The sequence below is a fragment of the Arachis hypogaea genome, chromosome 10, assembly GCF_003086295.3.
Source record: "Arachis hypogaea cultivar Tifrunner chromosome 10, arahy.Tifrunner.gnm2.J5K5, whole genome shotgun sequence".
NCBI lineage: Eukaryota > Viridiplantae > Streptophyta > Magnoliopsida > Fabales > Fabaceae > Arachis > Arachis hypogaea.
This window is the reverse complement of record NC_092045.1, coordinates 37,495,480-37,567,568: the sequence shown is the minus strand read 5'-3', so window position 1 is coordinate 37,567,568 and position 72,089 is coordinate 37,495,480. Positions and strand designations below refer to the sequence as shown.

The following is a 72,089-nucleotide window of genomic DNA, read 5'->3' as shown; positions in this document are numbered from 1 at the left end:
AAAAACAGTAAAGAAAAGGTCAGTCAAAACTGGCCAAAATGCCTTGGCATCACAACACCAAACTTAAAGCTTGCTTGTCCCTAAGCAAGTACTGGAACAAGAGAATGATGAATGGAATCTCCAGAGAAATGAGTCATTCTTGTGGAAGTCATATTACTGATTTTATGGTGGTTTCATGCATAGCAACTTAGGTTCATTCCACTACTGGCTTTCAGACCTTTATCATCTCCTAAAATACTCACTTTGTTATATCCCATGAGATCTTTATTTATTGATCCTTTTATTGTTATTTCAAGGGCTTATTTGTGTTTTAGGCTAAGTGTTTTGTAAGGGGGCAACTCTTTAGGATAAGCTTTCAGCCAACACTCCCGAACCAGTTGGTTCAAGGTGCTAGGTGTTGAAGCACCCCTAAGGACTTACTTGCTCAAGTCTCTCCCCCATACATACACACCATAGGCATATAGTTTATTTATTTTCTTTCCTTCAGACCTTGGTGTCCAGCACCTCTTTGGGTTACTAAATGCTCTGTGGTGAGGGTTACTCTTGATAGTGGATTTTCAGCTGATAATCCCGGGTTAGTTAACCCAAGTTACCAGGTGATGAAGCACCCCAAAGAGCTTATTCATCCAAGTAGATCCCTCACACAGGAGCACCACAGACACATGTTCTAGGGTAAACCATTGGTGCCTAGCCTTATTGCTTACTCTTTTTCTTTTGTTTTTCACTTCCCTTGTTCTTTCCCTTTTCTCTTATTAGGATCTTGTTGTTATCTTAGTCTCATGGGTATATCAAAAGTGCAGTATTTAGGATAGATAGTTGTCATCCTAACTTTGTGGTTGAACCAACTTAGCTAACTTATGACTACCCCCAAAGATTCATGAATGCACTTCCACATTATGAACTCCTTTCTGGTCTTTTGTAAACATAGACATTCTCTTCTTCATTTGATTTAAAAGACAAGCATACATATAAGTAAACAGAAGGTGCAGTGGCACTTGAAACCAAAATCACAGACCATGCTCAACAACAAGGTAGAGTTAAAAAAAATGTTTAGGCCTCACTGGTAATCATTAATCAAGATTGCATTTGGGCTTCCAATGTTCAAACTGTAAATATATGGAATTAAATGACAATACAACCTTCAGGTGACAACTTCTAATCGCCTTCTTTTCGTTCTCCTCCTGCTCTTTGCTTCCTTGAGTGAAGGGGCACCATAAGGTTCCTGTAAAGTTATTGGAAGTTGCTTGTTCCCAAAGCACTTGAGGAATAATTAGCTTGCATGTGCTTGTGTCTTATGAACTTGCTTTGGTGTGTGAACACCAAACTTAGTTCCTTGTTTAGTACACAATCTTGCATATATGTTGATAAACTCATATCTTGTTGTTAACAGAACAATTATTAACTAAAGTCTAACTACATCTAAGTGGTTTCCCTCAATTGGTCAGAGCTAGCAATGTGTTTTGGGAGCAGGTGTAATTCTAACCGAATGTCCTTTTGGTGGGACACCAAACTTAGAATTACACTGTCTCCTTTGACTGTCCTGGTGTGAAACATCAAACTTAGCTCATTACAATACAGGGGAAATAACTTGTGATCTTTATTGAAATGAAGATCAAAATGACTACCTGAGGTTGGGTTGCCTCCCAACAAAGCGCTTTTTTTATCGTCGCTAGCTCGACGAGTCCTCACTCACTTGAGATGGTATTTCATCCTGGGATTTTCCCCCATGTTGCCCAGATAATGCTTGAGTCTTTGTCCATTCACTGTAAAGGTCCTTTCTGAACCTTCGTCCATGACTTCTACGTGCCCATACGGCGAGACCTTTGTGACAAGAAAGGGCCCGGACCACCTTGATTTGAGTTTTCCTGGGAACAGTCTTAGTTTGGAATTGTATAGGAGCACTCGCTGCCCCCTTTCGAAACTTCTGGGTGCAAGATGTGAGTCATGTCTTCTCTTTGCCTTCTCCTTGTACATCTTGGTATTTTCATAGGCTTGTGACCTGAATTCCTCCATCTCTTGCAGCTGCAAGATTCTCTTTGCACCAGCAGCAATGCTATCAAAATTTAGTATCTTGATAGCCCATAAAGCTTTGTGTTCTAGCTCCAGTGGCAAGTGACAAGCTTTACCATACACCAGCTGATACGGGGACATTCCAAGTGGTGTTTTGAATGCTGTTCTGTATGCCCAAAGAGCATCATCCAGCTTTTTTGACCAATCCTTTCTTGATGCACCCACAGTCTTTTCCAGAATTCTCTTTAGTTCTCTGTTTGGTATCTCAGTCTGTCCACTTGTTTGGGGGTGGTAAGGTGTGGCTACCTTGTGTTTTACCCCGTATCGTAGGAGAAGAGCCTCTAATGGTCTGTTACAAAAATGGCTCCCTCCATCACTGATGAGGGCTCTTGGGACTCCAAACTGGCTAAAGATATTCTTCCTGAGGAAGTTCATAACCACCTTGTTATCATTTGTTGGAGTTGCAATGGCCTCCACCCACTTGGAGACATAATCCACAGCTACTAAGATGTACTTGTTTGCATATGAAGTTGGAAATGGCCCCATGAAATCTATTCCCCACACATCAAACAGTTCCAACTCTAGGATGAAATTTTGTGGCATGGCATTTCTTTTGGGCAAGTTTCCCGCTCTTTGGCATTCATTGCAGCTTTTTACCAGTTCTTTGGCGTCCTTGAAAAGGGTCGGCCAAAAGAACCCACTTTGTAGAACCTTTGCTGCAGTTCTGTCCCCTCCAAAGTGGCCTCTATAACTTGAACTGTGGTAATTCCATAGGACCTCTCGTCCTTCTTCTTCGGATACACATCTTCTGAGTACTCCATCTGAGCACTTCTTGAAGAGGTATGGCTCATCCCAGACAAAGTACTTTGCATCATTCATCAGCTTTCTTTTCTGATGTTTGTGTATCTCTGGTGGTAAGGCCCCAGTTGCTTTGAAGTTGGCTTTGTCTGCAAACCATGGAGCCTTGTGAACTATCATCAATTGCTCATCAGGGAAGAGCTCGTTCACCTGAGTATCCTGAGCCCCCTCTTCATTCTGAGGGATTCTGGAGAGATGATCTGCAACCTTATTCTCCACTCCTTTCTTGTCTCTGATTTCAATATCAAATTCCTGCAATAGTAAGATCCATCTTATTAGTCTCGATTTTGATTCTTGCTTTGCAAACAAATATTTAAGTGCTGTGTGATCTGTGAAAACAATTACTTTTGCACCAATGAGGTACGATCTAAACTTGTCAAATGCGAAAACTATTGCCAGCAATTCCTTTTCGGTCGTGGTATAATTTCTTTGAGCATCATTAAGGACCTTGCTGGCATAGTATATCACATGGACTAAGTTATCTTTCCTCTGTCCTAACACTGCCCCTATCGCAAAATCAGATGCATCACACATCAGTTCAAATGGTAAGTTCCAATCAGGTGGGGAGATGATAGGTGTAGAGGATAGCCTCATTTTCAAGTTTTCAAAAGCTAACATGCATGTTTCATCAAAGACAAATGGTGTGTCAGCTACAAGGAGATTGCTTAAGGGCTTGGCTATCTTTGAAAAATCCTTAATAAACCTTTTGTAAAAACCCGCATGCCCTAAAAAGCTCCTAATTGCCTTGACATCACTGGGTGGAGGAAGTTTTTCAATAAGTTCAACTTTAGCTCTGTCCACCTCAATGCCCTGGTTAGAGACCTTATGGCCGAGGACTATTCCTCCTGTCACCATGAAGTAACATTTTTCCCAATTCAAAACCAGATTGGTCTCTTAGCATCTTTTCAATACCAAGGCTAGGTGATGTAGGCAGCTAGGAAAAGAATCTCCAAATACTGAAAAATCATCCATAAACACTTCAATGAATTTCTCTATCATGTCTGGGAAGATAGAAAGCATGCAGCGTTGGAACGTTGCAGGTGCATTACATAGCCCAAATGGCATGCGCCTATAAGCAAACACTCCATGTGGGCATGTGAATGAGGTTTTCTCTTGGTCTCTAGGATCAACCACTATTTGGTTATATCCCGAATAACCGTCAAGAAAATAATAAAATGCATGGCCTGCAAGTCGTTCTAACATCTGGTCCATGAATGGAAGGGGAAATGATCTTTCGTGTAGCCTCATTAAGTTTTCTGTAGTCTATGCACATCCGTCATCCAGTGACGGTCCTTGTAGGAATTAATTCATTCCTCTCATTCGGAACTACAGTGATTCCTCCCTTCTTTGGGACAACATGTACAGGGCTGACCCATGGGCTGTCTGAGATAAGGTATATCACCCCTCCCTGCAATAACTTCATAACTTCTTTCTGCACCACCTCTTTCATGATTGGGTTTAGCCTCCTTTGAGACTGAATGGATGGTTTGGCATCTTCTTCCAGCAGTATCTTATGCATGCATATGGCTGAACTTATTCCTTTCAGGTCAGCAAGAGTCCATCCAATGGCATCCTTGTGCCTCCACAGTACTTGGAGTAGTTCATCCTCTTGATTCTGGCTGAGGGATGAGCTTATGATCACTGGGTAACTTCCGTTCTCCCCCAGATATGCATATTTGAGAGTAGGTGGCAGTGCTTTGAGCTCAAGCTTTGGTGCCTCTGACTTTTGATTCTCCACCTTGGGTGCTTCTTGTATATGAGTTTCTGTTGCTGCAACCTTTTCACTTGATTCATATTCCTCCCCTACTACCTTCTCTGGCTCTTCAGGTTCTCCTTCCTCAAAGTCCTCGTGTACTTCTTCCTCAAGCACATCTAACCTCATGCATTCCCCGAATTGCTCTGGTGGGTAACTCATGGCCTTGAATACGTTGAAGGTCATCTCTTCATTGTGTAGTCTCAAGGTGAGGTCACCTTTTTGGACGTCAATGACGGCTCCTGCAGTGGCCAAGAAGGGCCTTCCCAGGATAATGGAGGCTTTGGGTTCCTCTTGCATATCTAGGACCACAATATCTGTTAGGAATATGAACTCTCCCACCTTCACCAACAAATCTTCTACTATGCCATGAGGGAACTTGAATGATCGGTCTGCCAGTTGTAGGGCCATCTTTGTTGGCTTAGCCTCTTCGATCTTCATTTTCCTCATCATAGCTACTGACATCAAATTGATGCTGGCTCCTACGTCACAAAGAGCCTTCTCTACCGTGATCTCACCTATGACATAGGGGATCTGAAAACTCCCTGGATCCTTCAATTTCTGGGGTAATTTGTGCTGAATGATAGCACTGCATTCTTCGGTCAGTATCACAGTTTCGTTGTTCTTCCAGCTTCTCTTCTTAGTCATGAGTTCCTTTAAGAACTTGGCATAGAGAGGCATTTGTTCTATTGCTTCAGCAAAGGGTGTGTTGATTTGTAGCTTTTTGAAGATTTCTAAAAATCTCAAAAACTGGTTGTCGTCTCCCTTTTTCTTCAATTGCTGAGGGTATGGAACTCTCGGGACATCCGGTTTCAGCTTCCCTTCTTCTTTTTGACTTTTAGAAGTTGGGCTTTGGTCTCCATCTTGCTTTTCTCCTTCCTCAATTGACTCTTCTTCTAGTTTCTTCTGGTCAAATCCCTTCAGCTCCTTCCCACTCCTAAGAGTGATAGCTTGACACTCCTCCTTTTTACTTCTGTTGTTGTTAGAAGTCTGATTGAATAGGTAACTAACTTGTGTTTCAAGCTTCTCAATGGTAGCATCTTGGTTTTGCATATTTGACTGCACTTCCTCTCGGAATGCTTTACTGTCTTGGATGTCTCTGCATATGCTCTCAAGCAGGGTTTCAATCTTAGAGATTTTGTCATTAACTAAAGAATGGGCTGTATTGTTGTTGGGGTTGTGACGTCTCTGATCTTGGCCTTGATCTTGTTGATTACCCCACCCAAAGTTTGGGTGATTCCTCCATCCAGGGTTGTAGGTCTTGGAGTATGGATCATGGTTGTGTCTAGGTGAATTCCCAATGTAGTTGGCTTGCTCCTGAGTTCCTTCTTCCTCTTCACTTGCTTCCTCTTGAGTTGAAGTGGTGATCGCTGCTACTTAACTTCTCTCCATCTTCTTGGTGAGGTCAGCTAGCTGCTTGGTGATGAGCTTGTTTTGAGCAAGCAGAGCATCTACATTGTTCAGCTCCATTACTCCTCTAGTGTTCCCTCTTTCGGAAGCATAGAAGTAGTCATTCTCAGCTACAGTTTCAATGACATCTATGGCTTCCTCAATGGTCTTCTTTTTGTTCAAAGAACCTCCGGATGAATGGTCTACGGCCTTCTTAGATTCATATGACAGTCCTTCATAGAAGATGTGCAGCTGCACCCATTCATTGAACATATCAGATGGACATCTCCTTGTTAGGTCTTTAAACCTCTCCCATGCTTCATATAGAGTCTCACGATCTTGTTGCCTGAAAGTTTGGACCTCAGCTCTCAGCCGATTGACTCGTTGAGGGGGGTAAAATCTTGCCAAGAATTTGTTCATAACATCATCCCAAGTTGTTAAGCTCTCCTTTGGAAAAGACTCCAACCACTTGGCCGCCTTGTCTCTGAGAGAGAATGGGAACAACAACAGTCTACAGGCGTCTGGTTGAACGCCATTGGACTTTACTGTGTCACATATTCTCAGGAATGTGTTTAAGTGTTGGTTGGGGTCTTCTTGAACACCTCCTCCGAACGAGCAATTGTTCTGAACGAGGGTGATGAGCTGTGGCTTTAGTTCAAAGTTGTTGGCATGGATGGTTGGTTTTTGGATGCTACTTCCGTAATTCCCTGGGTTTGGGTTGATGTAAGAGCCCAAGACTCTTCTATCTTCCCAACCAGGATTTGCTCTACCTCCTCCACCATGGTCGTGAACCTCTTCCTCACGATGGTCCTCCATGGTTGTTTCAAAGTATTCTTCAAAGTGTTCCTCTTCTTCTTCAGCACCAACCACCCGTTTTTCTTTTGCCTCCCTTCTTAATCTTAAGAAGGTTCTCTCAGGTTCAGAATCAAAGGAAGTTGAAACTCTGCTTCTTCTCCCTGTCATACAAACCCACAGAGTACAAGCAAAGAAAAGTAATGCAGAAAGTATCTTGTTAGAATTATTTGTTAGTGTCAGTGATGCAATATATCAAACAGTTAGTGGGGTTAGTGTTTTGGCAGAAAGTATCTTGTTAGAATTATTTGTTAGGGTTTAGGGTTTTGGCATTGTTTTTAGTATGTTTTTAGTATGATTCAGTTAGTTTTTAGTATATTTTTATTAGTTTTTAGCTAAAATTCACTTTTCTGGACTTTACTATGAGTTTGTGTGTTTTTCTGTGATTTCAGGTATTTTCTGGCTGAAATTGAGGGTTCTGAGCAAAAATCTGATTCAGAGACTGAAAAGGACTGCAGATGCTGTTGGATTCTGACCTCCCTGCACTCGAAGTGGATTTTCTGGAGCTACAGAAGCCCAATTGGCGCGCTCTCAACGGCATTGGAAAGTAGACATCCTGGGCTTTCCAGCAATATATGATAGTCTATACTTTGCCCAAGATTTGATGGCCCAAACCGGCGTGGCAAATCAGCCTCAGAAATTCCAGCGTTTAACGCTGGAACTGGCATAAAACTTGGAGTTAAACGCCCAAACTGGCATGAAAGCTGGCGTTTAACTCCAGAAAAGGTCTCTACACGAAAATGCTTCATTGCTCAACCCAAGCACACACCAAGTGGGCCCGGAAGTGGATTTTTAAGTCATTTACTCATCTCTGTACACCCTAGGCTACTAGTTTACTATTAATAGGATCTTTTGACATTGTATCTGTACCTCATGACACTTTACACGTTTTCTTTGTGTACTTTCCACGGCATGAGTCTCTAAACCCCATGGTTGGGGGTGAGGAGCTTTGCTGTGTCTTGATGGATTAATGCAATTACTACTGTTTCTTATTCAATCATGCTTGCTTCCATTCTAAGATAATACTTGTTCTTAACCCGGATGAATATGATGATCTGTGACAATCATCATCATTCTCAACTATGAACGTGTGCCTGACAACCACCTCCGTTCTACCTTAGATTAAGTAGTTATCTCTTGGATTCTTTAACCGGAATCTTCGTGGTATAAGCTAGAACTGATGGCCGCATTCAAGAGAATCCGGAAGGTCTAAACCTTGTCTGTGGTATTCTGAGTAGGATTCAATGATTGGATGACTGTGACGTGCTTCAAACTCCTAGCAGGCGGGGCGTTAGTGACAGACGCAAAAGAATCACTGGATTCTATTCCGGCCTGACCGAGAACCGACAGATGATTAGCCATGCTGTGACAGAGCATAGGAACATTTTCACTGAGAGGATGGGAGGTAGCCATTGACAACGGTGAAACCCTACATACAGCTTGCCATGGAAGGAACCTTGCGTGTTTGATGAAGAAGACAGTGGGAAAGTAGAGATTCAGAGGACAGAGCATCTCCAAAACCTCAACCTATTCTCCATTACTGCAAAACAAGTAACCATTTCATGTTCTTTTGCTTTTCTCAATCAATCCTGGTAATTTCTGATATCCTGACTAAGATTTACAAGACAACCATAGCTTGCTTCAAGCCGACAATCTCCGTGGGATCGACCCTTGCTCACGCAAGGTATTACTTGGACGACCCAGTGCACTTGCTGGTTAGTTGTGCGGGGTTGCAAAGGTGTGATTGCAATTTCGTGCACCAAGTTTTTGGCGCCGTTGCCGGGGATTGTTCGAGTTTGGACAACTGACGACTTATCTTGTTGCTTAGATTAGGACTTTTTGTTGGTTTAGAGTCTTTTAGTTGAGTCTAGTTCATATTTTAAGTTTGGTGTCAATTGCATGCTTTTGTTTTTCTTTTAATTTTCGAATTTGCATGTTCTTAGTCCCTTTTTGATTCATAAAAATTCTGAGTTTGGTGTCCTCTTTGTGTTTTTCCCTTAAAAGTTTTCGAAAATTAGTGTTTGATTTTCTAAAAATTATAAGTTTGGTGTCTTTTTGTTGTTTTTCTCTTTCCTCTTTTCAAAAATCAAATCTTTTTCATAAAAATTTTTCAATCATATCTTTTTAATTTCTGTTTTCAAAATCTTTTTGATTAACTAATTGATTCAGTTCTCAATTTGCTTTGATCTTATTTTCTTTTTGATTTTCAAATTTTCACTTTAATTTTCTTTTGTTTTATTTTATTTTTTCGTTTAATTCAAAAAAAAAAACAAAATATATTTATTTGCAATCCATTATGGATCTAAGTGGGATTGATCAGTCCAAAAGGACTCTGGGGTCATATGCTAACCCCATTACAGCTGCATATGGGAGTAGCATATGTACACCTCCCATCAAAGCAAGCAGCTTTGAACTAAATCCTCAACTCATTATCATAGTGCATCAAAATTGCCAGTATTCCGGTCTTCCACAAGAAGAACCTACTGAGTTTCTGGCACAGTTTTTACAAATTGCTGACACAGTACATGATAAAGAGGTAGATCAGGATGTCTACAGATTACTACTGTTTCCATTTGCTGTAAAAGATCAAGCTAAAAGGTGGTTGAATAACCAACCTACAGCAAGCATAAAGACATGGAAACAGTTATCAGACAAATTCCTGAATCACTTTTACCCTCCAAAAAGGATGACACAGCTAAGGCTAGACATCCAAGGCTTTAAACAAGAGGATAATGAATCCCTTTATAATGCCTGGGAGAGGTATAGAGGTATGCTAAGAAAATGCCCCTCTGAAATGTTTTCAGAGTGGGTACAGTTAGACATCTTCTACTATGGGCTTACAGAAAAAGCTCAGATGTCTTTAGACCACTCAGCTGGTGGATCTATACACATGAGGAAGACAATTGAAGAAGCTCAAGAGCTTATAGACACTGTTGCTAGAAACCAATATTTGTACTCTAGCAATGAGTTCTCTCCAAAAGAGGAAGTCATGGCAGTAGTCACTGACCCTAATCCTCAAGAACAGATAATTGAGCTTAATCAACAATTGCTCCTGATGACAGAACAGTTAGCAGACTTTAAAGAAATGCTCCATGAAACTAAAGTTGCTAACAAGAGCATAGAACTGCAGTTGAAGCAAGCAAAATAGCAAATATCCAAACAGATAACAGATGAATGTCAAGCAGTTCAACTGAGGAGTGGGAAGACACTGAATAACACTGCTCAGAAGAGCAAAAAGCCAAACAAGGAACAATTGACAGAGGACAACCAAACCACTGTGCAAAATTCCTCTGAGGACAGTAAGAGCCCAGAGAGGAATGTTATTGGCGTTCAAATGCCAGAAAGGGAAGGAAAGCTGGCGTTAAACGCCCATTCCTTGCCCAGTTCTGGCATTCATACGCCAAGGGATGATCAGACACCTGAAAGTGCTGACAGTAATCCCTCTAACAAGGCTTCTTCAACCACTTCTGTAAGGAATAAACCTGCAGCATCTAAGGTTGAAGAATATAAAGCCAAGATGCCTTATCCTCAAAAACTCCGCCAAGCGGAACAGGATAAGCAATTTGCCCGCTTTGCAGACTATCTAAGGACTCTTGAAATAAAGATTCTGTTTGCAGAGGCACTTGAGCAAATACCTTCTTATGCTAAATTCATGAAAGAAATCTTAAGTCATAAGAAGGATCGGAGAGAAACTGAAAAAGTGTTTCTCACTGAAGAATGCAGTGCAGTCATTCTAAAAAGCTTACCAGAAAAGCTTCAAGATCCAGGAAGCTTTATGATACCATGCACATTAGAAGGTGCCTGCACCAAGACAGCCCTATGTGATCTTGGAGCAAGCATCAATCTAATACCTACATCCACTATCAGAAAGGTTGGGTTGACTGGAGAAGTCAAACCAACCCGGATATGCCTCCAACTTGCTGATGGCTCCATTAAATATCCATCAGGCATAATAGAGGATATGATTGTCAAGGTTGGGCCATTCGCCTTTCCAACTGACTTTGTGGTGCTGGAAATGGAGGAACACAAGAGTGCAACTCTCATTCTAGGAAGACCTTTCCTAGCAACTGGACGAACTCTCATTGATGTACAAAAAGGGGAAGTAACCTTGAGAGTCAATGAGAATGAGTTCAAGTTAAATGCTGTAAAAGCCATGCAGCATCCAGACACACCAAATGACTGCATGGGCGCTGACATTATTGACTCTCTGGTAGAAGAGATCAATATGACTGAAAGCCTAGAATCAGAGCTTGAGGACATCTTCAAGGATGCTCAACCTGATCAAGAAGAATCAGTGGAAACAAAGGAATTTTCAAAAATTCCTCAGGAAGAGGATAAACCTCCCAAGCCTGAACTCAAACCACTACCACCATCCCTGAAGTATGTATTTCTGGGAGAGGGTGACACTTTTCCAGTGATTATAAGCTCTGCTTTAAATCCACAGGAAGAGGAAGCACTGATTCAAGTGCTAAGGACACACAAGACAGCTCTTGGGTGGTCCATAAGTGACCTTAAAGGCATTAGCCCAGCTAGATGCATGCACAAAATCCTGTTGGAGGATAATGCCAAACCAGTGGTCCAACCACAGAGGAGGTTAAATCCAGCCATGAAGGAGGTGGTGCAGAAAGAGGTCACTAAATTACTAGAGGCTGGGATTATTTATCCTATTTCTGATAGCCCCTGGGTGAGCCCTGTCCAAGTTGTTCCCAAAAAGGGAGGCATGACAGTGGTTCATAATGAAAAAATGAACTGGTTCCTACAAGGACAGTGACAGGGTGGCGCATGTGTATTGACTACAGAAGGCTCAATACAGCCACCAGAAAGGATCATTTTCCTTTACCATTCATAGACCAAATGCTAGAAAGACTAGCTGGTCATGATTACTACTGCTTTTTGGATGGCTATTCAGGTTACAACCAAATTGCAGTAGATCCTCAGGACCAAGAGAAAACAGCATTTACTTGCCCTTCTGGCGTGTTTGCCTACAGGAGGATGCCTTTTGGTCTGTGCAATGCACCTACAACCTTCCAGAGGTGCATGCTCTCTATCTTCTCAGATATGGTAGAGAAATTTCTGGAAGTCTTCATGGATGACTTTTCAGTATATGGAGATTCATTTAGCTCCTGTCTTAACCACCTATCACTTGTCCTGAAAAGGTGCCAAGAGACTAACCTGGTTTTAAACTGGGAGAAATGTCACTTTATGGTGACTGAGGGAATTGTCCTTGGGCACAAAATTTCAAGCAAGGGAATAGAGGTGGATAAGGCAAAGGTAGAGGTAATTGAAAAATTACCACCACCTGCCAATGTTAAGGCAATCAGAAGCTTTCTGGGGCATGCAGGATTCTACAGAAGGTTTATAAAGGATTTTTCAAAAATTGCCAAACCTCTGAGTAATCTGCTAGCTGCTGACACACCATTTGTGTTTGACACACAGTGTCTGCAGGCATTTGAGACCCTGAAAGCTAAGCTGGTCACAGCACCAGTTATCTCTGCACCAGATTGGGTATTGCCATTTGAATTAATGTGTGATGCCAGTGACCATGCCATTGGTGCAGTGTTGGGACAGAGGCATAACAAGCTTCTGCACGTCATTTATTATGCCAGCCGTGTTCTAAATGACGCACAGAAGAATTACACAACCACAGAAAAAGAGTTACTTGCAGTGGTCTATGCCATTGACAAGTTTAGATCCTATCTAGTGGGATCCAAAGTAGTTGTGTACACTGACCATGCTGCTCTTAAATACTTACTCACAAAGCAGGATTCAAAACCCAGGCTTATCAGATGGGTGTTGCTTCTGCAAGAGTTTGATATAGAAATTAGAGACAGAAAAGGGACAGAGAACCAAGTAGCTGATCATCTGTCCCGGATAGAACCAGTAGCTGGGACGTCCCTCCCTTCTACTGAGATCTCTGAGACTTTCCCAGATGAGCAACTCTTTGCCATTCAGGAAGCTCCATGGTTTGCAGATATTGCAAATTATAAAGCTGTGAGGTTCATACCCAAGGAGTACAGCAGCGTGCAAAGAAAGAAATTAATTTCAGATGCCAAGTACTACCTCTGGGATGAACCATATCTCTTTAAGAGATGTGCTGACGGAGTGATTCGCAGATGTGTACCCAGAGAAGAAGCACAAAGGATCTTATGGCATTGCCATGGATCACAATATGGAGGACATTTTGGAAGTGAGCGAACAGCCACTAAAGTCCTCCAATGTGGCTTCTACTGGCCTACTCTCTATAAAGATTCCCGAGAGTTTGTGCGTAACTGTCACAGTTGCCAAAGAGCTGGTAACTTGCCTCACGGATATGCCATGCCTCAACAAGGGATATTAGAGATAGAATTGTTTGATGTATGGGGCATTGACTTCATGGGGCCATTCCCACCATCATACTCAAACACTTATATTCTGGTGGCAGTAGACTATGTATCTAAGTGGGTAGAAGCAATTGCTACACCCATTAATGATACCAAGACCATGCTAAAATTCCTCCAGAAACACATCTTCAGCAGATTTGGTGTTCCCAGAGTACTAATCAGTGACGGGGGCACTCATTTCTGCAACAGACAGCTATACTCTGCTATGGTTAGATATGGAATTAGCCACAAAGTGGCAACTCCGTATCATCCACAGACAAATGGGCAAGCTGAAGTCTCTAACAGAGAGCTAAAGAGAATCCTGGAACGGACTGTGATAGCCCAAAGAAAGGATTGGGCAAAGAGCTTGGATGATGCTCTGTGGGCATACAGAACAACATTCAAGACTCCTATAGGAACCTCTCCATACCAACTGGTGTATGGGAAGGCCTGTCATCTGCCCGTGGAACTGGAACATAAAGCCTACTGGGCAACCAGATTCCTAAACATGGATGCTCAGTTAGCTGGTGAAAAAAGATTGCTCCAGCTAAATGAGCTAGAGGAGTTCAGACTCAATGCCTTTGAAAATGCAAAAATTTATAAGGAAAAGGCAAAGAAATGGCATGACAAGAAGTTGTCAACCAGAGTCTTTGAGCCAGGACAAAAAGTTCTGCTCTTCAACTCTAGGCTCAGACTGTTCCCAGGAAAACTCAAATCCCGGTGGAGGGGTCTGTATGTGATTACAGGAGTGTCACCATATGGATATGTTGAGCTTCAGGATATTGATTCTGACAAAAGGTTCATTGTTAATGGACAGAGAATCAAGCATTATCTTGAAGGCAATTTTGAGCAGAAATGCTCAAAACTGAGACTTGAGTGATTCTCAGTAAAGGTCCAGCTAAAGACAATAAAGAAGCGCTTGCTGGGAGGCAACCCAGTCATTAGGAAGTTGTATGAATTGTTCTTACAGAGGCAAGTATCAAAAATGAAGGAATTCACAGAGTTACAGAAGGATTCAGCTCAAAAAGCAGAGAAAAAGAGCTTACTGGCGAAAAAACGCCAGTAAGGGGCATTTTGGGCGTTAAACGCCAGAATGGGCACCATTCTGGGCGTTTAACGCCAGGTGTGCAGCATCCTGGGCGTTCAGAAAAACACCCAGTGATAAAAGATTTCTGGCGTTTAACGCCAGCCAGGGCACCTGGCTGGGCGTTAAACGCCCAAAAGGGGCACCAAATGGGCGTTAAACGCCAGAATGGGTGCCATTCTGGGCGTTTAACGCCAGAAAGGTGGGGGGGACCACAATTTTGTTTTCAAATCAAATTTTTTCAAACTTTCCTTTTCTCACCCATATTTTTCTACAAAAATACATTTCAATCTCTCATCATTCACTTTCAAATTTTCAAAATCATTCTTCAAATCATTCAAATCATTCCCAAATTTTGTTCAAAAAACTCACCTTTCTCTCAATTTCTTTCCATATCTTCTCAAATCTCTTTTCAAATTTCTTTTTTTTTTCGAAAACTCCCCTCCCCACCTTATAAATACACGTTTGGCTCCCTCTTCCCACCACACCATTCGAATTTCCTCTTCCTCTCTCTCTCTTCTCTTCTTTCTTTTCTTTTGCTTGAGGACAAGCAAACCTCTAAGTTTGGTGTGCTTTTCCGTGATCACTAAGCCAAGATTCATCAAGATCATGGCTCCTAAGGGAAAACAAACCAATTTAAGAGGAAAGAAAGAGAATAATCCAAAGAATCTTTGGAATCAAGAGAAGTTCTTAACCAAAGAACATGAAGACCATTATCACAAGATAATGGATCTGAGGTCAGTGATCCCGGAAGTTAAATTTGATCTGAAAGAAGATGAATATCCGGGGATCCAAGAGCAAATTCGAAACAGAGGATGGGAAGTTCTGACCAATCCTGAAATAAAGGTTGGAAGGAACATGGTTCAGGAATTCTACTCTAATCTGTGGTTAACAGATAAGCAGAGAATGAATGGAACTGCTTACCATACCTACAGAACCATGGTCAGAGGGAAAGTTATGTACTTCCATCTGGACAAAATAAGAGAAATCTTCAAACTACCTCAACTGCAAGATGATCCTGAATCCTTTAATAGGAGGATGGTGAGAGCAGATAAAGGGTTGGATCAAGTTCTAGAGGACATATGCCTCCCTGGAACCAAGTGGATAACCAATTCAAAGGGTGTCCCAAACCAACTCAAGAGGGGAGACCTCAAACCAATTGCAAGAGGTTGGCTAGACTTTATTGGGCATTCCATATTGCCCACTAGCAACCGTTCTGAGGTCACCATGAAGAGAGCAGTGATGATTCATTGCATTATGCTTGGAAAGGAAGTGGAGGTTCATCATGTGATTGCTTGTGAGATCTACACAATTGCAAATAAGAATTCCACTGAAGCCAAATTGGCTTACCCAAGCTTGATCTCCTTGCTCTGTAAAGAGGCTGGGTTGAAGATGGGAGTAGATGAGTTCATACCCATTGAACACCCAATCACCAAGAAGTCAATGGAAGGACAAATGCAAGACAACTCTATCAAGAGGAGGGCGCAGGAATTCCTCCCTGAATTCCCAAGAATTGACTACTGGACCAGCCTAGAAGCATCTATCACCAAGTTGCAAGAGACTATGGAGCAACTGAAGGAAGAACAGCAGAATCAGAACTGCATGCTCTGCAAATTGCTGAAGGAACAAGAGAAGCAGGGGCGTGAACTCCAAGAGTTGAAACGCCAAAGGCTCTCCTCTCAAGTTGAGGGAGCATCAACTTCTCAAAATCAAGGTTGTTGAGTCCTAACTCTGTGAAAACCTCTATCATTAGGAGCCTATTTTTTGCGTTTTTTTTCTTTTGTTTTGTTTTCTATTTTTATTTTTTAGTCTCATCTTATATCTATCTTTGAGTCTTGTTCTTAATTCATAATTAATAAAATTGAAATTTTATGCCTTAAAGCTATGAATGTCCTATGAATCCATCACCTCTCTTAAATGAAAAATGCTTTAATCACAAAAGAACAAGAAGTACAGGATTTCGAAATTTATCCTTGAAACTAGTTGAATTAGTTTGATATGGTGACAATACTTTTTGTTTTCTGAATGAATGCTTGAACAGTGCATATGTCTTTTGAATTTTTTGTTTTGAGAATGTTAAAATTGTTGGCTCTTGAAAGAATGAGAAAAAGAGAACTGTTATTGAGGATCTGAAAAATCATCAGATTGATTCTTGAAGCAAGAAAAAGCAGTGATTCAAAAAAAAATTTCGAAAAAAAAAAGAGAGAGAGAGAAAGGAAAAGAAAAAAGAAGGAAAAAGAAGGAAATAAAGTTGTAATCCAAGGCAAAAAGAGTGTGCTTAAGAACCCTGGACATCTCTAATTGGGGACTCTAGCAAAGCTGAGTCACAATCTGAAAAGGTTCACCCAATTATGTGTCTGTGGCATGTATGTATCCGGTGGTAATACTGGAAGACAGAGTGCTTTGGGCCACAGCCAAGACTCATACACTAGCTATGTTCAAGAATCATTATGCTTAACTAGGAGAATCAATAACACTATCTAAGTTCTGAGTTCTTATAGATGCCAATCATTCTGAACTTCAAAGGATAGAGTGAGATGCCAAAACTGTTCGGAGGCAAAAAGCTACTAGTCCCGCTCATCTAATTGGAGCTATGTTTCCTTGATATTTTGGAGTCTATAGTATATTCTCTTCTTTTTATCCTATTTTGATTTTCAGTTGCTTGGGGACAAGCAACAATTTAAGTTTGGTGTTGTGATGAGCGGATAATTTATACGCTTTTTGGCATTGTTTTTAGTATGTTTTTAGTATGATTTAGTTAGTTTTTAGTATATTTTTATTAGTTTTTAGCTAAAATTCACTTTTCTGGACTTTACTATGAGTTTGTGTGTTTTTCTGTGATTTCAGGTATTTTCTGGCTGAAATTGAGGGTTCTGAGCAAAAATCTGATTCAGAGACTGAAAAGGACTGCAGATGCTATTGGATTCTGACCTCCCTGCACTCGAAGTGGATTTTCTGGAGCTACAGAAACCCAATTGGCGCGCTCTCAACGGCATTGGAAAGTAGACATCCTGGGCTTTCCAGAAATATATGATAGTCTATACTTTGCCCAAGATTTGATGGCCCAAACCGGCGTGGCAAATCAGCCTCAGTAATTCCAGCGTTTAACGCTGGAACTGGCATAAAACTTGGAGTTAAACGCCCAAACTGGCATGAAAGCTGGCGTTTAACTCCAGAAAAGGTCTCTACACGAAAATGCTTCATTGCTCAACCCAAGCACACACCAAGTGGGCCCGGAAGTGGATTTTTAAGTCATTTACTCATCTCTGTACACCCTAGGCTACTAGTTTACTATTAATAGGATCTTTTGACATTGTATCTGTACCTCATGACACTTTACACGTTTTCTTTGTGTACTTTCCACGGCATGAGTCTCTAAACCCCATGGTTGGGGGTGAGGAGCTCTGCTGTGTCTTGATGGATTAATGCAATTACTACTGTTTCTTATTCAATCATGCTTGCTTCCATTCTAAGATAATACTTGTTCTTAACCCGAATGAATATGATGATCCGTGACAATCATCATCATTCTCAACTATGAACGTGTGCCTGACAACCACCTCCGTTCTACCTTAGATTAAGTAGTTATCTCTTGGATTCTTTAACCGGAATCTTCGTGGTATAAGCTAGAACTGATGGCGGCATTCAAGAGAATCCGGAAGGTCTAAACCTTGTCTGTGGTATTCTGAGTAGGATTCAATGATTGGATGACTGTGACGTGCTTCAAACTCCTAGCAGGCGGGGCGTTAGTGACAGACGCAAAAGAATCACTGGATTCTATTCCGTCCTGACCGAGAACCGACAGATGATTAGCCATGCTGTGACAGAGCATAGGAACATTTTCACTGAGAGGATGGGAGGTAGCCATTGACAACGGTGAAACCCTACATACAGCTTGCCATGGAAGGAACCTTGCGTGTTTGATGAAGAAGACAGTAGGAAAGCAGAGATTCAGAGGACAGAGCATCTCCAAAACCTCAACCTATTCTCCATTACTGCAAAACAAGTAACCATTTCATGTTCTTTTGCTTTTCTCAATCAATCCTGATAATTTCTGATATCCTGACTAAGATTTACAAGATAACCATAGCTTGCTTCAAGCCGACAATCTCCGTGGGATCGACCCTTGCTCACGCAAGGTATTACTTGGACGACCCAGTGCACTTGCTGGTTAGTTGTGCGGGGTTGCAAAGGTGTGATTGCAATTTCGTGCACCACCTTGCTAGCCTTCGAGAACGTTAGTGACACTCAACATTGTCACTAACGTTCAAGTGTGCCCCTTCTTGCTTCACGTTAAAGCTCACGTTAACTAGGTTAACGTGGCTTCTAACGTGGCTTTTGCCAACCTTCGAGAACGTTAGTGACACTCAACATTGTCACTAATGTTCAAGTGTGCCCCTAGGTCTCACGTTAGAGTCCACGTTAACTGGGTTAACGTGGCTTCTAACGTGGCCATTCTTAGCCATACCAACGTTAGTGACAATGTTGAGTGTTACTAACGTTGGCTCATTCTTCATTCCTCATCGTTAGCTTCCACATTAACCAAGTTAACGTGGAGGTTAACGTGGCTCTTAGGGGTTGTGTGGTTGCTCCAACATTAGTGACAATGTTGAGTGTCACTAACGTTGTCGACAACTTCTCCATCTCTTACGTTTGCTCCCATGTTAACCAAGTTAACGTGGGAGTTAACGTGGCTCTTTGCACCTTAGGCCAACGTTAGTGACAATGTTGAGTGTCACTAACGTTGGCTTCTCTTCCCCCTTTAACGTTAGAGGCCACGTTAACTAGGTTAACGTGGCTTCTAACGTGGCCATTTGTGAGCAATTGCCAACGTTAGTGACAATGTTAAGTGTCACTAACGTTGGCTCAACTTCTCTTCTCTACGTTAGAGTTCACGTTAACTTAGTTAACGTGACTCTTTAACGTGGGCATTGATGGCTTTTGAGAGTGTTTTTGGCCATCACTTTTCTCCTTAACTTTGCAAGTTACCTCCCATTCCTTGCTTCCTTTGGTCCTGAAATCAAGCAATAGAGTGCATCGAAGTTCTAGTCCACGTCATGGGTAATGCAATATACAATTTTGTCATTAAAATCATGCAAAATCCTCATGAAATAATGTAAAATGCACAATGTATGCTTGAACCAAGGTCTGAGTGAATATTTGCCCAAAACTAACTTATTTCCTAAGAAAATGCATGAAATTACCTAAAAACAGTAAAGAAAAGGTTAGTGAAACTGGCCAAAATGCCCTGGCATCATTGACCAACTTTGTTTCTGCCTGTGATTCCTAGTAGATTCAGCTAAGTCACTGATCAATTTCCATGCCTCATCAGTAGTCTTGTACTTTTTCATAGACCCATTGCTAGCACCTTCCAATGTGGTCTTATCTTGAGACTTCATGCCCTGTGTAAAGTAGCCGAGCAACACTATCTTGTCAATCATGTGATAGGGACATGCTTCCAGAAGATTATTGAAGTGCTCCCAATATTCGTAGAGAGTCTCGGATTCGTCCTGAACAATCATGGAAATGTCTTTCCTCAGTTTATCGGTAACCTCAACTGGAAATAATTTCTCCAAAAATTCTCTTCTAAGCGTATCCCAGCTAGAAACAGTTGCTCCAGGTTGAGTGTAGTACCACTCTCTTGCTTTTCCCTCAAGAGAGAATGGGAAGGCTTTTAACAGAATAGAAGTTTCATCAACACCATCACGCTTAACAGTAGAACAAGCTGTCTGAAAATCCCTAAGTTGCTTGATAGGCTCTTGAGTAGGTAAGCCATGAAACTTGGGCATCAAGTTGAGTAGTACAGTCTTTATTTCAAAATCTACAGCCATTGTTGGGTGGTGCACCTGATACGGCTGCAGTGTAAAATCTGGGGCTCCAACCTCCTGGATAGTGACTCTCCTAGGTGCTGCCATGTCACCTGCACGTAAATCAACCGAATCAGTAGAAAGGGAGCTTGTTTCTTCCTTAAATGATGTTTCAGATTCGTCCTCGGAGAGGACTAACTGACGCCGAGCTTGCCTTATATGTGAAATAGTTCTTTCAATCTCAAGATCAAATACTGGCAAGCTTGGATCAGGAAGTGAACACATCATTCAATGAAAGAAACATGCAGCTCATAGTAGCAAAATAAAAAGAAAATGCAATTAAATAAATTCCAATCAATAAATTAGCACACTATTGCAACTCTCCGGCAACGGTGCCAAAAATTGACGTAAGCAGAAATTGGCAGATTAAGAATTAATTAGAAAAGTGGCATTGCAGGTACAGTTCTTAACCGGCGAAAATCCACTTATCAATTTAGAAAAGTGTTGTCACAATTTTTAGAAATAAAATACTGGGAGTTTGAGTCCCAGGTCGTCTCCCAACGAGTTGCAGAAAAATGTACTATTTTATCAATCAGAGGTTTTCCAAATGGGTTTTGCGTTTGATGAACAGAAAATTAAATTAGAGAATTTATATGATTTAAATAAAATCTTGACCGGAAGAAGATTAATTGAAAGTTCTATCCTTGTTAGAATTTTGTCAAGATCAATTAATAATTAGTCATTGTTTTCATTTAGTTAACCCTCAACGAATGAAGGAAAGTCAAATTAAAAGTCAACTTCTATTCACAAGTCCTAATCCTCTCCCTTGGGAAGGATTAGAGTTAGTGACTAACAAGCCAACCAACAATGAACCAATTACAATTGAACTCTTGAGTATTCCAACTCAAGGTTCTCCTATTAATCAACTCCCAATCAAGTTGGGGAACTACTCCATCATCATAAATGTAGACTTCACAAAATACATGGAGAAAATAAAAAGGGACATAATAAACAATAATGAAAGAGATTAATTAAAAGTAAAAATAGTCTTGTATTAATAAGCTCTGAAAATAATCCAATATCAACTCTGGACAAATTAAGAATATGGAAGAGTAAATAAAAAGTAAATAACAAAATATATGACCAGTTCCGGAGATAGACTCTTCTCAAAAGTCAAAGCTAAAAATCTTCGAATCCTAAATCATGAATGTCAAAAGAGAAACCTAAGGGAGGAGTAAAATCAGATATAAAAACTTGAAATTATGCGGAATGAATTGTTGTTTTTGTCTCTGCATGTTCCCTGGCTCTAATCTGTGTTTCTGGGCTGAAAACTGGGTTGAAACGCGGCCCAGAATCTATGCCAGCGACTTCTGTAATTCTGCAGATTGCGCACGACATGCGACCGCGTTGTCCACGCCTTCGTGTCACCAAGCGTTTCCCGTGCCACGCATGCGCGTCGTCCATGCTTCGCGTCACTCGTGCAGCTTCCAATCCACGCGGTCACGTCAGGTATGCGGGCGCGTCCCTGTGATTTCCTCTATTTCGCGCGGTCACATGAGCCATGAGCCCGCGTCACTTCTCGCTGGTCATCTTCTCAATTCCTTGTGCTCCTTCCATTTTTGCAAGCTTCCTCTCTATTCCTTACGCCATCCCTTCCCTATGAAGCCTGAAACACTTAACACACAAATCACGGCATCGAATGGTACCAAGGAAATTAAAAATATACAATTAAAAGGTCTTTAGGAAGCAAGTTTTCAATCATGGAACATTTTCAGGAAGGAATTGTAAATACATGCAAATTATATGAATAAGTGGGTGAAAACTTGATAAAACCACTCAATTAAACACAATATAAATCATAAAAAATGGTTTATCAGTCGTCTCTCAAGGAATTGCAGGAAAGTATGATTTATTATTGGTTATGGAAAAAGGTATATTTTTTGGTTTTTGAAATAAGGAACAAGGAAATAAATTAACAATAAAGTAAATTAATTATTATGAAAACCATTGCAAGGTATAAGAATTGGAAATCCCATCCTAGTTATCCTTATCAGGTGTGATGAGAATTGTTTATTGCTCCCACTTAGTTAACCCTTACTAAATAAAGGAAAGTCAAGTGGACTAATCAATTTGATTCCTCAAGTCCTAGTCAACTTCTATGGAAAGATTAGCTTTAGATAGATCCAAATCAATCAGCAAATTTCAATTTTCAATCAACAGCTGAGTTTGATAACTCAAGCGTCACCAATTACTCAACCAACGCAAAGAGAGGAAAAATCCAAATTATTTATATCATAAATAAAAGAAAGCAATCATAAATCTGAAATACCTCAATGTGTATTAAATAAGAAAATCAATCCTAACATGGAGTTCATAAACCAATATTAACAAACTAAAAGAATAGAATAAATAAAAGTAGAAGAGAAATTAAAGTAAAGGAACATTGAACTTGGAATGAATAAGAAGTAAACCTAACCTTTAAGAGGAATCCTAATCCTAAATCATAAGAGAGAGGAGTGAGCCTCTCTCTTTATAAACTACATCTAAAACCTAAAAATTGTGAATATGAAAGTTGTCTTCATGAATGGATGCATTCCCCCACTTTATAGCCTCTAATTTGTGTTTTCTAGGCTGAAAACTGGGTCAAAAATAGCCCATACATCCAGCACGTGGCAAGTCACGCGTACGCGTCGTCCACCCGTATGCGTGGATTGAGTTTTTTCCAGGTCATGCGTGCGTGTGTTCCAAGCGTGCGCATTGCCTATCTTCAAGGCAACTATAGAAAATTATATATCGTTGCGAAACCCCGGATGTTAGCTTTACAACGCAACTAGAACCGCCCCATTTGAACATTTGTAGCTCAAGTTATGACTTTTTGAGTGCGAAGAGGTTAAGCTGGACAGCTTTAGCAATTCCTTTAGTTTCTTGTATTCCTTCCACTTTTGCATGCTTCCATTCCATCCTCTAAGCCATTCCTACCCTGTAATCCCTGAAATCACTTAACGTACATATCATGCCATTGAATGGTAATAAGAGGGGATTAAATTTAAGGCCAAAGAAGCATGTTTTCAATCATAGCACAAAATCAGGAAGGAAAACGTAAAACATGCGATTTATATGAATAAGTGTGAGAATAATGGATAAAATCCACTAGATTAAGCCCATCATAAACCCTAAAAATGGGGTTTATCATTTGCTTAAGTGATAAACATATTAAATTTGATTGAGGTTGAATTGTCGGTTTAGAACTATATTTGCAACAAGATTATTTTTCTGAAAATCATTACCGACATTTTTCCTCCATCAATTTTTGGCGCCGTTGCCGGGGAATTGCAAACGTGTGCCTTATTATTGGTTATTGTATATGTTTTCTTTTTGCTTGTTTGTTAGTTTTAGGACTTTATTGCTTATTTTTATTAGTTTTGTTTTTATTTGCTGCTATGAATTTTCACCCCTTAGGCTATGAGTTTGGTTCAAACTATGTTGTAGGGAATGGATGCTGCAATGAGAACATGTATCAAGGATGGGATAATCAAAGATGGGAGGAGTCACAAGGATTTGATCAACCCTCTTGGCAACAACCTCTACCAACGTACTATGAGCAAGAGCCATTCCAAGATACGTATCAATCTAATAGCTATGGTGGACCCCCTATAGTTACCAATAAGCCCCACCATACGCCTATGAACCCCCTCCTCAACATAGTTATGAACCACCATACTCACAAGCCCCTCTCCACCATTCGCCTCCATATGACCCCAATCCATATCCACCTAACTAACTACCATATAAACCATACAAACCATACATAAAACCACCCTAATTCCAACCCAATTACTCATAAGAACCACCACCTCAATATACACCATCTCCATATCCTTATCAAGAAGAACCATCCCCGTATTATGAGCTCTTTCTCCCAATAAATGATCCCTCCTATCCTCTCCAAGCTCCCATAGATGATACTTTTAATGTTATTCACCAATGGCAAAGAGAGCTTCGGACCACACTTAACTCTGCTCTCACTAGTCTTACCTCTACTCTCTGAGCTCTTATATTTCGTGTGGATCCATCAATTCATGAGCAACATGATCCCAATTATGCTAGTGACATGGAACAAGGGAGAAGGGATCATCTTAGGAATTTAATGGATCGAATTCACGCATCCATACTTCAAGAGAAGCATGAGGAGGCCCAAAAGGTGGAAGTAGGAATTGAAGAAAGTTGTCAAGAGGTGGGAGACATCAAGGAGGAGTTTGATTTTGTATTAGAGCAAGTAGAGAGAGCCAAAATTATAGAAGATGCAGAACCTCCATGAAAAACTCAAGTCATAGAGTCTCCTTCCAAGACGTTTGAATTTGATGTTCAGGAAGGTGTACAACCTCCAAGACATATCATGGTTGAAGACTTGGAGGAGGTTGATCATGAGATGGATTCAATCATTGATGAATTCTTATCTACAATTGAATCTTCTTCCACTAGATTTGACATGGAGATTAAAAAAGAAGGGACACAACCTCCCATGCCCTTGGTAAGCAATGAAGAAGAGATCGAAATGGAAGAAAGCTACTAAGAGAAAGAGGTTGAATTGAAGAAGCTCGCAAAGAGGTGAAAGTTGTCAAGGAAAAGCATCAGGGAGTGGAGCTTGCAAGATCATTAGAAACACCTCTCCTAAAGCCATTACCATCCAATACAACATTCAAGTGGGTAAAATTCTTATCCTTAACCTTTACTTTCCCACTTGAATATGGGTTGCTTGAGTCAGATGGTTAACTTAGAGCGCTTTGTGGCTTTAAGAGTAAAAGGGAGATGGGTAGTGGTTGGAGTTGTCAGGCAAGGTTCAATACGGTTGCATGCTCAAAGTTGAAGTGCAAGAATTGGTGTAGAGCTTGATTGAATGGGTCTATGAAGTTGTTTGGATGTCTCAGTGAGAATTCAGATTGCTTGTCACCCGTTTGGAACAATGATGATCAATACGAAGACAGGTGCAAAAGTAAGGTTTGGGACCCCGGAATTCATTCTAGCAATCAACACTCTTGGATCCTTGTCACTTGCTTTAACTTGCTTGAAGGCTTTATGTGCCAAGTTTGGGATTCCGGAGGCTATTGGAATTTCAAACATTGATGGGAATTCCTGGATGAGTTCAAGCACAAGCCACCATGACAAGGAGCTCACCAAATGTCCACCTTAAGGACAAAAACTAAAAGTGCTAGGTGGGAGACAACCCACCATGGTATGATCTTTACTTTTTATTAGTTTTATTTTATTAATATCAGTATTCATTTCCAATTCTGCATGTTTACCTTTATTTTGCTTAAAAAAAAAGAGGACGTGATGCGTACGCGTGACCCACGTCAATGCGAAATTTTGCTCTCTATTAAACTGAACAGAGAGTTACGCTAGAACTGTGTGGGAGGAGTGCCTGGCACTCCCCACGCATACGCGTGACCCACGCGTATGTGTCGCATGCAGTTTTGTCAATCCACGCGTAAGCGTCAGCGACGCGTACGCATAGGATGAAAATCGGCGTTGTATGGCTAATTGAATTCTTCTCTATTTTTTTCGGAAAAAAATTTTAAAACTTTTTCAAAAAAATTTTTATTTTCTTTATTTAATCTTTGTTCTTAGTTTGAGTCTTTTTGTTTTTGTTCTTGTTAATTTTCGAAAATCTTGAGTCCTTTTTCTAAAAATCTTTCAAAATTAGTGTCTTTTTGTTTGAGTCTTGTTTCAATTTTTAAGTTTGGTGTTTGAGTCCTTGTTTTTGTTCTTATTACAATTTTTGATTTTTTGGAATCTTCTTTTCAAAAATTTTTCAAAAGTAGTTTTTTTTTTGTTAAATCTTGTGTCAAATCTTTAAGCTTGGTGTCCTCTTGTTATTTTTCTTTAGTCTTTCGAACATTTGTGTTTGGTTTTCTAAAAATATTAAGTTTGATGTCCTTTTTATGTTCTTGTATTCTTTGAGTCTTTGAGTCTTGTTCTTTGTGTTCTTGTTAGTCTTCAAAGTGTTCTTGTATTTTCGTTGTATTTTGATCTTCAAATTTTTAAGTTTGGTATCTCTTTGTGTTTCCCTCCAAAATTTTCGAAAATAAGGTACACTAGATCTAAAAATTTTAAGTCTTGTGTCTTTTACTTGTTTTTCTCTTTCTTCATTAAATTCAAAAATAAAAAATATATCTTTTCTTATCTTTTTACTTAATTTTAAAAATTTTAAAATAAAAATTCAGATTTCAATTTTAAATTTTTATCTTATCATATCTTAGTTTTCAATTTTCAAAAAATCAAATCTTTTCAAAATTAAAAATTTTATCTTTTTCAAAATTTTTATCTTTCTTCAAAATTTAAAAATCTTATCTTATCTTTTTCAAATTTTAAAATTTAAGAATTCAAATTTCAATTTTCAAAATTAAATCTTTTTTCAACATCTTATCTTTTTCATATCTTTTTCAAATTCTTTTTGTTTCTTATCTTATCTTTTATATCTTCAATTTTTAAAATCAAATCTTTTTCAAATCTTTTTAATTTTTCAGCTTATCTTTTCTTATCTTTTTAATTTCAAATTCTAATTTGAATTCCTATCTTATCTGTTATCTTATTTTAAAATTCAAATCTTTTCTTAATTAATTACTTCTATTCTCTCTCTTCTTTTTCAAAACTTCCTGACTAACTATTCTCTCTTAATTTTCGAAAACTCTGTCCCTCTTCTCTCTCTTCTATTTTCGAAAATCACTAACTAATTTTCAATTGATTTTAAATTATTAACTTAATTTTCAAAAATAATTAATGAATAAAGAAAACAAAAATATTTTAATTCTTATTTATCTTTTCTATTTATACTTCTTCTCCTATTCACTTCTCTTTATTCAAACTCTGCTCATCTCTCATCCTCAATCTTTACTTTTCTACTTCTTCTTTCTTCACATCTCACTGGAAGCTCTTGGTCCAAGTGGCACAAAAAGTTTTCTTCCTTTCTTTTATTTCTTCTTTTCTTGTTTATGACCAAGAACAGGGATAAAAAACCACTATTTGATCTTAATCCTGAACCTGAAAGGACTCTAAAGAAAAGTGACAATCAGATTTCTATAGGTGAATAAATTCACAAGAATATAATCGCGTTGTAAGTATAGCTTCTAAAGCAACAGAGAATCCTTTCGTACAAAAGTTTTGTTTGTCACTTAAGCAAACCCAATAAAAATAAATCACCGAAGTATTCAAACCTTGGGTCGTCTTCTCAAGGAATTGCAAGGAAGTATGATTTATTATTGGTTATGGAAAAAGATATATTTTATTTTGGATTTTTGAAATAGAGTACAAGTAATTTAATTAGCAAGAAAAATAAATCAATAATTACGAAAATCTCTTGGCAAGGTATAAGAAATTGAAGTCCTATCCTAGTTATCCTTATCAGGTGTGACGAGAATTGGACTCTGCTCCCACTTTAGTTAGCCCTTACTAAATAAAGGAAAGTAAAGCGGACTAATTAATTTGATCCTCAAGTCCTAGTCAACTCCTATGGAAAGACTAGAGTTATTGGAGTACAAATTAATCAGCAAAGAATTCCAATTTCAATCAACAGCTGAGTTTGATAACTCAAGTGTTACCAGTTACTTAACCAAAGACAAAAGGGAAGAAAATCTACTCGAATGAAAATAATTTGGATAAATTGAAAGCATCCATAACATAAATAAAATAAAACAAGCTTATATCTGAAATACCTCAAAGTATATTAAATAGAATATTCAAATCTAACATGGAAAAGTTCATAAATTAAATTGGAAAAATAAATAAAAGGAACATTGAACCTGGTTATTGAGAAGAAGAAATCCTAAATCCCTTAAGAGGAATCCTAATCCAAAAACCTGAGAGAGAGGAGAGAGCCTATCCCTCTCTAAAACTACATCTAAAAACTAAAATTATGAATTATGAATGAATTATGATGAATGAATGGATTTTCCCGCTTTATAGCCTCTAATATATGTTTTCTGGGCTGAAAACTGGGTCAAAAGCAACCCAGAAATTGCTGATTGCGAATTTTGTCACGTTGATTATTGTCACGGCAATGCATCCGCATAGAATATGCGTTCGTGTTGCCTAGCTGTACGGGCACTATAGCAAATTATATATCATTTCAAAGCCCCGGACATTAGCTTTTCAACGCAATTAAAACCGCATCATTTGGACATCTGTAGCTCAAGTTATGACCGTTTGAGTGCAAAGAGGTCAGGCTGGACAACTTAGCAATTTCTTCAACTTCTTGTATTCCTTCCAATTTTGCATGCTTTCTCTCCATCCTCTGAGCCATTCCTGCCCTGTAATCCCTGAAATCACTTAACTCACATATCATGGCATCTAATGGTAATAAGAGAGGATTAAAATTAGTAAGTTTAAGGCCAAAGAAACATATTTTCAACCATAGCACAAAATCAGGAAGGGAAAAGTAAAACCATGCAAATAGTATGAATAAGTGGGTAAAGAGTTGATAAAAACCACTCAATTGAGCACAAGATAAATCTTGAAATAGTGGTTTATCAACCTGCCCACACTTAAACATTAGCATGTCCTCATGCTGAGCTCAAGAGAAGCTATAAGAGAGTGAAGAGAAATTGTAAAATGTATGAAATGCAACCTATGAATGCAACTAAATGCAGAATGTTTTTTTTTTACTTGGTTAAAAATAAATAAGTTCTCCAAGACAAACATAAATCAAATTCCACTAATTCAAACCATACAGTAAAAACAAGTAAACTTGTAAGAAGATAGCTCATGAAAGAAGGGAATATAGAATCAAGCATTGAACCCTCACTGGTAGTGTATATCACTCTAGTCTCTCAAGTGTATAGAGTAATTCACTCTACTCTTCTCTAATCATGCTTTCTAAACTTTGTTCTTCATCTAACCAATCAACAAATATTTAATGTACCAATGTAAACATCATGAGGTCTTTTCAAGGTTGTAATGGGGCCAAGGCAAGGGTGAGAATATATGTATGGCTAAGTGAGTTATAGATTGAATCCTTGACTAACATAAGCTCTCACATAAACACACACACTCTGTATAACTTCTTAAATCATGCCTAACTACCCAAAATTTCCACTTTTGCATCATATACTCATGTATCAACTTTTCTTTCAATTTGCATCACATATGCATTGATCTTTTATTAACTTAACATTGGGGTAATTTTGCCCCCTTATTTATTTATTTATATTATATATATTTTTTCTCTTTATCTTTTTTCTCTGTTTTTTTCTTTTTTTTGTTTTTTAATTAAAAATATAAAAGTAAACATAACATATCAATGCACATGGATTTTTAATTTCTTCTGGTCTCACATGAGTAGGTACCCAAATTCCCAATATTTTATTAAAGTAAGAACATAACACATTCCCTTATTAACCCATGTTCCCATAGTTTTCCTACACTTAGTTGATACACCATCTCTATCTTAAGCTAACCAAAGATTCAATTGGGGTAATTAATTGCTTTTCCGCTTAAGGCTAGTGATGTGGTAAAATATAGAATAAATGGGATTAAAAGGCTCAAAGTGGCTGACAAGGGTGATTTAAAGGGTAGGCTTATTTGGGATAAGTGAGCTAAACAAGTAATGGCCTCAATCATATGCAAGCATGTAAATACACTAAATAGTGGATATATAGAATGGAACAAAGAAAAGATTGCAATCATAGGGAAGAAAAACACACAAGAATGAAATATTATGGTTAAATAATGTAACCATATAAATAAGCTTAAAATCTCACGGGTTGTGTGTTCTTTGGCTCAAAAAACCATGTTCCAAATACAACTTCCGAAAAGTTTAACACAAAATTTTGATTTTAAATTAGTGAAATTTTTCAAAAATAGGGTCTTAAAAAGAAACTTATTATTTTTCTACCAAGTAGTACTTAAATGCAGACAATCAACTACACATGCAATCTATTATGCAATGCAACAATGAACTAACAAAGAAAACTAGACATTGGTGTTGGGAAGAAAATAACTAACCCATGGAGATCGGTATCGACCTCCCCACACTTAAAGATTGCACCGTCCTCAGTGCATGCTAAGATGTACAGGTGGACGGGTTGCTCCAACTGATGCTTGTCTCCAAAGGTTGTGCAGATGGACTTGTCTGTTGCCCCATATAAAAGTTTCTTCCTTTTTCATTCATCGGTGGCCAGCCTGAAAGAAGAGAAAAAAGAAGAACAGGAACCCAAAAACAATGATAGAAAACAAATAAAATATGAGTGGGTAATGCCAAATAATAAGGGTCTCAATTACATGGTAGCTACAACATGTAAGTGAGAAAATAGTAAAAGTATATGGCATATTAATGGTGCAAAAATTGCAATAAAGGGGAAGAGAGTGTGGATAATGCAAGATAGTATAAGTTCATGTCAATGCAAAAGTAAATACCAGTATTATAAAAATTAGCATTGACTTATGAATAATAATACCCAATCATAATAAAATAAGTCATGAAGCACTGGAATAATGCAAGAAAAGATGCAACAGTTGAATAAGAACATTTAACACCAATGGAAAAATAAGAAATTTAGAAAAGAAAATAAAAATATGCACAAAATTAAAATGCAATGGATGAAAGTATGTAAATAAATTAAATAAAATAGAATGAAAGTGAAGAAGGATGAGAAGTTAAAGAGATGATAAAGAAGAAAGTAAGAAAGGAGGAAGAAAGAAATAAGGAGGGAGAAAGAATTAGGATTAGGGAAGAAAAGATAGGGATTCTGGCGCTGGTAAACTGTGCGGCGCGGGTAACGCGGACGCGTGGGTCACGCGATCGCGTGAGTTGCGATATTTTCAAGTGACGCGGAAGCGTCAGTCACGCGGACGTGTGACTTCATTTGTGCTAGTGGCGGGAGAGCAGCCTCGCATTCGCACAACTCTCTGTCTCAAATGCATATTATCAAAATTTAGGGTGACGCGTGCGCGTGGATGACGCGCATGCGTGGATGGCCTTTCTTTCAAAAATGACGCAGATGTATGGGGTACGCGTTCGCGTGGTAGGGCTTGTGCTTCTAGCATGGTTCCAGCCCTACTCCATCATAACTTGCTGCCATACACCCATTTACGTTGATTTCGCGGGGTCACGCGTGCGCGTGGGTGACGCCCACGCGTGGATGGCTGGATTTGCAAATGACGCGGAACAAGCTAGAGCAAAAGACTCAAGAAGAAACATTTAAGAAAACTTTGAACGAGAAAGGGAGGATATGGTCGAACCTGAATGTGATGCCAGAAAGGTTCTTGGTGACTTCACCATGCCTACCTCTAAATTTTATGGCAGAAGCATCTCTGTACCTACCATTGGAGCTTACAATTTTGAGCTTAAGCCTCAGTTAGTCTCTCTTCTGCAACAGAACTGCAAGTTCCATGGACTTCTAATGGAAGATCTTCATCAGTTCTTAGCTGAATTCTTACAGATCTGTGATACTGTAAAGACTAATGGAGTTAATCCTGAAGTCTACAAGCTTATGCTCTTTCCCTTTGCTGTAAGAGACAGAACTAAGTTATGGTTGGATTCTCAACTAGAAGAGAGCTTAGACTCTTGGAAAAAGCTGGTTAATGATTTTTTTGGCTAAATTCTTTTCTCCTCAAAGGATGAGTAAGATTAGAGTGGAAGTTCAAACCTTCAGACAAAGAGAAGGTGAATCCCTCTATGACGCTTGGGAAAGATACAAGCAATTGATCAGGAGATGTCCTCTCTCAGAATGGTCAATCATAGGCGTGTTCTATGATGGTCTGTTTGAGATGTCCAAAATTTCATTGGACAGCTCTGCAGGTGGATCACTTAACTTGAAGAAAACGCCTGTAGAAGCTAGAGAACTCATTGAGATGGTTGCAAATAACCAATTCACGGACACTTCTAAAAGAAATCCTGTAAATCATGGAGTCTCTCAGAAGAAAGGAGTTCTTGAGGTTAATACTCTGAATGCCATATTGGCTCAGAATAAGATATTGACACAATAGGTCAATATAATCCCCCAGCATCTAACTGGAATGCAAACTGCAGTTGGCAGCACTCAGGAAGCTTCTTCTGAATTAGAAGCTTATGATCTTGATCAACCCACCATGGAGGAGGTGAACTACATGGGAGAACCCTATGGGAACACCTACAACCCTTCATGGTGGAACCATCCTAACCTTTCATGGAAGGATCAACAGAAACCTCAGCAAGGTTTCAATAATAATCAAGGTGGAAGGAACCAGAATAGGCTCAACAACAGACCACCATTCCCATCTTCTCAAGGGAACATGGAGACCTCTAAGCAAAGCCTTTCTGACTTAGTTATTCTGGTTTTCAGCCTCTCTAAGACCACTCACAGTTTCATGAATTAAACAAGGACCTCCATTAGCAACTTAGAGGTACAAGTTGGTCAACTGAGTAAGAGGATCCCTGAGACTCCTCCTGACACTCTTCCTAGTAACACTGAGGTGAATCCAAGGAAAGAGTGCAAGGCCATAACCACGGAGGTAGAGGCCAAATTAGGGGAGAATGGGAAGGCATTAAACACCAGTGAGGAAGCCCTCACTGGCGTTCAACACCTATAATGGCAGCTAGCCTGGCGCTAAATGCCAGTGAGGAACCCCTCACTGGGTGTTCAACGCCCATCCTGGTAGTAGAGCTGGCGTTGAACACCAGCCAGGGAACACTGGCTGGTTATTCAACGCCCACACATTCAGGCACTCTAGTGCTGAACGCTAGTGAGGAACCCTTCACTGGGCATTCAACACCCAAACAGGTAGCCATCCTGGCGCTGAACGCCAGTGAAGAACCCCTCACTAGGCATTCAACACCCAGACACCCAAGGAACCTGGCGTTGAACGCCAGCAAGGACATCCCTGCTAGGCGTTCGACGCCCAAAATGACAGAGGGACTGGCATTTAACGACAGTAAGGGTGCATAGCATAGGCGTTTAACTCCCAATAAGCTAACAGAACTGGCGTTGAACGCCTGTCAAAGCACACCTTCTGACTGCTCAAAACCCACTAAAGAACCATCTATCCCAGAACCAAAGGAAGCCCATGCTCATGTAAAAACCATAGGGGTTCCTTTGAATGCACTTCTGCAGTGCATAAGTTCTGATGAATACTCATCCTCTGATGAGGATGAAGACACTAGGGAAAAGCAAGTTGCTCAGTACCTAGGAGCTCATATGAAGCTGAATGCCAAGTTATTTGGTACAAAGCCTCTAGAGGAAGAAACCCCACAACTTACCAAAGAACATCATGCTTTGGTTCAGCAGAGGCTATGATGAGCGGATAATTTATACGCTTTTTGGCATTGTTTTTAGGTAGTTTTTAGTAAGTTCAAGCTACACTTAGGGATGTTTTCATTAGTTTTTATGTTAAATTCACATTTCTGGACTTTACTATGAGTTTGTGTGTTTTTCTGTGATTTCAGATAATTTCTGGCTGAAATTGAGGGACCTGAGCAAAACTCTGAAAAAGGCTGACAAAAGGACTACTGATGCTGTTGGAATCTGACCTCCCTGCACTCGAAATGGATTTTCTGGAAAGTAGACATCCAGAGCTTTCCAGCAATATATAATAGTCTGGAGTTAAACGCCAGAAACACGTCATGATCCGGAGTTGAACGCCCAAAACACGTTATAACTTGGAGTTCAACTCCAAGAAAAGCCTCAGCTCGTGGATAGATCAAGCTCAGCCCAAGCATACACCAAGTGGGCCCCGGAAGTGGATTTATGCATCAATTACTTACTCATGTAAACCCTAGTAGCTAGTCTAGTATAAATAGGATAAGTTACTATTGTATTAGACATCTTTTGACAGTTTAATCTTTTGACTTTGTAGTCGTTGATCATTCGGTCTCTTGATCATTCAGGGGGCTGGCCTTTCGGCCATGCCTGAACCTTTCACTTAAGTATTTTCAACAATGGAGTTTCTGCACACCATAGATTAAGGGTGTGGAGGTCTGCTGTACCTCAAGTTTCAATACAATTACTATTACTTTCTATTCAATTCTCTTTTATTCTTATTCCAAGAGATACGTTGCACAACACTTTGATGAATGTGATGATCCGTGACACTCATCATCATTCTCACCCATGAACGTGCGTGATTGACAACCACTTCTGTTCTACTCTAGGCCGGGCGCATATCTCTTAGATTCCCCAACAAAATCTTCGTGGTATAAGCTAGATAGATGGCGGCATTCATGAGAATCCGGAAAGTCTAAACCTTGTCTATGGTATTCCAAGTAGGATTCTGGGATTGAATGACTGTGACGAGCTTCAAACTTCTGAAGGCTGGGCGTGATGACAAACTCAAAAGAATCAAGGGATTCTATTCCAACCTGATTGAGAACCGACAGATGATTAGCCGTGCTGTGACAGAGCATAGGATCATTTTCACTGAGAGGATGGGATGTAGCCATTGACAACGGTGATGCCCTACACACAGCTTGCCATGGAAAGGAGTAAGAAGGATTGGATGAATGTAACAAGAAAGTAGAGATTTAAGAGGAGCACAGCATCTCCATACGCCTATCTGAAATTCCCACTATTGATTTACATAAGTATTTCTATCCCTTTTATTTTCTATTTATTATTAATTTTCAAACTCATCATAAACCAATTTAATCTGCCTAACTGAGATTTACAAGGTGACCATAGCTTGCTTCATACCAACAATCTCTGTGGGATCGACCCTTACTCACGTAAGGTATTACTTGGATGACCCAGTACACTTGCTGGTTAAGTTGAACGGAGTTATGATCACACCAGGGATTATTAAGATCTCAATTTATCACACCATGATCTCTTTGAGGTATTTTTGATTTCATACAAATACAAAGAGACCAACTTTGAGGATCACAATTTCGTCCACCAAATTTTTGGCGCCGTTGTCGGGGATTGTTCGAGTATGGACAACTGACGGTTCATCTTGTTGCTCAGATTTGGTAATTTTTCTTTCAAAAATCTTTTTCAAAATTTTTCTTTTATTTTTCGTTTTTTCCAAAAATATTTTCGAAATTAATTAATAAAAATCCAAAAAAAATCATAAAATCATAAAAACCAAAAATATTTTGTGTTTCTTGTTTGAGTCTTGAGTCAATTTTTAAGTTTGGTGTCAATTGCATGCTTTAAAAAAAATTTTCTTGTATTTTTCAAAAATTCCATACATTCATAGTGTTCTTCATGATCTTCAAGTTGTTCTTGACAAGTCTTCTTGTTTGATCTTGATGATTTCTTGTTTTGTATTGTTTGTTGTTTTTCATGTGCATTTTTTGTTTGTTAGAGTCCATGCATTAAAGATTTCTAAGTTTGGTGTCTTGCATACTTTCCTTGCATCAAAAATTTTTCAAAAATATGTTCTTGATGTTCATCATGATCTTCAAAGTGTTCTTGGTGTTCATCTTGACATTCATAGTGTTCTTGCATGCATTAAGTGTTTTGATCCAAAATTTTCATATTTTGGGTCATGTTTGTGTTTTTCTCTCTCATAATTAAAATATTCAAAATAAAAAAATATCTTTTTCTTATTTTTCTCCAAATTTTCGAAAATTTGAGTTTACTTAGTCAAAAATTTTAAAAATTAGTTGTTTCTTACAAGTCAAGTCAAATTTTCAATTTTTAAAATCTTCTCTTTTCAAAATCTTTTTCAAAAATTATATCTTTTTTTTTCTTTTTCTATTTTTCGAAAATTTAAAAAATCTTTTTCAAAATGTTTTCAAAACCTTTTTCTTATCTTTATATCAAATTTTCGAAAATTAGCTAACAATTAATGTGATTGGTTAAAAAATTTGAATTTTGTTACTTTCTTGTTAAGAAAGGTTCAATCTTTAAGTTCTAGAATCTTATCTTGTAGTTTCTTGTTAGTGAAGTAAGTAATTTTAAAATTTTTAAATTAAATCTTTTTATCTCTTATCTTATCTTTTTCAAAAATTTTATCTTTTTCAAAATTTGATTTCAAAATATCTTATCTAACTTCTTATCTTCTTATCTTTTTAAAATTTGATTTTAATTTCTTTTTCAACTAACTCTTTGACTTTTTAATTGTTTCTTATCTTTTTCAAAATCACCTAACTACTCTTCTCTCTCTAATTTTCGAAAATATCTCATCTCTTTTTCAAAAATTCTTTTTATTTTAAATTTTAATTTTAATCTTATCTTATTTCTAATTTTCGAAAATTACTAACCCCTTTTTCAAAATTATTTTCGAAATTTGCCTTCTCTTTTCTTACTCTATTTAATTATTTAATTACTAACACTTCTCTTCACCTCTCTCCATCTAAATATCCAAACACACTCTTCTTCATTCTTATCCCCTTTCTTTTTCCACTAACATAAAGGAATCTCTATACTGTGACATAGAGGATTCCTCTTTCTTTTCTTGTTTTCTTCTCTTTCATATGAGCAGGAACAAGGATAAAGGCACTCTTGTTGAAATTGATCCAGAACCTGAAAGGACTCTGAAGAGAAAATTAAGAGAAGCTAATTTACAACAATCGAAAGGTAATCTTTCAGAAATATTAGAGCAAGAGAAGGAGATGGCAGCCGAAAATAATAATAATGTAAGGAGAATGCTTGGTGACTTCACAAAGCCAACATCCAAGTTTGATGGAAGAAGCATCTCCATTCCTACCATTGGAGCCAACAACTTTGAGCTGAAACCTCAGCTAGTTGCCTTAATGCAACAAAACTGCAAGTTTTATGGACTTCCATCTGAAGATCCTTATCAGTTTTTAACTGAGTTCTTGCAGATCTGTGAGACTGTAAAGACGAATGGAGTTGATCCTGAAGTCTACAGACTCATGCTTTTCCCTTTTGCTGTAAGAGACAGAGCTAGAATATGGTTGGATTCGCAACCTAAGGATAGCCTGGACTCCTGGGATAAGCTGGTCACTGCCTTCTTGGATAAATTCTTTCCTCCTCAAAAGCTGAGCAAGCTTAGAGTGGATGTTCAAACCTTCAAACAAAAAGATGGTGAATCCCTCTATGAAGCTTGGGAAAGATACAAGCAGCTGACCAAAAGATGTCCATCTGACATGTTTTCAGAATGGACCATATTAGATATATTCTATTATGGCCTGTCTAAATTTTCGAAAATGTCATTGGACCATTCTGCAGGTGGATCTATTCACCTAAAGAAAACACCTGCAGAAGCTCAAGAACTCATTGACATGGTTGCAAACAACCAATTCATGTACACTTCCGAGAGGAATTCCGTGAATAATGGGATACCTCAGAAGAAAGAAGTTCTTGAAATTAATGCTCTGAATGCTATATTGGCTCAGAACAAAGTGTTGACTCAGCAAGTCAACATGATCTCTCAAAGTCTAAATGGATGGCAACATGCATCCAACAGTACTAAAGAAGCAGCTTCTGAAGAAGCTTATGATCCTGAGAACCCTGCCATGGCAGAGGTTAATTACATGGGTGAACCTTATGGAAACACCTATAACTCATCATGGAGAAATCATCCAAATTTCTCATGGAAGGATCAACAAAAGCCTCAACAAGGCTTTAACAATGGTGGACGCAATAGGCTGAGCAATGGCAAGCCTTTTCCATCATCTTCTCAGCAATAGACAGAGAATTCTGAACAAAACACTTCTAATTTAGCCAATCTAGTCTCTGATCTGTCAAAGGCCACCTTCAATTTCATGAGTGAAACAAGATCCTCCATCAGAAATCTAGAGGCACAAGTGGGCCAGCTGAGTAAGAAAGTCATTGAAACTCCTCCCAGTATTCTCCCAAGCAATACAGAAGAGAATCCAAAAGGAGAGTGCAAAGCCATTGATTTGATCAATGTGGCCGAATGCAGAAGGGAGGAGGAGGACAAAAATCCTAGTGAGGATGACCTCCTGGGACGTCCCTCAAGCAAGAAGGAGTTTCCTATTAAGGATCCAAAGGAATCTGAGGCTTATACAGAGACCATAGAGATTCCATTAAATCTCCTTCTGCCATTCATGAGCTCTGAAGACTATTCTTCCTCTAAAGAGGATGAAGATGTGACTGGAGAGCAAGTTGCTCAATATTTAGGAGCTATCATGAAGCTGAATGCCAAGTTATTTGGTAGTGAGACTTGGAAAAGTGAACCTTCCTTGCTCATTAGTGAACTAGATATTGGGATTCAGAAAACTCTACCTCAAAAGAAACAAGATCCTGGCAAGTTTTTAATACCTTGTACCACAGGCACCATGACCTTTGAAAAGGCTCTATGTGATCTAGGGTCAGGGATAAATCTTATGCCACTCTCTGTAATAGAGAAGCTGGGGATCATTGAGGTACAACCTGCCTTGTTCTCATTACAATTGGCAGACAAGTCATTGAGACAAGCTTATGGAATAGTGGAGGACGTGTTAGTAAAGGTTGAAGGCCTTTACATCCCTGCTGATTTCATAATTTTAGACACTAGGAGGGAAGAGGACGAATGCATCATCCTTGGAAGACCTTTCCTAGCCACAGCAGGAGCTGTGATAGATGTCAACAGAGGTGAACTAGTCCTTCAATTGAATAGGGACTACCTTGTGTTTAAGGCACATGGTTATCCCTCTGTGACAAAAGAGAGTAAGCATGAAGAGCTTCTCTCAGTTCAGAGTCAAGAAGAGCCCCCACAGTCAAACTCTAAGTTTGGTGTTGTAAGGCCACAACCAAACTCTAAGTTTGGTGTTGGGACTATACAACATTAACCTGATCACCTTTGTGACTCCATGAGAGCCACTGTCAAGCTATTGACATTAAAGAAGCGCTTGTTGGGAGGCAACCAAATTTTATCTAATTTTTATTTTATTTTATTTTATTGTTATTTTGTGTTTTATTAGGTACATGATCATGTGGAGTCACGAAAAAAATCATAAAAATTAAAAACAGAAGCAAAAACAGCAGAAAAAAATTCGCTCCCTGGAGGAAGCACAGGCTGGCGTTCAACGCCAGTAAGATGCATCTGGCTGGCGTTCAACGCCAGAACAGAGCATCAACCTGGCGCTAAACGCCAGAAACAAGCAATATTCTGGCGCTGAACGCCAGGAATGTGCCTAGAGAAGAAAAGCTGGCGCTGAACGCCATTAACAAACATGAAACTGGCATTCAACGCCAGAAACATGCTTTACGTGGGCGCTGAACGCCCAGAATGTGCACCACACGGCGTTTAAATGCCAGAATGGTATGCAAAGGCATTTTACATGCCTATTTGGTGCATGGATGGAATTCCTTGACACCTCAGGATCTGTGGACCCCACAGGATCCCCACCTACTATATTCCCACCTTACCTCCTAATCCTATTTTGTGATGAGTATTTCCCATGTCACACTTCCCAACACTCTTCACCAATCACCTCAATCCTTCTTCCCAATCACCCCCTTCACCACTCACATCCCTCCACTCTTCCCCATAAACCCCACCTACCTTCAAAAATTCAAAACCATTTTCCCACCCATTCCCACCCTAAATGGCCAAACATACACCCCCCCTCTCCCTATATATACCATTCCATTCTACTTCATTTTCACACAACACAACCCCCTCTTCTTCACCTAGGCCGAACCTACATCTCTCCCTCTCTACCATATTCTCTTCTTCTTCTTCTTCTCTTCTTTCTTCTATTGCTCGAGGACGAGCAATATTTTAAGTTTGGTGTGGTCAAAGCACAATCTTTTTTGTTTTCCACTACCATCAATGGCACCTAAGGCCGGAGAATCTTCTAAAAAAGGAAAAGGGAAGACAAAAGCTTCCACCTCCGGGTCATGGGAGATGGAAAGATTCATCTCCAAGAGCCATCAAGACCACTTCTATGATGTTGTGGCAAAGAAGAAGGTGATCCCTGAGGTCCCTTTCAAGCTCAAGAAGAATGAGTATCCGGAGATCCGACATGAGATCCGAAGAAGAGGTTGGGAAGTCCTAACCAACCCCATGCAACGAGTCGGAATCTTAATGGTTCAAGAGTTCTATGCCAATGCATGGATCACTAGGAACCATGATCAAAGTATGAACCCGAATCCAAAGAATTATCTCACAATGGTTTGGGGGAAATGCTTAGATTTTAGTCCGGAAAATGTGAGGTTAGCGTTTCACTTGCCCATGATGCAAGGAGATGAACGCCCCTACACTAGAAGGGTCAACTTTAATCAAAGGTTGGACCAAGTCCTTATGGACATATGTGTGGAAGGAGCTCAATGGAAAAGAGACTCCAAAGGCAAGCCAGTTCAACTAAGAAGACTAGACCTCAAGCCTGTGGCTAGAGGATGGTTGGAGTTCATCCAACGCTCCATCATCCCCACTAGCAACCGATCTGAAGTTACTGTGGATCGGGCCATCATGATTCATAGCATCATGATTGGAGAGGAAGTAGAAGTTCATGAAGTCATCTCCAATGAATTCTACAAAATAGCCGACAAGCCCTCCACCATGGCAAGGCTAGCTTTTCCTCACCTTATTTGCCATCTATGTTACTCAGCTGGAGTTATCATAGAAGGAGACATCTCCATCAAGGAAGATAAGCCCATCACCAAGAAGAGGATGGAGCAAGCAAGAGAGACCCTCCACGGTTCTCAAGAGATGCATGAGGAAATTCATCATCAAGAAATCCCTGAGATGCCTCAAGGGATGCACTTTCTTCCCAACAACTATTGGGAGCAACTCAACACTTCCTTAGAAGATTTGAGCCACAATGTGGAGCAATTAAGGGTGGAAAATCATGAGCACTCCATCATTCTCCATGAAATAAGAGAAGATCAAAGAGCAATGAGGGAGGAGCAACAAAGGCAAGGAAGGGACATAGAAGAGCTTAAGGACATTGTTGGTCCTTCAAGAAGAAGACGCCACTAAGGTGGATTCATTCCTTGTTCTTATTTCTTTCTGTTTTTCGGTTTTTTATGTTGTGTTTATCTATGTTTTGTGTCTCTACTTCATGATCATTAGTATGTAGTAACTATGTCTTAAAGCTATGAATAAATTCCATTAATCTTTCACCTCTCTTAAATGAAAAATGTTTTAATTCAAAAGAACAAGAAGTACATGAATTTCGAATTTATCCTTGAATTTAGTTTAACTATATTGATGTGGTGACAATACTTTTTGTTTTCTGAATGAATGCTTGAACAGTGCATATTTTTGATCTTGTTGTTTATGAATGTTAAAATTGTTGGCTCTTGAAAGAATGATGAACAAAGAGAAATGTTATTGATGATCTGAAACATCATGAAATTGATTCTTGAAGCAAGAAAAAGCAGTGAAAAAGAAAGCTTGCGAAAAAAAATGGCGAAAAAAATAGAAAGAAAAAGAAAAAGCAAGCAGAAAAAGCCAATAGCCCTTAAAACCAAAAGGCAAGGGTAAAAAGGATCCAAGGCTTTGAGCATCAATGGATAGGAGGGCCCAAGGAAATAAAATCCAGGCCTAAGCGGCTAAATCAAGTTGTCCCTAACCATGTGCTTGTGTCATGAAGGTCCAAGTGAAAAGCTTGAGACTGAGTGGTTAAAGTCGTGATCTAAAGCAAAAAGAGTGTGCTTAAGAGCTTTGGACACCTCTAACTGGGGACTCTAACAAAGCTGAGTCACAATCTGAAAAGGTTCACCCAGTCATGTGTCTGTGGCATTTATGTATCCGGTGGTAATACTGGAAAACAAAGTGCTTAGGGCCACGGCCAAGACTCATAAGTAGCTGTGTTCAAGAATCAACATGCTTAACTAGGAAAGTCAATAACACTATCCGACATTCTAAGTTCCTAGAGAAGCCAATCATTCTAAACTTCAAAGGAAAAAGTGAGATGCCAAAACTGTTCAGAAGCAAAAAAGCTACAAGTCCCGCTCATCTAATTAGAATTAATGTTCATTGGTATTTTGGAATTTATAGTATATTCTCTTCTTTTTATCCTACCTGATTTTCAGTTGCTTGGGGACAAGCAACAATTTAAGTTTGGTGTTGTGATGAGCAGATAATTTATACGTTTTTTGGCATTGTTTTTAGGTAGGTTTTAGTAAGTTCAAGCTACTTTTAGGGCTGTTTTCAATAGTTTTTATGTTAAATTCACATTTTTGGACTTTACTATGAGTTTGTGTGTTTTTCTATGATTTCAGGTAATTTCTGGCTGAAATTGAGGGACTTGAGCAAAACTCTGAAAAAGGCTGACAAAAGGACTACTGATGCTGTTGGAATCTGACCTCCCTGCACTCGAAATGGATTTTCTGGAGCTACAGAACTCCAAATGGCGCGCTCTCAATATATAATAGTCTATACTTTATTCAGAAATTGACGACGTAACTTGGCGTTGAACGCCAAGTATATGCTGCTGTCTGGAGTTAAACGCCAGAAACACGTCATGATCCGGAGTTGAACGCCCAAAACACGTTATAACTTGGAGTTCAACTCCAAGAAAAGCCTCAACTCGTGGATAGATCAAGCTCAGCCCAAGCATACACCAAGTGGGCCCCGGAAGTGGATTTATGCATCAGTTACTTACTCATGTAAACCCTAGTAGCTAGTCTAGTATAAATAGGATAAGTTACTATTGTATTAGACATCTTTTGACAGTTTAACCTTTTGACTTTGTAGTCGTTGATCATTCGGTCTCTTGATCATTCAGGGGGCTGGCCTTTCGGCCATGCCTGAACCTTTCACTTATGTATTTTCAACAGTGGAGTTTCTGCACACCATAGATTAAGGGTGTGGAGCTCTGCTGTACCTCAAGTTTCAATACAATTACTATTACTTTCTATTCAATTCTCTTTTATTCTTATTCCAAGATATACGTTGCACAACACTTTGATGAATGTGATGATCCGTGACACTCATCATCATTCTCACCCATGAACGCGCGTGATTGACAACCACTTCCGTTCTACTCTAGGCCGGGCGCATATCTCTTAGATTCCCCAACAGAATCTTCGTGGTATAAGCTAGATAGATGGCAGCATTCATGAGAATCTGGAAAGTCTAAACCTTGTCTATGGTATTCCGAGTATGATTCTGGGATTGAATGACTGTGACGAGCTTCAAACTCCTGAAGGCTGGGCGTGATGACAAACGCAAAAGAATCAAGGGATTCTATTCCAACCCGATTGAGAACCGACAGATGATTAGCTGTGCTGTGACAGAGCATAGGACCATTTTCACCGAGAGGATGGGATGTAGCCATTGACAACGGTGATACCCTACACACAGCTTGCCATGGAAAGGAGTAAGAAGGATTGGAGGAATGTAATAAGAAAGTAGAGATTCAAGAGGAGCACAGCATCTCCATACGGCTATCTGAAATTCCCACTATTGATTTACATAAGTATTTCTATCCCTTTTATTTTCTATTTTTTATTAATTTTTGAACTCATCATAAACCAATTTAATCTGCCTAACTGAGATTTACAAGGTGACCATAGCTTGCTTCATACCAACAATCTCTGTGGGATCGACCCTTACTCACGTAAGGTATTACTTGGATGACCCAGTACACTTGCTGGTTAAGCTGAACGGAGTTATGATCACACCGGGGATTATTAAGATCCCAATTTATCACACCATGATCTCTTTGGGGTATTTTTGATTTCATACAAATACAAAGAGACTAACTTTGAGGATCACAATTTCGTCCACCAGGCTACCTTAGAAACTTCCAGATCCTGGACGCTTTCTGATCCCTTGCACCCTAGGCACTATGACCTTTGAAAAGGTACTGTATGACCTACGGCAAGCATAAACCTCATGCCATTCTCTGGGAGAAGCTGGGAATCTGATGAGCGGATAATTTATACGCTTTTTGGCATTATTTTTACATAGTTTTTAATATGTTTTAGTTACTTTTTAGTATATTTTTATTAGTTTTTATGCAAAAATCACATTTCTAGACTTTACTATGAGTTTGTGTATTTTCTGTGATTTCAGGAATTTTTTAGCTGAAATTTAGGGACCTGAGCAAAAATCTGATTCAGAGGCTGAGAAAGGACTGAAGATGCTGTTGGATTCTGACCTCCCTGCACTCAAAGTCGATTTTCTGGAGCTAAAGAAGACCAATTGGCACAATCTCAATTGCGTTGGAAAGTAGACATCTTGGGATTTCCAGCAATGTATAATAGTCCATACTTTGCCTGAGATCTAATGGCCCAAACTGGCGTCCAAACGCCCACCAGAGACCCTTTTCTGGCGTAAAACGCCAGAACTGGCACCAAAGCTGGAGTTAAATGCCCAAACTGGCACCAAAACTGGTGTTTAAACTCCAAGAAAAGCCTATGCACGTGAAAGCTTCAATGCTCAGCCCAAGCACACACCAAGTGGGCCCCAGAAGTGGATTTCTATATCATTTACTTATTTCTGTAAACTCTAGGTTACTAGTTCACTATAAATAGGACCTCTTACTATTGTATTTTCATCTTTTGATCATCTTTGATCCTAGGATCAGGTCTTTGAACCCTTTTTTGATTGTTTCATGTTATTTGGGAGGCATGGCCATTCGGCCATGTCTAGACCTTGTTCTTATGTATTTTCAATGGTGGAGTTTCTACACATCATAGATTAAGGCGTGGAGCTCTGCTGTTCCTCATGAATTAATGCAAAGTACTATTGTTCTTCTATTCAATTCATGCTTATTCTTGTTCTAAGATATTCACTCGTACTTCAACCTGATGGATGTGATGATATGTGACACTCGTCATCATCTTCCCTTATAAACGCGTGCCTGACAACCACTTCTCTTCTATTTGTGAAAGCTTGAGTGTATATCTCTTGGCCTCCTGGTTCACGATGCATGGTTGCCTCTCCTGACAATAGAGCCTTCCATTCCGTGCGATCAGAGTATTCGTGGTATTAGCTAGAATCAAATAGGCAGCATTCTTGAGATCCAAAAAGCCTAAACCTTTTCTGTGGTATTTCGAGTAGGATCTGGGATGGGATGACTGTGACGCGCTTCAAACTCGCGACTATGGGGCGCAGTGACAGTGCGCAAAAAGATCAATGGATCTTATTCTGACACGATCGAGAACCGATAGCTGATTAGACATGAGGGAAACCGTAGAGGACCATTTTCACTGAGAGGATGGATGGTAGCCATTAACAACGGTGATCCACCAACATACAGCTTGCCATGGAAAGGAGTATGCATGATTGGATGAAAGCAGTAGAAAAGCAGGGATTCAGAAGGAACAAAGCATCTCCATATGCTTATCTGAAATTCCAACCAATGAATTACATAAGTATCTTTATCTTATTTTATGTCTTATTCATCTTTTAATTATTAAAACCCCATAACCATTTGAATCTGCCAAACTGAGATTTACATGGTGACCATAGCTTGCTTCAAGCTGACAATCTCCGTGGGATCGACCCTTACTCACGTAAGGTATTACTTGGACGACCCAGTGCACTTGCTGGTCAGCTGCGCGGAGTTGTGAGAAAAGTGTGAGTTCACGATTTCATGTACCAAGTTTTTTAAGAACGAATTCTAGAGTTTTAGATGATGCTTTTATCATCACAGGAGCTAGTTGACTCCTATCAATTTGGCTGTTGTATGTAATGTCTTGCTGAAGCTTGGCTGGTCATGTCTAATCTTTTTTTTTTAGACTGAAGCTTTAGACTAACATTACATGATTCTTGGAATTCTTATTAAAAATTTTGAGTTCCTTATTTTCTTTTTCAAAATAATTTACAAAAAAATACAAAAAAAATTATTAAAATCATAAAAATAAAAAATACTTTGTGCTTATTGTTTGAGTCTAGTGTCAATTTTTAAGTTTGGTGTCAATTGCATGTTTTTTATTTTTCTTGGAAATTTTTGAAAACTCATGCATAGTGTTCTTCATGATCTTCAAGTTGTTCTTGATGATTTTCTTTGTCTGATCTTTAAATTCTCTTGTTTTGTGTCTCTTGTTGTTTCTCATGTGCATTCTCAATTTGTTAGTGTCTCTAGTATGAAAATTTCTATGTTTGGTGTCTTGCATGCATTGTTTATTTGATCTTAGTTTTTCATGATTAGTTTCATTTTGTTGTTTTTCTCTCTCATCATTAAAAATTCAAAAAAAATTAGTCAATAATACAGAGAATTGAAGATTCAGAACATACAGCAGACGAATCACAGGAAAAAGCTGGGCGTTCAAAACGCCCAGTGAAGAAGGAAATCTGGCGTTTAAACGCCAACTAGGGTACTTGGCTGGGCGTTTAATGCCAATATAACACCAAGGAGGTAGTTTTGTTTTCAATTCAAATTTTTTTCAATTTTTCAAGTTTTAAAACTAATTTTCCAAAATCTTATCTTTTTCACATCCTCTCTTATCAATCATATCTTTTTCAAAATCAAATATTTTTCCTTTTTCTTTTAATATTTTCGAAAATCCTTGCTAACAATTAATGTTGTGATTCAAAAATTTCAAGTTTGTTACTTCCTTATTAAGAAATGTTCAATATTTGAATTTTAGAATCATATCTTTTAATTTCTTGTTAGTGAAGTCATCAATTTTAAAAGTCAAATCTTTTTTTTTAAAAATTTGTTTTTCAATCATATCTTTTCAAACATATCTTCTTCAATCAAATCTTTTTCAAATCATATCTTTTTCAAATTTTAATTTCAAAATCTTTTTCTAACTTCTTATCTTTTTTTAAAACCACCTAACTACTTTTCTCTCTCTCTAATTTTCAAAAACCACTAACAACTTTTTCAAAAACCTTTTTAATTAACTAATTGTTTTAAACTCTAATTTTATTTTATTTAAAAATTTTTGAATATTCCCCCTCTCATCTCTTTCTATTTAATCACCAACACTCCTCCTCTCTTAATAATTCGAACCCTATCCCTTATTTATATGTTCAAATTTTTCTTTATCTACCTCATCCTTCTATTTTTCTTTTCCTCTAACACATCAAGGAATCTCTATACTGTGACATAGAGGATTTCATACTTTCTTTGTTTTCTTCTCTTTCATATGAGTAGGAACAAAGATAAAGGCATTCTTATTGAAGCTGATCCTGAACATGAAAGGACTCTGAAGAGAAAGTTGAGAGAAGCTAAAGCACAACTCTCTGGAGAGGACCTGACAGAAATTTTCGAAAAAGAAGAAGACATGGCAGCCAAAAATAACAACAATGCCAACAATGCAAGGAAGGTGCTCAGTGACATTACTGCACCAACTCCCGACTTCTATGGGAGAAGCATCTCTATTCCTGCCATTGGAGCAAACAACTTTGAGCTTAAGCCTCAATTAGTTTCTCTGATGCAACAAAATTGCAAGTTTTATGGACTTCCATTGGAAGATCCTCATCCGTTCTTGGCTGAATTTTTGTAAATTTGTGACACTGTTAAGACCAATGGAGTCGATCCCGAGGTCTATAGACTCATGCTTTTCCCTTTTGCTGTAAGAGATAGAGCTAGTATATGGTTGAACTCACAACCTAGAGACAGCCTGAACTCTTGGGAAAAGCTTGTCAATGCCTTCTTAGCTAAATTCTTTCCACCTCAAAAGATGAGTAAGCTTAGAGTGGAAGTTCAAACCTTCAAATAGAAGGAAGGTGAATCCCTCTATGAAGCTTGGGAAAGATACAAGCAATTGATCAAAAGATGTCCTTCGGACATGCTTTCATAATGGAGCATCATAGGTATCTTCTATGATGGTCTATCTGAGTTATCCAAGATGTCATTAGACCATTCTACAGGTGGATCTATTCATCTGAAGAAAATGCCTACAAAAGCCCAAGAACTCATTGAAATGGTTGCAAATAACCAGTTCATGTAGACTTATAAAAGAAATCCTGTGAACAATGGGAAAACTCAGAAGAAAGGAGTTCTTGAGATTGATACTCTGAATGCCATATTGGCTCAGAACAAAATATTGACTCAGCAAGTCAATATAATTTCTCCGAATCTGACTGGATTGCAAGCTGCATCTGGCAGTGCTAAAGAAGCCTCCTCTGAAGGAAAAGCTTATGACCGTGAGAATCCTGCAATGGAAGAGGTGAATTACATGGGAGAACCCTATGGAAACACCTACAATTCTTCATGGAGGAATCACCCAAATTTCTCATGGAAGGATCAACAGAAGCCTCAACAAGTCTTCAATAACAATAATGGTGGGAGAAACAGGTTTGGCAATAGCAAACCTTTCCTATCATCTTTTCAGCAACAGAGAGAGAACTTTGAGCAGAATCATTCTGGCTTAGCAACCATAGTCTCTGATCTATCTAAGACCACACTATGTTTCATAAATGAAACAAGATCCTCCATTAGAAATTTAGAGGCAAAAGTGGGTCAGCTGAGTAAAAATGTTACTGAAACTCCTCCTAGCACTCTTCCAAGCAATACAAAAGAAAATCCCAAGAGAGAGTGCAAGGCCATAACCATGACCAACATGGCCGAACCTGGAGAGATTGAGGAGGACATGATTCTCAGTGAGAAAAACCTCATGGGATGTCCTTTGAACAAAAAGGAGTTCTCTCACGAGGAACCAAAAGAATCTGAGGCTCATCTAGAGATCATAGAGATTCCACTGAACTTCCTATTACCATTCATGAGCTCTGAAGAATATTCTTTATCTGAAGAAGATGAAGTTACTACTGAAGAGCAAGTTGCTCAATATCTAGGAGAAATCATGAAGCTGAATGCCAAATTATTTGGTAATGAGACTTGGGAGGATGAACCTCCATTGCTCATTAATGAACTAAATGCCTTGCACCGTTGGCACCATGACCTTTGAGAAGGCCCTGTGTGACCTGAGGTCAGGCATAAACCTCATGCCACTCTCTGTAATGGAGAAACTAGGGATCTTTAAGGTACAAGCTACAACAATCTCACTAGAGATGGCAGACAAATCAAAGAAATATGCTTATGGACTTGTAGGGATGTCTTGGTAAAGGTTAAATGCCTTTACATCCCTGCTGACTTCATAATCCTAGATACTGGGAAGGATGAGGATAAATCTATCATCCTTGGAAGACCCTTCCTAGCCACAGCAAAAGCTCTGATTGAGGTAGACAGCGGAGAGCTAGTCGTTCAAGTGAATGAGGACTACCTTGTGTTTAAGGCTCAAGGATCTCCTTCTGTACACATGGAGAAGAAGCATGAAAAGCTTCCCTCAATACAGAGCCAAACAGAACCCCCACATTCAAACTCTAAGTTTGGTGTTGGGAGGCCATCATCATGCTCTGCGTATCTGTGAGGCTCCATGAGAGCTCACTGTTAAGCTATTGACATTAAAGAATCGCTTGTTGGGAGGCAACTCAATTTTTATTTATCTATGTTAAATTTCCATTGTTATTTTATGTCTTCTTTAGGTTGATGATCATGTGGAGTCACAAAAACAACTGCAAAAATCAAAGCAAATGCAAAAACAGCATTAAAAATAGCACACCCTAGAGGAGAAGCTTACTAGCGTTAAACGCTAGAAAAGGGTAGCAGCATGGGCGTTAAACGCCCAGTCTGGCACCATTCTAGGCCTTTAACGCTAGAAAAGGGCACCAGACTGGTGTTTAACACCAGAAAAGGGCACTAAGCTGGCATTAAACGCTAGAAAGGGAAGAAAAGCTGGCGTTTAACGCCAGAAATGGGCAGCAACCTGATGTTTAACGCCAGGATTAGCACTCAGAGGGCGTTTACATGCCAAAATGGTGCAGGGATGAGAAATCCTTGACACCTCAGGATCTATGGACCCCACAGGATCCCCACCTACCTCAACTCACTCTCTCTCTTCTTCACACATTCCAATAACACCCTTCCCCAAATACCCTTCACCAATCACCTCCATCCACTCTTCCCCAAAAACCCCACCTACCTCAAACATTCAAATTCACATCCTTTCCCTCCCAAACCTAACCCTAGTACACAAACCCTACTCCTCTCTCCACTTCTATATAAACCCCTCCTCCCTCCTTCATTTTCACACATCATAAACACTACCTTCTCCACTTTGCCAAACCATTTCGACCTCTCAATCTCCTCCACTTCTTCTTCTTCTCCATCAATCTTTCTTCTTTTGCACGAGGACAAGCAAACCTTTTAAGTTTGGTGTGGAAAAAGCATTGCTTTTTGTGTTTCCATAACCATTTATGGCACCTAAGACCGGAGAAACCTCTAGAAAGAGGAAAGGGAAGGCAAAAGCTTCCACCTCCGAGTCATGGGAGATGGGGAGATTCATCTCAAAGGCCCATCAAGACCACTTCTATGAAGTCGTTGCCAAGAAGAAGGTGATCCTTGAGGTCCTTTTCATGCTCAAAAGGAATGAGTATCCAGAGATCCGACATGAGATTCGAAGAAGAGGTTGGAAAGTTCTCACCAACCCTATTCAACAAGTTAGAATCTTAATGGTTCAAGAGTTCTATGCTAATGCATGGATCACTAAGAACCATGATCAAAGTGTGAACCCGAACCCAAAGAATTGGCTTACAATGGTTCGGGGGAAATACTTAGATTTCAGTCCAAAAAATGTAAGGTTGGCATTCAACTTGCCAATGATGCAATGAGATGCACGTCCCTGCACTAGAAGGGTCAACTTTGATCAAAGGTTGGACCAAGTCCTCATGGACATATGTGTAGAAGAAGCTCGGTGAAAAAGAGACTCTAAAGGCAAGCCGATTCAATTGAGAAGGCATGACCTTAAACCCGTGGCTAGAGGATGGTTAGAGTTCATCCAACGCTCTATTATTCCTACTAGCAACCGGTCCGAAGTAACTGTGGATCGGGCTATCATGATCCATAGTATCATGATTGGAGTGGAAGTGGAAGTTCATGAGATCATACCTCTAGAACTATACAAGGTTGCTGAAAAACTTTCCACTTTAGCAAGGTTAGTGATGAGCGGATAATTTATACGCTTTTTGGCATTGTTTTTAGGTAGTTTTTAGTAGGATCTAGCTACTTTTAGGGATGTTTTTATTAATTTTTATGCAAAATTTACATTTCTGGACTTTACTATGAGTTTTTGTGTTTTTCTGTGATTTCAGGTATTTTCTGACTGAAATTGAGGGACCTGAGCAAAAATCTGATAGGAGGCTGACAAAGGACTGCTGATGCTGTTGGAATCTAACCTTCCTGCACTCGAAACGGATTTTATCGAGCTACAAAACTCCAATTGGCGCTCTCTTAACTGCGTTGGAAAGTAGACATCCCAGGCTTTCCAGCAATATATAATAGTCTATACTTTATTTGAGATTAGATGATGCAAACTGGCGTTCAACACCAGTTCCATGCTGCATTCTGGAGTAAAACGCCAGAAACACGTCACAAACCATAGTTAAACGCCAAAAACACGTTACAACTTGGCGTTTAACTCCAAGACAAGCCTCTGCACGTGTAAAGCTCAAGCTCAGCCTAATCACACACCAAAGTGGGCCCTGGAAGTGGATTTCTGCACTTAGACCTATTTCTGTAAACCCTAGTAACTAGTCTAGTATAAATAGGACATTTTACTATTGTATTAGACATCTTTGGATTATTTTTGGATTAACTTATGATCCTTTGATCACGTCTTGGAGGCTGGCCTCTCGGCCATGCCTGGACCATCACTTATGTATTTTCAACGGTGAAGTTTCTACACACCATAGATTAAGGTGTGGAGCTTTGCTGTACCTCGAGAATTAATGCAATTACTATTGTCCTTTTTATTCAATTCAAGCTTATTCTTGTTCTAAGATATCACGCATACTTCAACCTGATGGATGTGATGATCCGTGACACTCATCATCATCCGTCCTTATGAACGCGTGCCTGACAACCACATTCGTTCTACAAGCGAAAGCTAGAGTGTGTATCTCTTGGATTCCTGATACACGACACATGGTTGCCATCGCCTGACAACCGAGCCTTCTATTCCGTGATATCAGAGTCTTTGTGGTATAAGCTAGAATCCATTGGCAGCATTCATGATTGAGAACCAAAAGAATGACTGTGACGAGTTCAAACTCGCGAGTGTTGGGCGTAGTGACAGACGCAAAAGAATCACTGGATTCTATTCCGACATGATCGAGAACCAACAACTGATTAGCCATGCGGGAAACCATAGAGGACCATTTTCACTGAGAGGATGGGAAGTAGCCATTGACAACGGTGATGCCCTACATACAGCTTGCCATGGAAAGGAGTAAGAATGATTGGATGAAGCAGTAGGAAAGCAGAGATTCAGAAGGAACACAGCATCTTCATGCACTTATCTGAAATTCTCACCAATGAATTACATAAGTATCTCTATTTTTATTTCATGTTTTATTGATCTTTATATTCGAAAACCATTATAACCATTTGAATCTGCCTAACTGAGATTTACAAGGTGACCATAGCTTGCTTCAAGCTGACAATCTCCGTGGGATCGACCCTTACTCACGTAAGGTATTACTTGGACGACCCAGTGCACTTGCTGGTTAGTTGTGCGGAGTTGTGACAAAGTGTGATTCACATTTGAGAGCACCAAGTTATTGGAGCCATTGTTGATGATCACAATTTACGTCCACCAAGTTTTTGGCGCCGTTGTCGGGGATTGTTCGAGTTTGGACAACTGACGGTTCATCTTGTTGCTCAGATTAGGTAATTTTCCTTTCAAAAATTTTTGTTTGTTTTCGTTTTTCAAAAAAATAATTTTCAAAAATTCCAAAAAAATTATAAAATCATAAAAACCAAAAATATTTTGTGTTTCTTACTTGATTCTAGAGTCAATTTTAAAGTTTAGTGTCAATTGCATCTTTTTAATTTTCTAAAAAAATTCGAAAAAAAATATTTCATGCATTGCATTCTTCATGATCTTCAAGTTGTTCTTGGTAAATCTTCTTGTTTGATCTTCATATTTTCTTGTTTAGTGTCTTTTGTTATTTTTCATATGCATTCTTGCATTCATAATGTCTAAACATGAAAAATTTCTAAGTTTGGTGTCTTGCATATTTTTCTTTTCTTGAAATTTTTTCCAAAATAATTACTTGATGTTCATCTTGATCTTCAAAGTGTTCTTGGTGTTCATCTTGACATTCATAGTGTTCTTGCATGCATCATTAGTTTTGATCCAAAATTTTCATGTTTTGGGTCATATTTGTGTTTTTCTCTCTCCTCATTAAAAATTTAAAAAATAAAAAAATATATTTTCCTTTTTTCTCTCCTAAATTTCGAAAATTTGAGTTGACTTAGTCAAAAAAATTTTAAAACTTAGCTATTTCTTATAAGTCAAGTCAAATTTTCAATTTTAAAAATCCTATCTTTTCAAAAAATTTTCAAAAATCAAATCTTTTTCATTTTTCTTTTATGATTTTCGAAAATTTAAAAATATTTTTCAAATTCTTTTTCTTAATTTCATTTCAAATTTTCGAAAACTTTACTAACAATTAATGTGATTGATTCAAAAATTTGAAGTTTGTTACTTTCTTGTTAAGAAAGGTTCAATCTTTAAATTCTAGAATCATATCCTTTAGTTTCTTGTTAGTCAAGTAATCAATTTTAATTTTAAAAATCAAATATTTTTCAAAATAAATTTCAATCATATCTTTTCAATCATATCTTTTTCAAAATCATATCTTTTTCAAAAATTTAATTTCAAAATCTTTTCTAACTTCTTATCTTTTCAAAATTGATTTTCAAATCTTTTTCAACTAACTAATTGACTTTTTGTTTGTTTTAAAATTCTTATCTTTTTCAAAACTACCTAACAACTTTTCTCTCTCTAATTTTCAAAAATTCCTCACCCTTTTTCAAAATTCTTTTTGATTAACTAATTGTTTCAAATTTTAATTTTAATTTTATTTCTTCTTTTAATTTTCGAAAATCACTAACCATTTTTCAAAAACAATTTTCGAAATTCTCTTCCTCTCATCTCTTTCAATTTATTTTATTTATCTACTAACACTTCTCTTCTACTCATAAATTCGAACCTTCTCTTCTCTCTGTGTTCGAATTTTTCTCTTCTCCTTCTTTTATTCTCTTATTCTTCTACTCACATAAAGGAATCTCTATACTGTGACATAGAGGATTCCTCTTCCTTTTTTATTCTCTTCTTTTTCATGTGAGCAGGAGCAAGGAAAAGGACATTCTTGTTGAAGTAGATCCTGAACCTGAAAGGACTCTGTAGAAGAAGCTAAGAGAAGCTAAAGCACAACAATTCAGAGAAAACCTTACAGAGAATCTCGAAAAAGAAATAGACATGGCCGAACCCAATAACAATGGTGGAGGCGCAAAGAGGATGCTTGGTGATTATACTACACCTACTTCCAAATTTGATGGAAGAAGCATCTCAATCCCTACCATCGGAGCAAATAATTTTGAGCTGAAGCCTCAACTAGTTGCTCTAATGCAACAGAACTGCAAGTTTCATGGACTTCCATCAGAAGATCCCTATCAGTTTTTAACTGAGTTCTTGCAGATCTGTGAGACTATTAAGACTAATGGAGTAGATCCTAAAGTCTACAGGCTCATACTTTTCCCTTTTGCTGTAAGAGACAGAGCTAGAACATGGTTGGACTCACAACCTAAAGATAGCCTGGACTATTGGGATAAGCTGGTCACGGCCTTCTTGGCTAAGTTCTTTCCTCCTCAAAAGCTCTGCAAGCTTAGAGTGGATATTCAGACCTTCAAACAAAAAGATGGTGAATCCCTCTATGAAGCTTGGAAAAGATACAAGCAGATGACCAAAAGGTGTCCTTCTGACATGCTTTCAGAGTGGACCATTTTGGATATATTCTATTATGGTCTATCTGAGTTCTCTAAGATATCACTAGACCATTCTGCAGGTGGATCCATTCACCTAAAGAAAATGCCTGCAGAAGCTCAAGAACTCATTGACAGGGTTGTAAATAACCAATTCATGTAGACCTCTGAGAGGAATCATGTGAGTAGTGGGACGCCTCAGAAGAGGGAAGTTCTTGAAATTGATGCTCTGAATGCCATATTGGCTCAGAACAAAATTTTGACTCAACAAGTCAACATGATTTCTCAGAGTCTGCATGGATTGCAAAATGCATCCAACTGTACTAAAGAGACATCTCCTGAAAAAGAAGCCTATGATCCTGAGAACCCTGCAATAGCAGAGGTGAATTACATGGGTGAACCCTATGGAAACACCTATAATCCTTCATGGAGAAATCATCCAAATTTCTCATGGAAGGATCAACAAAAGCCCCAACAAGGCTTTAACAATGGTGGAAGAAACAGGCTTAGCAATAGCAAGTCTTTTCCATCATCTTCTCAACAATAGATAGAGAATTCTGAGCAGAGCTCCTCTAGATTAGAAAACATAGTCTCTGATCTATCCAAGGCCACTTTAAGTTTCATGAATGAAATAAGGTCCTCCATTAGAAATTTGGAGGCACAAGTGGGCCAGCTGAGTAAGAAAATCACTGAAACTCCTCCTAGTACTCTCCCAAGCAATACAGAAGAGAATCCAAAGAGAGAGTGCAAGGCCATTGATATAATCAAAATGGCCGAATCCAAAGAGGAAGGGGAGGACGTGAATCCCAATGAGGAAGACCTCATGGGACATCTCCCAGATAAGAAGGAGTTCCCTATTGAGGACCTAAAGGAATCTGAGGCTCATATAGAGACCATAGAGATTCCATTGAACCTCCTTCTGCCATTCATGAGCTCTGAAAACTATTCTTCCTCTGAAGAGGATGAAGATGTAACCGAAGAGCAAGTTGCTCAATATCTAGGAGCCATCATGAAGCCAAATGCCAAGTTGTTTGGTAATGAGACTTGGGAAAATGAACCTCCCTTGCTCATTAGTGAACTAAATACATGGGTTCAGCAAACTTTACCTCAAAAGAAACAAGATCCTGGTAAATTCTTAATACCCTATACCATAGGCACCATGACCTTTGAGAAGGCTCTGTGTGACCTGTGGTCAGGTATAAATCTTATGCCACTCCCTGTAATGGAGAAACTAGGGATCTTTGAGGTACAGGCTGCCACATTCTCATTAAAGATGGCAGACAAGTCAATAAGCCAAGCTTATGGATTGGTAGAGGACGTGTTAGTGAAGGTTAAAAGCCTTTACATCCCTGCTAATTTCATAATATTAGACTCTATGAAGGAGAAGGATCAATGCATCATCCTTGGAAGACCCTTTCTAGCCACAGCAGGAGCTGTGATTGATGTTGACAAAGGAGAGCTAGTCCTTCAATTGAATGGGGACTACCTTGTGTTTAAAGCTCAAAGATCTTCCTCTGCAACCATAGAGAGGAAGCATGAAAAGCTTCTCTCAATACAGAGTCAAACAAAGCCCCCACAATCAAACTCTAAGTTTGGCGTTGGGAGGCCACAACCAAACTCTAAGTTTGGTGTTGAGAAGGCCCCACATTCAACTCTAAGTTTGGTGTTGGGAGGCACTCATCATGCTCTGAACATCTGTGAAGCTCCATGAGAGCTCACTATCAAGCTATTGACATTAAAGAAGTGCTTATTGGGAGGCAACCCAATTTTTATTTATTTATATCTCTATTGTTCTTTTATGTTTTATTAGGTTCATGATTATGTGGAGTCACAAAACAATTGCAAAAATTAAAAACAAAATCGAAAACAGCAGAAGAAATAGCACACCCTGGAGGAAGAGCTTACTAGCGTTTAAACGCCAAAAAGAAGCATCTGGCTGGCGTTTAACGACAGAACAGAGCATAAAGCTAGCGTTGAATGCCAGAAACATGCAGCAGTCTGGCGTTTAAACGCCAGGATTGCACCCTGGGGAAAACTGGCATTTAAGGCTAGAAACAAGCATCAGCCTGGCGTTAAACGCCAGAAACATACTACATTTGGGTGTTTAACGCCAGAAACAAGCATTAATCTGGCGTTAAACGCCAGGATTGCATGAAGAAGGCATTTTACACACCTAATTGGTGTAGGGATGATAAATCCTTGACACCTCAGGATCTGTGGACCCCACAGGAACACCTCAGGATCTGTGGACCCCACAGGATCACCTCAGGATCTGTGGATCCCACAGGATCCTCACCTACCTCAACTCATCTTCTCTCTTCTTCACACAATCCAATAACACTCTTCTCCAAACACCCTTCACCAATCACCTCAATCTCTCTTCCCCATCACCTCTTCACCACTCACATCCATCCACTCTTCCACATAAACCCCACCTACCTTCAAATTCAAAATCTCTTTCCCACCCAAACCCACCCTAAATAACCGAACCCCATTTCCTCTCCCTCCACTATATAAACCCCTCCATCATTCTTCATTTTCACACAACACAACCCTCTCTTCTTCCCCTTGGCCGAAATCCACACAGCTCTCCCTCTCCTCCATATCTTCTTCTTCTTCTTCTATTCTTTCTTTTCTTTGCTCGAGGGCGAGCAATATTCTAAGTTTGGCGTGGTAAAAGCATAGTTTTTTATTTTTTCATAACCATTTATGGCACCTAAGGCCGGAGAAACCTCTAGAAAGAGAAAAGGGAAGACAAAAGCTTCCACCTCCGAGTCATGGGAGATGGAGAGATTCATTTCAAAGGTCCATCAAGACCACTTCTATGAAGTTGTGGCCAAGAAGAAGGTGATCGCTGAGGTCCCTTTCATGCTGAAGAAAAATGAGTATTTGGAAATCCGACATGAGATCCAAAGAAGAGGATGGGAAGTTCTGACCAACCCCATTCAACAAGTCAGAATCTTAATGGTTCAAGAGTTCTATGCCAATGCATGGATCACTAGGAACCATGATCAGAGTATGAACCCGAATCCAAAGAATTGGCTTACAATGGTTCGGGAGAAATACTTAGATTTCAGTCCAGAAAATGTAAGATTGGCATTCCACTTGCCAATTATGCAAGAAAACGCATGCCCCTACACTAGAAGAGTCAAATTTGATCAAAGGTTGGACCAAGTCCTCACGGACATATGTGTGGAAGGAGCTCAATGGAAAAGAGACTCAAAAGGCAAACTGGTTCAATTGAGAAGACTGGACCTTAAGCATGTGGCTAAAGGATGGTTGGAGTTCATCCAATGCTCCATCATCCCCACTAGCAACCGATCCGAAGTAACTGTGGATCGAGCCATCATGATTCATAGCATCATGATTGGAGAGGAAGTAGAAGTTCATGAAGTCATCCCTCTAGAACTCTACAAAGTAGCCGAAAAGCCCTCCACCTTGGCAAGGCTAGCTTTTCCTCATCTCATTTGCCATCTATGCAACTTAGCTGGAGTTGTCATCGAAGAAGACATCCTCATTGAAGAGGACAAGCCCATCACTAAGAAGAGGATGGAGCAAACAAGAGAGCTCATTCATGGATCTCAAGAGACGCATGAGGAAGTTCATCATCAAGAATTCCCTAAGATGCCTCAAGTGATGCATTTTCCTCCAAACAACTATTGGGAATAACTCAACACTTCTTTAGAAGGATTGAGTCATAACATGAACCAATTAAGGGTGGAACACCAAGAACACTCCACCATTCTCAATGAGATTAGAGAAGATCAAAGAGCTATGAGGGAGGAGCAACAAAGGCAAGGAAGAGACATAGAGGAGATCAAGGACATCATTGGTCTTTCAAGAAGAAGGCACCACCATCACTAAGGTGGACTCATTCCTTAACGTCCTTGTTCTTATTTCTCTATTTTTCGATTTTATGCTATATGTTTGGTTATGTTTTGAGTCTTTACTACATGATCATTAGTGTCTAGTGTCTATGTCTTAAAGCTATGAATAATTCCATGAATCCTTCACCTTTCTTAATTGAAAAATGTTTCTAATACAAAAGAACAAGAAGTACATGAGTTTCGAATTTATCTTTGAATTTAGTTTAATTATATTGATGTGGCGACAATACTTTTTGTTTTCTGAATGAATGCTTGAACAGTGCATATGTCTTTTGATATTGTTGTTTATGAATGTTAAAAATTGTTGGTTTTTGAAAGAATGATGAACAAGAGAAATGTTATTGATAATCTGAAAAATCATGAAATTGATTCTTGAAGCAAGAAAAAGTAGTGAAGAACAAAGCTTGCGAAAAAAAGAGAGAAAACGTGGCAAAAAAAATTAAAGAAAAAGAAAAAGCAAGCAGAAAAAGCCAAAAGCTCTTTAAACCAAAAGGCAAGAGCAAAAAGCCAATAGCCCTTAAAATCAAAAGGCAAGGGTAAAAATTATCCAAGGCTTTGAGCATCAGTGGATAGGAGGGCCTAAGGAAATAAAATCCAGGCCTAAGCGGCAGAACCAAGCTGTCCCTAACCATGTGCTTGTGGCGTGAAGGTGTCAAGTAAAACGCTTGAGACTGAGCGGTTAAAGTCGTGATCCAAAGCAAAAAGAGTGTGCTTAAGAGCTTTGGACACCTCTAACTGGGCACTTTAGCAAAGCTGAGTCACAATCTGAAAAGGTTCACCCAGTCATGTGTCTGTGGCATTTATGTATCCGGTGGTAATACTGGAAAACAAAGTGCTTAGGGCCACGGCCAAGACTCATAAAAGAGCTGTGTTCAAGAATTAACATACTTAACTAGGAGAATCAATTAACACTATCTAAACACTGAGTTCCTATAGATGCCAATCATTCTTAACTTCAAAGGAAAAAGTGAGATGCCAAAACAGTTCAGAAGCAAAAAGCTACAAGTCCCGCTCATCTATTTAGAACTAATATTCATTGATATTTTGAGATTTATAGTATATTATCTTCTTTTTATCCTATTTGATTTTTAGTTGCTTGGGGACAAGCAACAATTTAAGTTTGGTGTTGTAATGAGCGGATAATTTATACGCTTTTTGGCATTGTTTTTAGGTAATTTTTAGTAGGATCTAGCTACTTTTAGGGATGTTTTTATTAGTTTTTATGCAAAATTCACATTTCTGGACTTTACTATGAGTTTGTGTATTTTTCTGTGATTTCAGGTATTTTCTGGCTGAAATTGAGGGACCTGAGCAAAAATCTGATAGGAGGCTGACAAAGGACTGCTGATGCTGTTGGAATCTGACCTCCCTACACTCAAAATAGATTTTTTGGAGCTACAGAACTCCAAATGGCACGCTCTTAACTGCGTTGAAAAGTAGACATCCACGGCTTTCCAGCAATATATAATAGTTCATACTTTATTTGAGATTAGATGACGCAAACTGGCGTTCAACGCCAGTTCCATGCTGCATTCTGGAGTAAAACGCCAAAAACACGTCACAAACCAGAGTTAAACGCCAAAAACACATTACAACTTGGCGTTTAACTCCAAGACAAGCCTTTGCACGTGTAAAGCTCAAGATCAGCCCAAGCACACACCAAAGTGGGCCCTGGAAGTAGATTTCTGCACTTAGACTTATTTTTGTTAACCCTAGTAAGTAGTCTAGTATAAATAGGACATTTTACTATTGTATTAGACATATTTGGATTATTTTTGGATTACTTTATGATCCTTTGATCACGTCTTGGAGGTTGGCCTCTCGGCCATGCCTGGACCATCACTTATGTATTTTCAATGGTGGAGTTTCTACACACCATAGATTAAGGTGTAGAGCTCTGCTGTACCTCGAAATTAATGCAATTACTATTGTCCTTTTATTCAATTCAAGCTTATTCTTGTTCTAAGATATCACTCGTACTTCAACCTGATGGATGTGATGATCCGTGACACCCATCATCATCCATCCTTATGAACGCGTGCCTGACAACCACCTCCGTTCTACACGACGTATGGTTGCCCTCACTTGACAACCGAGCCTTCCATTCCGTGAGATCAGAGTCTTCGTGGTATAAGCTAGAATCCATTGGCAGCATTCATGAGAATCCCGAAAGTCTAAACCTTGTAAGTGGTATTCCTAGTAGGATTCAGGGATTGAATGACTGTGATGAACTTCAAACTCACGAGTGTTGGGTGTAGTGACAAACGCAAAAGAATCACTGGATTCTATTCTGACATGATCGAGAACCAACAGCTGATTAGCCATGCGGGAAACCGTAGATGACCATTTTCACTGAGAGGATGGGAAGTAGCCATTGACAACGGTGATGCACTACATACAGCTTGCCATGAAAAGGAGTAAGAATGATTGGATGAAGTAGTAGGAATGCAGAGATTCAGAAGGAACACAGCATCTTCATGCACTTATCTGAAATTCCCACCAATGAATTACATAAGTATCTCTATTTTTATTTCATGTTTTATTGATCTTTATATTCGAAAACCATTATAACCATTTGAATCCGCCTAACTGAGATTTATAAGGTGACCATAGCTTGATTCAAGCCAACAATCTCCATGGGATTGACCCTTACTAATGTAAGGTATTACTTGGACGACCCAGTGCACTTGCTGGTTAGTTGTGCGGAGTTGTGACAAAATGTGATTCACGTTTGAGGGCACCAAGTTATTGGAGCCATTGTTGATGATCACAATTTACGTGCACCAGTTAGCGTTCCCTCATCTCATCTGTCACTTATGCAATTTAGCTGGAATTGTCATAGAGGAAGACATCCTCATTGAAGAGGACAAGCGCATCACTAAAAAGAGGATGGAGCAAATAAGAGAGCCCACTCATGGATCTCAACAAGAGCATGAGGAAGTCCCTCATCAAGAAATCCCTGAGATGCCTCAAGGGATGCATTTTCCTCCACAAAACTATTGGGAGCAACTCAACACCTCTTTGGGAGATTTGAGTTCCAATATGGAGCAACTAAGGATGGAGCACCAAGAGCACTTCATTATTCTCCATGAAATCAGAGAGGATCAAATAGCCATGAGGGAAGAGCAACAAAGACAAGGAAGAGACATAGAGGAGCTCAAGCGTTCCATTGGATCTTCAAGAGGAAGAACTAGCCGCCATCACTAAGGTGGATGATAAACCACTATTTTGTGATTCATATTGTGTTTAATTGTGTGGTTTTATCAAGTCTTCACCCACTTATTCATATGATTTGCATGTATTTATAATTCCTTCCTAGAAATATTCTGTGATTGAAAACTTGTTTCCTGAAGACCTTTTAGTTATATATTTTTATCTTCCTTCATACCATTCGGTGCCATGATTTGTGTGTTAAGTGTTTCAGGCTTCATAGGGCAGGAATGGCATAAGGAATGAAGAGGAAGCATGCAAAAATGGAAGGAACACAAGGAATTGAGAAAATGACCAGCGAGAAGTCACGTGATCGCATGGCTCACGCAACCGCGCGAAATGGAAGAAATCTCAGTGACGCGCTCGCGTGCCTGACGCGACCGTGCAGATTGGAAGCTGCACGAACGACGCAAATGCATGGATGACGTGCACGCGTGGTACGAGAAACACTGAGTGACGCGATCGCGTGGACGATGCGGCCGCGTGGCGTGCGCGATCTACAGAATTACAAAAGTCGCTGGCAGAGTTTCTGGGCCGCATTTCAACCCAGTTCTCAGCCCAGAAACACAGATTAGAATCAGGGAATATGCAGAGACAAGAACAACAATTCATTCTGCATAATTTTTAGTTTTTAGATCTGAATTTACTCCTCGCCTAGGTTTCTCACTTGAACATTCATAAATTAGTATTTTGAAGATTTTTTTGGCTTTAGCTTTTGAGAAGAATCTACCTCTGGTACTAGTCAAAAGAGCTTGTCATTTATTTTTCATTTACTCTTCCATATTCTTAATTTTTCCAGAAGTTGACATTGGATTATTTTTACAAGTTATTAATACAGAACTACTTCTACTTCTAATTAATCTCTTTTATTATTACTTATTATGTCTTCTCTTATTTTCCCCATTGATTTTGTGAAGTCTATAATTATGATGAGCGAGTAGCTCCATTACTTGATTGGGAGATGATTGAAAGGAAACCTTGAGTTGGATTACTCAAGAGAAAAATTGTAATTCGCTTTATTTTTGGATCACCCTCCAGTCATTGACACTAGTCCTTCCCAATGGAGAGGATTAGGACTTGTGACTAGAAATAGCTTTCCAACTTGCTTGACTTTCCTCTACCTAGTAAGGGATAACTAAACAGAGCAACCTTCAATTATCAATTAATCTTGAGAGTACTTCAACAAGAATAGGGCTTACAACGAATCTACTCCCAGTCAAGGATTTTATTTAAATTATCTAAATTCTCTGATTTAATTTCTTGTTTATCAATGTTGAATAATTTTTAGCCGGTATAGAAATTATCAAGTAACCAATCGTAGTATAGTCTAAACCGACACAAAATCCATCATCAAACAATTCTACAATCTATGATCGAGAGTATTAATCCTGAGTCATTCTTCCCTAGGAATGCTACAAGGATGCATGTTATTGGTTAAGTGGTCTTTTGTGGTTTAAAGAGTGTGGCATAAAAGTGCTAATAAAGGAGAACAACAATCAATCAATATTAAAAGCCTCGGCCAAGGTTGAACATTGGAAGTTCCATCACTATAGCTTCCATCAATTGTGATAACAATGGAGTGTTGCTTCACTTAGTTAACCCCTAATCATAGAGGAAAGTTAAGTAAAAGTAACTAACTTGAGTCACAAGTCCTAGTCTTACCCTAGGGAAGTCTAGCTTTAGTGCACTCCAAGTCAATTAGCAATTCTCAATCATCAATCAACAATTGACATCCATTATTCAAGTATCTCCAATGACTCAACCACTAGGCTAAGTGAGGGAATGCTACTCCATATCTAAAGTTGGAATTTTCTCAAACACTTGGAGAACAAGAATAGAAGACATAGTAGAATTGAGAAGAAACTTAGAATCAAGTAATTCAATACAAGAGATTAACAACAATCAACAATGAACAACAATGAAAATGAGATCTTCAATGCATTAATAGAATCCAAAACAACAAAGTTAAATCTAAGATCTATGAGAATTGAACAATTACAAACACTAATTGAGATTAGAGAAGGAGATTTACAACATGAACAAAGTAAATTAAGAGTTGCAATGGATCTCACCAAGGAATGGTTGAGAATTGAGAAAATGAAGATGAACCCTAGAGAGAGGTTGGAGTTTCTCCCTCTACAAATGCAACTAACTCAAAATATCTAAGAAAACAAGTGGAATGAGTGTGTGGATGTGAATGTGTGTCAATCCCCATCAATCCTTGGTTCTTATATGCAGTTTGGCCCCAAAGTTGGTTGCTGAAACCCTCAAAAATCGCCAGGCACGTTTTGCAATAACAAAATCACGTGCGGACTACGACGCGTGCGCGCACGGTACGCATGCGCGTCCCTGGCTGATTTCGCAATGTGCGCCGCGAGCGCCTTGTGCACGGGCGCGTGCTTGGCCGAGATCAATTCTTTGGCTTTTTGTGCTTCTCTCCACTTACATGCTTCCTTCCTTGCTCCTTTGATCCATGCCTAGCCTATTTCAACCTGAGATTACTAGCAAACACATCAAGGCATCTTATGGAATCAAGGATGAATTAAAATTATCAAATTAAAGGCTTAAAAAGCATGTTTTTACACTTAAGCACAAATACGGGAGAGATAACAAAACCATGCTAATTCATAGGCTAAATGTGAGAAAAGGTCATCAAAATACTCTAAATTCAATACAAGATAAACCCTAAAAATGGGGTTTATCAATCAACTCAACCATTTTTGGAAACACCTGATTAATAAAATAGCACATCTTTCTGCAACTCGTTGGGAGACGACCTGGGATTCATACTCCCAGTATTTTAATTTCAATATTGTGACAACCCTTCTAAATTGATAAGCGGATTTTCGGCTGGTTAAGAACTGTACTTGCAACGTATCTCTTATAATAATTTCTTAACTCGCCAATTTCTGCCACATCAATTTTGGCGCTGTTGCCGGGGCGTTGCAATAGTGTGCTAATTTATTGATTGGATTTTATTTAATTGCAATTTTTCCTTTTATTCTGTTACTATGAGCTGCACGTTTCTTTCGTTAAATGACGCATTCACTTCCTGATCCAAGCTTGCCAGTATTTGACCCTGAGATTGAAAGGACTATTTCACGTATAAGGCAAGCTCGGCGTCGGCTAGTCCTCTCTGAGGATGAAGCTGAAATGTCATTTAAGGGAGAAACAAGCTCCCTCTCTACTGATCCAGTTGATTTACGTGCAGGTGACATGGCAGCACCTAGGAGAGTCACTATCCAGGAAGCTGCTGACCCTGATTTTACACTATAACCATTCCATGCACGCCACCCAGCAGTGGCTGTGGATTTTGAAATAAAGTCTGCACTACTCAACTTGATGCCCAAGTTTCATGGCTTACTGGTGGACGAAATTGTGATCCATGTTCTAACTATTTTGAGATGAAAGCTTTATTATGGCACTGGTTGAATTCACAACTCCGTTCAACTAACCAGCAAGTGTACTGGGTCGTCCAAGTAATAAACCTTACGTGAGTAAGGGTCGATCCCACAGAGATTGTTGGTATGAAGCAAGCTATGGTCACCTTGCAAATCTCAGTCAGGCGAATTCAAGGATAATTGGATTATTAGTTTAAATTTGATTAATGGAATAAAATAGAAAATAAAAGGGATAGAAGACTTATGCAGATTCATTGGTGGGAATTTCAGATAAGCGAATGGAGATGCTGTATGGCTTAAGGACGCCTGCTCTCCTACTGCTTCTACTCAATCCTTCTTACTCCTTTCCATGGCAAGCTTTGTATAGGGGTTCACCATCAGCGGTGGCTACTTTCAATCCTCTCGGGAAAATGATCCTATGCGGCTGTCACTCGCACGGCTAATCGTCTGGAGGCATCACCCATGGTTGATGGCTACATCCCATCCTCGCAGTGAAAACTAATGCTCACGCACTCTGTCACAGTACGGCTAATCACTGGTTGGTTCCCGCTCCTACTGGAATAGAATCCCTTGATTCTTTTGCGTATGTCACTAACGCCCAGCACTTGCAAGTTTGAAGCACGTCACAGTCATTCATTACCGGAATCCTACTCGGAATACCACAGACAAGGTGAGACTTTCCGGATTCCCAGGATCCTACTCGGAATACCACAGACAAGGTGAGACTTTCCGGATCCTCATAAATGCCGCCATCTATCTAGCTTATACCACAAAGATTCTGTTGGGGAATCTAAGAGATACGCATTCAAGCTTTGTTGCATGTAGAACGGAAGTGGTTGTCAATCACGCGCGTTCATAAGTGAGAATGATAATGATCGTCACTTTCATCATTACATTCATCATGTTCTTGGGTACGAATGAATATCTTGGAATGAGAATAAGAGAGATTTGAATAAAATAAAATAGAATTGCATTAATACTTGAGGTACAGCAGAGCTCCACACCCTTAATCTATGGTGTGCAGAAACTCCACCGTTGAAAATACATAAGTAAAAGAGGTTCAGGCATGGCCGAATGGCCAGCCCCCCTAACGTGATCAATGATCTCCTAAGATGAAGAATAAAACAAAACTGAGACCAAAGATGTCTAATACAATAGATAAATGTCCTATATATACTAGACTAGCTACTAGGGTTTACATGAGTAAGTAAATGATGCATAAATTCACTTCCGGGGCCCACTTGGTGTATGCTTGGGCTGATCTTGATCAATCCACGAGCTGAGGCTTTACTTGGAGTTGAACTCTGAGTTATGACGTGTTTTGGGCGTTCAACTCCGGATCATGACGTTTTTCTGGCGTTTAACTCCAGACAACAGCATGAACTTGGCGTTCAACGCCAAGTTACGTCGTCATTCTTCGAATAAAGTATGGACTATTATATATTGCTGGAAAGCCCTGGATGTCTACTTTCCAACGCCATTGAGAGCGCGCCAATTGGAGTTCTGTAGCTCCAGAAAATCCATTTCGAGTGCAGGGAGGTCAGATTCCAACAGCATCAGCAGTCCTTTTGTCAGCCTTCTTCAGAGTTTTGCTCAAATCCCTCAATTTCAGCCAGAAATTACCTGAAATCACAGAAAAACACACAAACTCATAGTAAAGTCCAGAAATGTGAATTTAACATAAAAACGAATGAAAACATCCCTAAAAGTAGCTCAAACTTACTAAAAACAGCCTAAAAACAATGCCAAAAAGCGTATAAATTATCCGCTCATCACAACACCAAACTTAAATTGTTGCTTGTCCCCAAGCAACTGAAAATCAAATAGGATAAAAGAAGAGAATATACTATAAATTCCAGAATATCAATGGATATTAATTTAATTAGATGAGCGGGACTTGTAGCTTTTTGCTTCTGAATAGTTTTGGCATCTCACTTTTTCCTTTGAAGTTCAGAGTGATTGGCGTCTCTGGGAACTCAGAATTTCGGATAGTGTTATTGACTTTCCTAGTTAAGCATGTTGATTCTTGAACACAGCTACTTATGAGTCTTGGTCGTGGCCCTAAGCACTTTGTTTTCCAGTATTACCACCGGATACACAAATGCCACAGACACATGACTGGGTGAACCTTTTCAGATTGTGACTTAGCTTTGCTAGAGTCCCCAGTTAGTGGTGTCCAGAGCTCTTAAGCACACTCTTTTGCCTTGGATCACGACTTTAACCACTTAGTCTCAAGCTTTTCACTTGGACCTTCATGACACAAGCACATGGTTAGGGACAGCTTGATTTAGCCGCTTAGGCCTGGATTTAATTTCCTTGGGCCCTCCTATCCATTGATGCTCAAAGCCTTGGATCCTTTTTACCCTTGCCTTTTGGTTTTAAGGGCTATTGGCTTTTTCTGCTTGCTTTTTCTTTCTATTTTTTTTCGCCATTTTTTTTTCGCACAAGCTTTTGCTTTTCACTGCTTTTTCTTGCTCCAAGAATCAATTCATGAATTTTTCAGTTCATCAATAACATTTCTCTTTGTTCATCATTCTTTCAAGAGCCAACAATTTTAACACTCATAAACAACAAGATCAAAAATATGCACTGTTCAAGCATTCATTCAGAAAACAAAAAGTGTTGCCACCACATCAATATAATTAAATTAAATTCAATGATAAATTCGAAATCTATGTACTTCTTGTTCTTTTGAATTAAAACATTTTTCATTTAAGAGAGGTGAAAGACTAATGGATTTTATTCATAGCTTTAAGGCATGGTTACATACTAATGATCATGAAATAAGGACACAAAACATAGATAAACACAATAATTAAAAACCGAAAACATAAAGAAAATAAAGAACAAGGAATGAATCCACCTTTAGTGGCGTCTTCTTCTTGAAGGACCAATGACGTTCTTCAATTCTTCTATGTCCCTTCCTTGCCTTTGTTGCTCCTCCCTCATTGCTCTTTGATCTTCTCTTATTTCTTGGAGAATGATGGAGTGCTCATGATGTTCCACCCTTAATTGTTCCACATTGTGGCTTAAATCTTCTAAGGAGGTGTTGAGTTGCTCCCAATAGTTGTTGGGAGGAAAGTTCATTCCTTGAGGCATTTGTTGATGATGAACTTCCTCATGTTCTTCTTGGGGGCCGTGAGGAACTTCTCTTGTTTGCTCCATCCTTTTCTTGGTGATGGGCTTGTCTTCTTCAATGGAGACATCTCCATCTATGATAACTCCAGCTGAGTAACATAGATGGCAAATAAGGTGGGGGAAGGCTAGCTGTGCCATAGGTGAGGACTTGTCGGCTATTTTGTAGAGTTCATTGGATATGACTTCATGAACTTCTACTTCCTCTCCAATCATGATGCTGTGAATCATGATGGCCCGATCCACAGTAACTTCAGATCGGTTGCTTGTAGGAATGATGGATCTTTGGATGAACTCCAACCATCCTCTAGCTACAGGCTTGAGGTCCTGTCTCCTTAGTTGGACCGGTTTGCCTTTGGAGTCTATTCTCCATTGGGCGCCTTCCACACATATGTCCATTAGGACTTGGTCCAACCTTTGATTAAAGTTGACCCTTCTTGTGTAGGGGCGTTCATCACCTTGCATCATAGGTAAGTGAAACGCCAACCTCACATTTTCCGGACTAAAATCTAAGTATTTCCCCCGAACCATTGTGAGATAGTTCTTTAGATTCGGGTTCATACTTTGATCATGGTTCCTAGTGATCCATGCATTGGCATAGAACTCTTGAACCATCAATATTCCGACTTGTTGCATGGGGTTGGTTATGACTTCCCACCCTCTTCTTTGAATTTCATGTCGGATTTACGGATACTCATTCTTTTTGAGCTTGAAAGGGACCTCAGGGATCACCTTCTTCTTTGCCACAACATCATAGAAGTGGTCTTGATGGCTCTTGGAGATGAATCTTTCCTTCTCCCATGACTCGGAGATGGACGCTTTCGTCTTCCCTTTCCCTTTTCTAGAGGATACTCCGGCCTTAGGTGCCATTGATGGTGATGGAAAAACAAAAAAAGGCTTATGCTTTTACCACACCAAACTTAAAATTTTGCTCGTCCTCGAGCAAGAAAGAAAAGAAAAGTAGAAGAAGAAGAAGAGAATAGGGAAGAGAGGGAGAAGAAGGGTTCGGCTATGTGGGAGAAGAAGGGGTTTGTGATGTGTGAAAATGAAGAAGAGTGGAAGGGTATTTATAGGAAGAGGGGAGGGTTAGTGTTCGGCCATTTTGGGTGGGAATGGGTGGGAAATTGAATTTGAATTTTATGAGGGTAGGTGGGGTTTATGGGGAAGAGGAGGTTGATGTGAATGGTGAATGGGGTAATTGGGAAGAGGAATTGAGGTGATTGATGAAGAATATTGGGAATTGTGATATGGGGAAGAGTGAAATGAGATTTGGATTAGGAGAGTGTGATTAGGATTAAAAGAAAAGGTATGAATATGGTAGGTGGGGATCCTGTGGGGTCCACAGATCCTGAGGTGGGGATCCTGTGGGGTCCACAGATCCTGAGGTGAAAAGAAATACCATTCCTTCACCATATAGGCATGTAAATTGCCTTCGTGCATCATCCTGGTGTTCAAACGCCCATTGGTGCACATTCTGGGCGTTCAACGCCCATGTAATGCATGTTTCTGGCGTTGAACGCCAGTTTCATGCTTGTTGCTGGCGTTCAGCGCCAGTTTGTCCTCTCTGTGCACATTCCTGGCGTTTAACGCCAGGTTGTTGCTTGTTTCTGGCGTTCAGCGCCAGAATGGTGCTCTGTTCTGGCGTTGAACGCCAGCCAGATGCATCTTACTGGCGTTGAACGCCAGTCTGCGCTGCCTCCAGGGTGAATAATTTTTTTCTTCTGTTTTTGACTCTGTTTTTAATTTTTTTGATTTTTTCGTGACTCCTCATGATCATGTACCTAATTAAACACAAAAATAACAAAGAAACAAAATAAAATAAAATTAAATAAATAAAATTGGGTTGCCTCCCAACAAGCGCTTCTTTAATGTCAATAGCTTGACAGTGGCTCTCATGGAGCCACAAGGTGATCAAGTCAATGTTGTATAGTTGTCCACACTAAACTTAGAGTTTGGGTATGGGATCTTAACACCAAACTTAGAGTTTGGTTGTGGCCTCACAACACCAAACTTAGAGTTTGACTGTGTGGGTTCTTCTTGACTCTGAATTGAGAGAAGCTCTTCATGCTTACTCTCTTTTGTCATAGAGGGATGGCCATGTGCCTTAAACACAAGGTAGTCCCCATTTATTTGAAGGACTAACTCACCTCTGTTGACATCTATCACAGCTCCAGCTGTGGCTAGGAAAGGTCTTCCTAGGATGATGCATTCATCATCTTCCTTCCTAGTGTCTAGGATTATGAAATCAGCAGGGATGTAAAGGCCTTCAACCTTTACTAACACGTCCTCTACTGTCCCGTAAGCTTGTCTCAATGACTTATCTGCCAATTGTAATGAGAACAAGGCAGGTTGTACCTCAATGATCCCTAGCTTCTCCATTACAGAGAGTGGCATAAGATTTATCCCTGACCCCAGATCACATAGAGCTTTTTCAAAGCTCATGGTGCCAATGGTACAAGGTATTAAGAACTTGCCAGGATCTTGTTTCTTTTGAGGTAGAGTTTTCTGAATCCAAGCATCTAGTTCACTAATGAGCAAGGGAGGTTCACTTTCCCAAGTCTCATTACCAAACAACTTGGCACTCAGCTTCGTGATAGCTCCTAAGTATTGAGCAACTTACTCTCCAGTCACATCTTCATCCTCTTCAGAGGAAGAATAGTCTTCAGAGCTCATGAATGGCAGAAGGAGATTTAAGGGAATCTCTATGGTCTCTGTATGAGCCTCAGATTCCTCAGGATCCTTAATAGGAAACTCCTTCTTGCTTGAAGGACATCCCAGGAGGTCTTCCTCACTAGGATTTTCGTCCTCCTCCTCCCCTATGCATTCGACCACTTTGATTAAATCAATGGCCTTGCACTCTCCTTTTCGATTTTCTTCTGTATTGCTTGGGAGAGTACTGGGAGGAGTTTCAATGACTTTCTTACTCAGCTGGCCCACTTGTGCCTCCAAGTTTCTGATGGAGGATCTTGTTTCATTCATGAAACTGAAAGTGGCCTTTGACAGATCAGAGACTATATTGGCTAAATTAGAAGTGTTTTGTTCAGAATTCTCTGTTTGTTGCTGAGAAGATGATGGATATGGCTTACTATTACTCAGCCTGTTGCGTCCACCATTGTTAAAGCCTTGTTGAGGCTTTTGTTGATCCTTCCAGGAGAAATTTGGATGATTTCTCCATGATGGGTTATAAGTTTTTCCATAAGGTTCACCCATGTAATTAACCTCTGCCATGGTAGGGTTCTCAGGATCATAAGCTTCTTCAGAAGCTGCCTCTCTAGTACTGTTGGATGCATGTTGCAATCCATTCAGATTTTGAGAGATTATGTTGACCTGTTGAGTCAACATCTTGTTCTGAGCCAATATGGCATTCAGAGCATCAATTTCAAGAACTCCTTTCTTCTGAGGTATCCCACTATTCACGGAATTCCTCTCAGAGGTATACATGAACTGATTGTTTGCAACCATGTCAATGAGTTCTTGAGCCTCTTCAGGCGTTTTCTTCAGGTGAATAGATCCACCTGCAGAATGGTCCAATGACATTTTCGAAAATTCAGAGAGACCATAATAGAATATATCTAATAGGGTCCATTCTGAAAACATGTCAGATGGACATCTTTTGGTCAGCTGCTTGTATCTTTCCCAAGCTTCATAGAGGGATTCACCATCTTTTTGTTTGAAGGTTTGAACATCCACTCTCAGCTTGCTCAGCTTTTGAGGAGGGAAGAATTTATCTAAGAAAGCAGAGACCAGCTTATCCCAGGAGTCCAGGCTATCCTTAGGTTGTGAATC

General features: G+C 39.3%; 3 non-coding genes across 3 annotated transcripts; all 3 read right to left on the bottom strand.

Moving 5' to 3' along the window:
- Positions 1–37,033: 37,033 nt before the first annotated feature.
- LOC112719524 (small nucleolar RNA R71) lies at positions 37,034–37,137 on the bottom strand. Its single transcript, XR_003161823.1, has one exon. It is a non-coding gene; the product is annotated as a small nucleolar RNA R71 (small nucleolar RNA).
- Positions 37,138–47,531: 10,394 nt separating this feature from the next.
- LOC112718495 (small nucleolar RNA R71) lies at positions 47,532–47,639 on the bottom strand. Its single transcript, XR_003160833.1, has one exon. It is a non-coding gene; the product is annotated as a small nucleolar RNA R71 (small nucleolar RNA).
- Positions 47,640–54,569: 6,930 nt separating this feature from the next.
- Positions 54,570–54,677, bottom strand: LOC112719431 (small nucleolar RNA R71). Its single transcript, XR_003161733.1, has one exon. It is a non-coding gene; the product is annotated as a small nucleolar RNA R71 (small nucleolar RNA).
- Between the last annotated feature and the right edge of the window lie 17,412 nt (positions 54,678–72,089).